The 72,089-nt window shown below is 33.8% G+C and overlaps 1 protein-coding gene and 1 pseudogene across 3 annotated transcripts; one reads left to right on the top strand and one right to left on the bottom strand.

Annotated features, from left to right (window-relative positions):
- Window positions 1–17,006: 17,006 nt before the first annotated feature.
- Window positions 17,007–48,951, bottom strand: LOC148600209 (chitin synthase chs-2-like). Of its 2 annotated transcripts, none has more exons than XM_088557384.1 (17): window positions 48,846–48,951; window positions 48,140–48,238; window positions 37,614–37,688; window positions 35,165–35,654; window positions 33,343–34,289; window positions 32,637–32,736; window positions 31,758–31,888; window positions 31,221–31,303; window positions 30,599–30,707; window positions 24,696–24,849; window positions 23,913–24,120; window positions 23,357–23,557; window positions 22,635–23,032; window positions 21,701–21,865; window positions 20,955–21,169; window positions 19,830–19,933; window positions 17,007–19,229 (listed from the first exon to the last, which is right to left on the bottom strand). In XM_088557384.1, exons 3-17 carry the CDS (start codon window positions 37,676–37,678, stop codon window positions 18,154–18,156), a joined length of 4,446 nt encoding a protein of 1,481 aa, XP_088413510.1. In that variant the 5' UTR covers window positions 37,679–37,688; window positions 48,140–48,238; window positions 48,846–48,951; the 3' UTR covers window positions 17,007–18,153. The 2 variants fall into 2 exon arrangements, with proteins under 2 accessions (XP_088413510.1, XP_088413509.1); XM_088557383.1 differs by having other exon boundaries at window positions 48,188–48,238; window positions 48,846–48,949.
- Window positions 48,952–54,110: 5,159 nt separating this feature from the next.
- LOC148600208 (chitin synthase chs-2-like) lies at window positions 54,111–71,631 on the top strand (annotated as a pseudogene). Its single transcript, XR_015917800.1, has 15 exons — window positions 54,111–54,271; window positions 55,687–56,131; window positions 56,625–57,536; window positions 57,845–57,944; window positions 58,120–58,247; window positions 58,887–58,978; window positions 59,980–60,088; window positions 63,691–63,840; window positions 64,369–64,601; window positions 65,888–65,984; window positions 66,050–66,565; window positions 68,119–68,283; window positions 68,838–69,046; window positions 69,378–69,478; window positions 69,972–71,631. The product of XR_015917800.1 is annotated as a chitin synthase chs-2-like (transcript).
- Window positions 71,632–72,089: the final 458 nt, after the last annotated feature.

The raw sequence follows: 72,089 nt of genomic DNA, 5'->3' as shown, positions 1-72,089 counted from the left end.
ATACTGCTTTAGGCCAAATGTCATTACGAAATTCAGCATATTTAAGGTTCTAAGTATAATATATCAAATCAAAGCTGACAAAAATTATCAAAGTTGTTTTTAATTAATGTTTCTTTGAGAGCTTTGAAAGGTTTCACCTTCATCATATTATATTATATCAAATATTCATTTCAAAGTATTTGTGATAAAAAAGTATAAAACTGAAAAAAAATCATTTTTGCTATTTTTTATGTCATTTCTTTCAAAAAATCGTCTCCTCTGACACTACTTGACCAATTGAACCAAACTTGGTATGAATGTTCCTTAAGGTATCCTGCATAGAACTAATATGGGGATTTTTTATTTGTCGAAAAAATGGCTGCTGTTACTAAAAATAGAACATAGGAGTCATACAGTAGCTTTTCACTTATATCTCAAAAACGGTTAGGTTTAGCTAAATTCTGACACCGACTACAAGTGTTCAGCATGATGAGATCTATCTGTGGTCAAATTTTCATTGTAATCCGTTACGCGATGTTGGAGTTATTGCCCTTTCTCAAAAGTTTTTGGTATTTTTTGTTATTTCTTCGAAAATCTTCTTCTCTGACACTACTTAACCAATTAGAAGCAAACTTGGTATGAATGTTACTTGGGATATCCTGCATAGAATTGATTTGGGGATTTTTGATCTGTCCAAAAAAAAATGCCTCTGTTACTAAAAATAAAACGTAGGGGTTAGACAGTAGTTTTTCGCATATAAGATCCAAAAAACCGTTAGGGTTAGCCAAATTCTTTCAATAGCAGAAATGATCCATATTATTAGGACTACAAAAGTCCTCAGGGAAAAAAGTTGTCAGACGATTCCTGTAAGAGTTGTTGCCCTTGAAAACGGAAAATTGACAGTTTTTTTTACAGTTTTCAGCTAATATCTTGAGAACTATGATAGATAAAAATTCTTCTTAAATTTATTGCCCTTGAAAGACAAACTTCTCTAGGGGAGCAATTCAGGTTCCTGGGAGCCTCTTGTTTCTCTTACATGTACATTTAACTTTATTTAGAGAACTGATATTTTTTCTTATTGAGATTGCTTAAAGTATTTCTAATTATATCTCTCAGAATTATGTAATGTATGTTTTAAGTGTCAATCTCTGTAAGAATCAGGCAGAAGTTGAAATATGGTATGAACAAAACACCGTTTTACAAGTGTAATTTGACTATTTGCAGTGTAAGAATCAAAGAAAAAAGTTCAGATGTTAAAATCACATTGAAATACACATGAAATGAACATTTCAAGGGGCACTAATTCTGTTAGAAATTTCATTTTTCTAATATTCTTAAAAAATTCTGAAAAAAGTCCAGTGATGCAGATTAAATTATGGTCTTTTTATATAGAGAAAGTATCCTTGCGTGAAATTATAGATTGTTGGGGTTTTGACATGCATTTTGCCTGATTCTTACAAATAACTTATACTTAATTATTAAGTTCAAAGAGAGATACAGTCCATTAATTTAAATTCTAAGTAATTTTTAAGTACATTGTATTTTATTGCAGTTCTAAGGGAGACAATCCATTTTGATTCCATGTCAATGTATTCACCATTCATCAATAGTAGGACTTTGTTTATGGGAACAAACAAAAATTTGAATCATCAATTTTTTTTTTTCATTTTGAGGGCTTACATTGTTTTTCTTTTTTGTCTTTTTGTTATTTTTTACTTTTTTGTAGACTTTATTACAGTACTATTTTTAACAACATTTACTTAATTTTTTATAAGTAATTTTAGTGCAAAACAAGTTCAAGTTCTAAAGTCACTGTGATAATAACTTAATAATATGTCGATTTTGATGATGTGTCAATTAAATTTTCTTTCTTTTCAAAAATACTGCAAAACATGATAAATCAAGTCATTGTACTCCTCAATAATTAGCCTGATTTAAAGAGAAGAGTTATTGCTCTTAAGTTTTCGAAGTATCCAAATATTAAGTAACTGTCTTTGTAAGAATCATGCAAAATCTGAAAAATGTGATACACCCTAAAAAGGCTACATATTTTTATTTTTGTAATTAAGTTCTTTTATGGGTCTATAGGATGAAATGTGTAATAATTCATTCAAATCTGCCTGCTCTTAGGAGATAATCAACATTGAAAATCCAATAGATTCTATTGTATTTGAGTGTCATTTACAGAGTTATCTCCCTTAATTTTGAATTCTACAGTGCATTCTTAACATTTTTTTATCCCCTATGAGCACGGGTTATACGAAAAACCAAATGTTAATTTCTGTTCACTGAAGCATTTTGAACAAAATATCAAAAATAAAAATGTGTAGGCTTTCCAACCATGTATCACATTTTGCATGATTCTTAGCTGGAATGCTACTTAACTTCTAATTCAAGAAAATCTATTAATTTTTTTGGTGTAATTGGTTCAAGATAAAGGAAAAAAATCGTGTTTACTGTACCTAAACATACCCTATATGTTTGTCACCAACTTTTTTTATTGGGAAGACTTCAATTTCTTGAAATTTTGTCCTTGATCCGCAAACGTATTCACAATAATAAAAATGACAGACCCTATTTTGTTGTCAGGGTTTGATAGTAAACACATTTTTTGGCCTTATCTCTCGGAAACCAGTGAATGATTTAATGATAGATGTTGGAGCAAAAACAAAGACATCCCACTTTTGCCTTTCTTTGGCCATTCTTTGTAGGTTTTTCCATCAGTGGTTAATTTTCCAACACAACGGTATAATGCCACGTTATCTCTGCTTGACTTTCACTGTAGTTGCTAGAAAAGGGCTGTTTTATTATGGTCTTGTTGATGTTTTCTTAAAATGTGTTCAATCCATCTCTACCATCTGGTTCATGTCTTCCTGTCTGTATCAATTAAAGAGGTCATTGTTAGTGTGCCTGCTTGTATCTACTAAAGGGGTCATTGTTAGTCTTCCTGCTTGTATCTACTAAAGAGGTTCTTATTAAAGCAGCTTGCTTTCACTTTAACTAGTATAACAACATTTTACACTAAAAAGTAGGAAATAAATAATTAACTGTTATCAATCAATCAATGAATTAATCAGTCGATCTCTCCCCATTGACACCATAAATAAAGGATCCACAAATACAGATTACAGAGAAGTGAACAAACAAAAGCGTACTAAGATTCTAACAGGTGTGGATTCAGTTAGATTAAACAAAACTTGCGGTCGGGTCGTATATTGGTATGCTACTGTCACTTTCATCATTGTCGTCGTCCTTAGAATTTAATATCTGAATAACTTTAGTAAAAATGTATAGAGCATCATGGAAATAAACCACAATTGAAAGCCTGGTGTCAAATGATATTTTGACCCCTGAGAAGTATTGAACTTGTAAGGGGGTGTAATTAATTGCAGCAGGGGGTTAATAAGTATAATAATAGTGGGTTAAAATTTCATAACGAGGGGTTAAGTTATCATTAAAGGGGATAAAATATCATAACAAGTGGTTAATTTATCGCAGCAGGAGGGTTAAAAAATTGTAATAAGAGATTAAATTTAAAGTAAATGGGGGGTTTAAGTACCCCAAGGAAGGGGGAAGGGTAATTTATCAATTTATCACAGAAGGGGGAATATCATAAAGGGGTCAAAATTTCACAACAGGGGTTAAAATAAAATCAACCCTCCTACTGCGTTAGATCACCCCCATTATGATATTTTAGCCCTCTGCTGCGATATTTAACCCCCTGGTGCGATATTGTTATGATATATTGTCCCAGGGGTTTAGATATCATATTGTAATAGACGGGCGAGTGGGTCTGGTCTTCTTCGACTGGCTTCAAGCAGACGGGAATGTAATGATGAAGAATATCGTTGTAAAAATAATTTGTATTCATAAAATCATCACATCCTCCAATTTAACAACTAATCAATGCATAACAATCAACCAAAAAATACGATGTCGGATGATGGCCTTCCTTGTTCCCTAAAATATATGTAACTTCTCTTTTATATTAGGCAGGTCGTCAGTGTGGTGGGATATCTCATCGTATCAAAACCTTACATTAAGTTGCCGGTCGGCCAAGATACCACTTTTAATAAAAATACAGACTTATATTTCAGATTTTCCGGCACAAAAACTTAAAACAAGGATGAGTCATTGATTATGCCTGAATCGTATAACGTCATTTAATTGGAATGTACATGAACGCCTACGCATAAAAAAAAGATCCGTAGAACGTAGTTAATAGAACGCTTCAATATGAATAAAATGAATACCTAAATAAATTCTGTAATGCCAAATGGTCTAAGGAAGACTCGATAATAATCTTTTGTATGCCAAAAATCTGCCAAAGCTAAGATATAATGTAAACTTCCGGCGTTTCCACGAATGCCAAGAATAAAAGTGACAAGTTCCAAATATCAGTCGCACATGTTTTCGCTGAAACTACAGTACGTGTGGCAGTTCCATAAGAGATACGGGTAGCCCGAAACTTATTTTAAGTAAGCATAACCCTTAAATGCATAAACATGCCGTACAAACTGAGAAATACCTAATTTTTAAATGTCCAAGTCTCAATTTTACAAAAAAGGGCTGACAAAGATAAATAAATGCCAAAAAATATAATAAAATCCTTTCCAAATTCCACAGGGAAAGAGTATGTTCCACAAAAATGGCAGAGAATCCTAACGCTTTGGTAACTTGGACTTAAAAAACGTACTGAAATTTAGAATAATTTCTGACTACCCTAACGGTATATTACACCCTCCCCACCTTAAGTACTGAATTCTCCCGAATTCAAAAATAGAAAAACGAAAAGGGGAATATTCAGCACATCGCCTGTATAGGTATCAAGTACATGCAAAAAGTTATAAACGACATGCAAAGTCATATCAAATGTCCGAGTAATTGGCACTTCTGCAATTATAAACGTTCTTGATTGTCTTTATAGGAGTTGAAATTAAGCTATATCTGTTCTTACAGTATCTGAAACGATCCAAGTAACAAAAAATTGCGATCGGTCATCGGTCACCGATCAGTTTCCTGTCAGTCATCGATCCGTCAAACCGATCCATTAAACCGGTGATCGCATCACGTGACTACAGAGCAGTCACTGTAATTTACACATATTTAATAATGAAATAGATTAAAACATCAATTTATACCTTTATTTTACATTTCTTTTATTTCAAACAGATCTTACACCATTTTACAGAAAACAAACTGCGATCTGATCGGTCATCGGTCACCGATCCGTCAGCGATCAATCAGTCAACGGTCATCGATCCTTCAAATCGTTGCGCGGATCGGTTCAAGGACTAGACGGAGAGGAATATGCTTGATCTTAGGAAGGACGTGTGAACCCAAAGTGTCAGCTCCCACCTTTGCTGCAACGAAAACGTCTATCCACTTTTCCGCTTCCATTCCCTTTATCTCTCCGTGGCAGATGTCTCTGAGTATATTGTAATTAAGGAGGCGAACGTTAGCGTTCTTGTTGCTCTCCTTTTTTGTAACAAGGGTTCCTGGCAGTGCTAGGAAGGCGTACCGACCCAGTTGTTCTCCGATGTCCTTAATTAACCCTACTCCATTCTCTATTTCCATTACCATGGCTGTGCAAGTCCACGCGGTCAACTTTACCTCCTCGGTCATCTCTGACCAGTTTTCCTGGTGGCCATACGATGGTTGTCTTGCTGGTCTTCACCGACTCGATGGGATCAATGCCAGCCCATACTCGTCTTGCTGGTGGTAGCAAGGGCATAACTTCTGAAGTTAGAAGGCGGTGACCCTTTTCTCTCACTGGAGTCTTGCCTTCATCGTCAACATGTGGTAGGCTTGTTATATTCTCTACCTCTTCATCTATTTGGTTAAGTTTGTCATCGTCAAGCGCATTTTTCGTCCTATGTACTCCGACTTGAGTCTCTTCCATGGCGTCTTAGCAGGTGTTACCAATTTCTCCACTACCTTGGCAAACAATGGCGTATCATCTTGGTCCTCCTTCTGGGTGTCAGAATCTTGTAATCTTTCATATGTTTCTTTCTCTACATCTTTCAGTTGTTCATTCCTAATAAATTGGAGACTTGATGGTATGGACTCTTTTTCTGGTAGTTCTGCTTCTAAAGCCTTCTGTTCTTATGGTTTATCTGATGGTGTTGAATTTGCTATGCTGGGGGCAGTCTTTTCTTTTTTTGTCTGCTTGTTCTTCTGGTCTGCTTTCCCAGGCTCGATAATCTCAATATCATCTTCAACTCTCAACTCTTCTGCCAAACACTGGAGTTTTCTTTTCCTAGACACCACAGAGAATGATGTTATCTGTCGGAATACCTTTATGACGTACTTCTCAGCAATACCCAGTTCTTTGGCTGCCGCCTTGGTAATCCCGTGGTGGTCTCCTGCCAATGTATTAAAGTTGCCTGGGATGGTTCTGGTGCAGTTTATGGTCTGAAGTCGTCTAAGTAACCTTTCAGAGACCCTTCTGTCCATCATTACTTCCTGGTTTATCTCGGTCTTGTACCAAACATCTCCGATGGTGCCTCCTTCATCAAGGAGGTAAGCAACATGTCCTTTAGACGACAGTTCTAGATCCACTAGCTGGAGCCTTGCCTCAGGAATGGATGGCTTTGAGGGACTGTATAGTCTTCTTACTTCTTTATGAGGTGTTGTCTCTCCGGTCTTCTTGGCTGCCCATTCTTTTTTCCACTGTTCTTTGTTCCTTGATGGTGTCTTCTTCATCTTCTCCGTCCATCTCTCTACTATGGACCTGGTCTTTATTGCAACAACACTGCTGTAATCTGTGGGATTCGTAACTCTCTTGTAGTCCTGTGGCTTCAGGGCCATCCAGTTGCCATTCCCTTCTGAAAAGAAGTCTCCTTTCTTCATCTCATCCAGGACGTACTTGTACCTCTTGTCCACGTGTTTCAGAAGCTCCGCCGTGGTTCTGTAGGTATGTTCTTCAAAACACCATGGACAGACAACTCTCATTGCAGAATGCTTTGAGGATGCTGCATGATTCTGCAATTCTTTGGCGCTACTACACGTCTCTGGGCACAGCCAACACTTCGTCTTCACAACTGCTGACATCCTGAGATAAGTGACATCTTTGAGTCATACTGTCATTATTACTGGTTATGATATCCCACCACAGTGCTAAGTCATTTCAGGTCGCCGTTCTTTTCCCGTCTTAGCCTAATATCTACTTAACTGGATTATGTGATTTGACCGTTGGGTGATCAAACCAGCCTCAAATTCCTAAATTGTGGACGTCCCTCTTTTTCTCCTGTAAGTACGGAAAGCTGATCTTCTCCTTTGCATTGATGTTCATATCTTCCAACATAACGTATTGTCCATGATGGTATATTCCTTCCGGAATACAAGGTTAACTTATCAATATGGTAAACCGAGGATGGCTAGCGAACAGACCTCTTCACTCGGTAAGTTATATCATCAATTTTCTTTTCAATTACATACAGCCCTTTCCATGCAGACGTCAGTTTCGAACATACTCCCACTTATCCAAACTGGCTGTCCCGCTTTTAATGAGCGTTTTTTCGCCTTAAGGTCGAAATGATGGTTCTGGTATATTGAAGATTGTTTCAAAGACTTTCCTGCTATTTCATGATTTTCTTGTAATTTCTTTTTCAGGTTGATGATATACATATCAGCATCAGAGGATGGACCTGCTGCAGATATTAATCCCATAAATTTTGTTGCTTTCCACAGTAAATTGTTAACATTGTCAGAAGGGTTCTGTTGTATCTTTCGACTGCACCATTTGATTGTGGTTTGTAACTCGTGGTTCGAGTCTTGTCTATGCCTAATAGATCACACATTTTCCTGAATATTACTGATTCGAAATTTGCCCCCTTATCTGTATGGAGCTGCAATGGGGTTCCAAACATGCCGACAAACTGGTCAATGAGTGCTTTGGCCACGACAGTGCTATCTTGGGAAGGGATTGGTACAGCTTCTGTCCATTTTGTGAACATGTCCATGATCACCAATATGTATCTATTATTTTGTTTTGTAATGGGTAGTGGACCCAAGATGTCTAATGCGACTCTTTCCATGGGCTCTCCGACTATGTACTGGGCAAGAGGGGCTACTATTCTTTCGTTCTTTGGTTTACCTGCAAAACAGCGATCACATCTTCTGCAGAATTCTTGAACAGATTCTTTCGTTCTTTTCTTTTCTTTTGACCAATAAAAGTTGTCTTTGATTCTTGCTAGCGTTTGTTCAACACCTATGTGACCAGACGTTGGTATGTCATGGCAAAGCTTCAGTACATCTTGTCTTTTGTTTGTTGGAACGATGAGCTGGAGCTTTGAGCTTTTCCCTCCATCAAGTTCCCATCTCCTATAGAGCATTCCATCTCGTATTTCCAATCTTTCTCACTGTGCCATAAGGTCTTCAATGCAGCGCCCTTCGGTGATATCATACTCCAGTCAGGTCTAGATTCCCCGTTTTCTTTTGCAACAAAAAGTGGTGATATGCTCACATCTGTTAGTTATTCTTGTCTTATCAGTGACGGTTCCCATCCTACTAAAAGTTGACTGTTCCTGACTTCTGGTTGCTGACTTCTCGTTATATCCCTCGTTGTACATTAAGTAAAGGTTTCCGATTGATGTTCCTCGGAAAGCTGCTTGGATACGACCCTCTCATCTTCAGTACTTTGATCTCCGTTATGACCTCCATCGTTCAAGGAACATGGATTTTCAGTTCCACCAAGGTGTTCGTCAAGGTTGACCATTTTCTCTCCATCTTTATTAGTGTCTTCATCATGTTTCTCATACCTCTTGCAAATCTTGCAGGGCGCTCGACTAAGGGCATCAGCATTGCTGTGCTTCTTTCCACTTCTGTGAGATACTGTCACGTTGTAGCTGCCCAAAACCTGCAGCCTCCTTGCTATTTGACCAGAAGGATTTTTAAGGTTCTTCAACCAGCTTACTGCAGCATTATCTGTTCTCAAGTGTATTTTCTGACCATAAAAATAATAGTGGAAGGTCTTCAGAGCCATCACAACTGCTAAAAGTTCTTTCCTCGTTGTGCAGTAGGATTCTTCGTGTTTGTTAAGGGTCTTGCTCATGTATGCTATGACCCGCTCTTTTCCGTCAATTTCGTGGGTTAGAACTACCGCGGCTGCTACATTACTGGCATCCGTATCGAGGATGAATTCTTGTCTATTCTGTGGGTACGTGAGCACTTGTGGACTTTTCATTGCTTGCTTAAGGAATTCAAAAGCTTGATTGCATTCACTGGTCCACACTAGCTTTTTTCCCTTGCAAGCCTTGCGATGTCGGCAAATCCCTTGACATGTCTTCTGTAGTACCCACATAGTCCTGGAAAGCTCTTTACCTCCTTGAAATTCTTGGGAGTTGACCATTTCATGTCCCAAAAACTTAACAGCTTCCCGAAAAAGGACACACTTAGATGGTTTCAGCTTAAGGTTGGCTTCTCGGAGTCTGGTAAAAACATGCTCGAGTCTGATAAGTTCCTGATCAACATTATGAGCCGAGGCAATGATGTCATCCATGTAAAGTAGGCATTCGGACCATTGTAAACCTCGCAAGACGTCTTCCATAGGACGTTCGTATGCCAAAGGACTCGTGGCTAGGCCAAACGTTGTTACCGTCAATTGATAGAGCCCTTGGCTGGTAGAGAAAGCTGTTTTTCTCTGTCTCTCGGATCAAGGCCAATCTGGAAAAATCCCTGGCAGCTGTACCATTCAGAACCATTCAAGGGGTCTAGGCATTCGTCTACTCTTGGTAGTGGATAGGCATCATGAGTTATGACATTGTTCAGTGCTCTGTAGTCTACACAGAAACGAGTGGATCCATCTTTCTTTGCAACCAGTACTACTGAGGACCATGGGCTGGTAGAAGGATCTATTACTCCCATGTTCAGAAGTTTGGCTATCTCTTCCCTTTCGATCTCTTGTTTTCCTAGTGGTAGTCTCCTAGGTGGCTGTCTTATAGGAGCTGCTGTACCTGTATTGATAGGATGTTGTACCCGGTCTGTTCTACCCAGATCGTCAGTTGACTTTGAGAAAACGGCTTGGAATTGTGTGAGAAGTGTTGCTACTTTCGGTTTCTCTGCATCATGGAGGTGTTCTCTGCTCCTATCATATGGATCTTGAAGGTACTCTATTACTGTTTCAGTGGGAAGATCATCGCTTTGTCGAATTCTATAGCAGTGGGCTATTGTTGATTGGTCTTGCTCGAATTATGTTTCGCAGATACCTAAGTTTCTCTTTGCATGGACTGTGACTGGTGTGTTTCCCAAGTTGACTAACTGTATTTTGACGTCTTTATCATGTGGATCAACAATTACTCTTGTCAGATAATAATCTGGTTTCGCGTTCTTACCTGCATCATTCAGTCCCCATGTACCAAGATATTCCTTGTTTTGAACAGTTACTGGTATAAACATTCTACTTTTCTCCGGAATGGTTATTGTTTCTTTCGAGACGACCCTACATCTCACATTGGCCTGTCCACCAAACCAGCATTGTATTTCATCTTCATCAGTGTTTGTTTCCTGTAGTCAATTTTGGTAACATTTTCAATGAGAAAGTCTTGGCCAAAAATGACATCAATGTCTATGCTACATACTAAAAACGTAACCTTGTATGAGGTGCTCCCTAAAAGGAGTTCGTATGGTAAAATTCCGTGCAATCTTAGCTTTTTTCCATTAACATCATAAACTTTGTACTCTGCATTTTCTAATTCAATCTATAAATTCGAAGTTTCTGTTCACTTCTTGTAAACTTTGTAATCCAATAAAGTGGAGGTGGAACCATTATCAAATAAAACATCTAGTGGTAAAGTTTTAATATATCCTCTGGTATAAAGTCCATTGTCGTAAATTCCCCAGAATATTTCCCAATTGTCCTATTCTCAAATATTCTGACCGTAATTTGCCCACTGTCTCCCGGCCTATCGAGTCATTGAGATCTGAAGTTTCCCTGGTTCTGCATTGAAGGTGTAATTCTGGAGTTGTTACTCTTCTGTTGTGTATCTTGCTTGTGCTGGCTCTGTTGTTGAGCTCTGAACTCTTCTTTGCACTAGGAGAACGCTGCAAAGTTTTTTTACAAGGTGGTCTGTCTGACATGCTAGCGGTTTTCTGAAATTTCTGCTATAAAAATTTGGTCTACCATACCCTCTATTTGTCTGACCGTTTCTTTCATCTATGCGGTCAACCGATCTTGTAAGCCTGTCCAATGCCTCTGCCATCTGATTATCTTCGCTATGATTCTTGTGGCTCTGTTCAGGGCAATTTGTTTCTGTCACCTTCCTAACACTAGACTTTTTCTTTTCTGTACTGTCGCCAACTATCGCCTCATACCGCTCTATAACTTCAACAGCGTCTGTGACTGTCTCACACCCCTGGTTGGTACATTGGTATTTAACCTGTGGTGATACGCTCTTATAGAGCTGGTTCAGGGCCAACACTTCTTGTGCTTTGCCGTCTAGGTCTGTATAGGCTCTCGGTGCTATCTGTCTTAAATCGTGTGCTAGTACGGCAACTGACTATCCTGGTACTCTTTTCCTACTCTCAAGTCTGGACAACCATCGGCTTCTCTGTCTTGTACTGCCGAATCTCTGGGCTAGTCTTTGGACAAGGCATCGTACGTCTGTCTGTCTGTACCTGATAGGCTTATGTAGAAAGTTCTTGCTGGTCCCTTTAATGCCATCCCCAACGCTAACGGTTTCTCGTGGTCAAAAATCTCTGGTTTAACCGACAGTTTGTAGGACATCACAGTAATTGCATCTCCCTGTACCTCTCTGTTCCGTCTTTGTGGACCATTTTCCCGGACGTCTCCGTCACCTCTGTCATGTAAGAATTGTCTTTCATCTTCTAAAGTTTCGTTTTCATAATCATTTTGCTATATCACTTCACGATCTTCTTGGTTTCGTCGGAAAACTATATCTCTGTCTGATGACTCTGCCATTTTACTTTTCGGACAACTGGTATAACTTCTTTACTCTGACCGTAACTACTTGTTAACTCCTAAAATAAATATAACTTACGTATATAAACAAAGTTTCCACCACACTAAAGGTCCGTTAATATAAAAGTTGCCTCTGTCCAGGCTGTGAGATCGCATCATTGGACTTTTAAAATATATGAAAATCCCACCAGTGTGTAATAGACGGGCGAGTGGGTCTGGTCTTCTTCGACTGGCTTCAAGCAGACGGGAATTCAATAATGAAGCATATCGTTGTAAAAATAATTTGTATTCATAAGTTCATCATAACCTACAGTTTAACAACTAATCAATGCATAACAATCAACCAAAAAAATACGATGTCGGATGTCGGATGATGTTCTCTAAATTATATGTAGCTTCTCTTTTATATAAGGCAGGTCGTCAGTGTGGTGGGACATCGCATCAATTCGTTATTCAATTACAAAAATAGTTTAGACTTCAGCTAATCGAAAGGTCTCATTCTTATTTTAAATAGAACTTTGTGTGGTCAAAACGGAAAGCAAATATCGGCCATTATTATCTCTGGTGAAGGGGTCATTCAAAAATAAGATTCTTCTCCGGTATTATTTTCGTGAAAAGAGTTTTACTTTATCTTTATTTCAAAAATGGTTCTGCACACTTGGAAACTTTATGTTATGTACCAATTGGAACTGGTAGTGAGCTCTTTTTTTTCCGTTTGTTTTTTTTTTTTTTTTTTTGGGGGGGGGGGTCTGTTCGAAATGTTCTCAGCTCGTGAGACTGATGCGATATGCCATCTTGCAGTGCTTCCCGCCTTATATAGGTTCAGGAATTGCCGGCAGAACCTTACTCGGCCGGCTGCCCCTAACTTTGGCTAATAACTTTATCAAAACCTTACATTAAGTTGCCAATCGGCCAAGATACCACTTTTAATAAAAATACAGACTTATATTTCAGATTTTCCGGCACAAAAACATAAAACAAGGATGAGTCATTGATTATGCCTGAATCGTATAACGTCATTTAATTGGAATGTACATGAACGCCTACGCATAAAAAAAAGATCCGTAGAACGTAGTTAATAGAATGCTTCAATATGAATAAAATGAATACCTAAATAAATTCTTTAATGCCAAATGGTCTAAGGGAGACTCGATAATAATCTTTTGTATGCCAAAAATCTGCCAAAGCTAAGATATGATGTAAACTTCCGGCGTTTCCATGAACGCCACGAATGAAAGTGACAACTTCCAAGTATCAGTCGAACATGTTTTCTCTAAAAGTACAGTACGTGTGGCAGTTCCATAAGAGCTACGGGTAGCCCGAAACTTATTTTAAGTAAGCATAATCCTTAAATGCATAAACATGCCGTACAAACTGAGAAATACCTTATTTTTAAATGTCCAAGTCCAAATGTTTACAAAAAAGGGCTGACAAAGATAAATAAAAGCTAAAAAATATAATAAAATCCTTTCCAAATTCCACAGGGAAAGAGTGTGTTCCACAAAAATGGCAGAGAATCCTAACGTTTTGGTAACTTGGACTTAAAAAATGTACTGAAATTTAGAATAATTTCTGACTACCATAAGGGTATGTTACAATATGATATCTTGACCCCGAGGTTAATATATCCTGGGTCAAAATATCATAGTTTTAGGGGTTCTTATAAATTGTACTATAAGGTGGCATACCCCCTCTCAAAAGAAAGGCTTGGATTGATTAATTGCGGGAGGGTTGTGCTTATTGCGAAATAAAGGGCCAAAAAGGAACATGGATGATTTTGGTCAAGTTCCTTTCCTGTCTCGATCATCTAATTGAATTCAAAATTGAAATCTATATCAAACTTGAATGTTGTGTGAAACTTCACCTCACTCTTCATGGTTTAACCCCTGCAGTCTCTGAAATAACCTTTATTTTTACATTACAAACCAAGCCCCCTTTCAGTACTAAAATGGTCTGTGTCTAAAGCTTGGTACAAGGAACATAATACATGGATACATATACGACTAAGAAGACACAATTCAAAAACAATTACTCCACATGGACCAACCACTGCAACCTGGAGAATATTTTTTTAATGTTAAAGTAAGAAAAAGGCCATGATACAGACACAGAAACAAATAAAACAACATAAATAAAAATAGAAAAAAAACATAAACCAACTAAAAATTCAACTAGAAATACTGTGAGGAAGTTCATAAAAATAATACATCGCCACTTTAAAAGCAGTTGAATGTGTAATCTTTAAGTTCAGTTTTCTCCCTTTGCAGTCCCCAGATGATAACTTTTTTCCTTCAGGCACATCTATATATGATGCCCAGCTTATATATAATGTTCAAAAATATATAAAAGGTTTTGTATAGCATGTATAGGAACGGTGCGGAAATATGTGCATCAAAAACTACATGGACACAAATGAATTCAAAAATAACTTGAAAATCATTTTTTTTCATACACTCATTCCAATGGAGAGACACAAAGGGAGCCTACATATCACTATCAATCATTAGAATCTTTAATGGTTAAAATAAGACAGGATTACTATTAATAATAACACGGACTTAGCTGCACCGGCAGGGTATGCGGTCCTGCTTTTCAAGAAACACCCGCTGAGGTATGAAAAGGAAACAAAAACTATGTCATGGTGTAGAATTCGGGTGTTATGGTGCAGATGAATACACCTTAACAATATGAGAGTTCATGACGACGATTATAACACCTGTGTAGTGATTACTTTATCAATATATCAACATTACAAACAATGTACCCTTTTTTAAGAAGCTTAATTGTCGGAAGTCTAGTATGGTACAAGCTCTTGCATAAAATATGACTAGCATGTACTACGCAGGTATTGAAAGGGTGTTACTACAGATGAAAGGAAACTTGGCAATATGGAATAAGAAGTCATTGCATTTGTCGTATATTTGATCATGAGTGTGTTTTTTTTTCTTTTGAATTGATCTCTAAGAGTAAGGTAAGGTATGCTGACCCTTTAGCTGGATCCTTTAATCTCAGTTTCCACTATATAGATGACGTATTATATTTAAACAATCCTAATTTTAGGGATTTGAAACATCGCATCTACCCCAAAGAACTTGAGATAAAGGATACTACAGACACTGTGAAGTCAGTTTCATACCTTGACCTACACTTAGAAATCGACGGTACAGGAAAACTATTGACCAAACTTTATGACAAACGTGATGACTTTTCATTCAGAATTGTCCACTTTCCTTTAATATGTTGCAATATCATTCATTTAACTCATACGTTATGCCAGAGCTTGCCGAAAATACGCAGACTTTTTTTATTGCGCTAGAATTCTAACAAATAGGCTTCTGGAGCAGAGTTATGTTGCTACAAGACTGAAGTCATCACTAAAGAAGTCTTTATGGTCGTCATCATGAACTTGTGGACCGTTACAGTGTTTCCATCGGCGCCATGAAAACTGATTTGTTCAACGTGTCATAGTGTTCCTTTCCTCTTTCGACTACCCCGGGCTTGACCTTTTATGAGCAACTCGTCGGGTGTTTCTAGAAATGCAGAGGACGCTTACCCGACCGGTGCACCTGGTCAATACTCCCAGTTTTTAGTGGAGTTTGATTTGCTCATATGCTCATATTATTTACTTTATGTTCTTTGTTGTGTATGTCTGTATTTCTATGTGCAGATGCATCAGTTGGGAATGTAATCGTATTGGTGTATTCAAGACGGAACTGGTGCATTTTCTTCCGGATATTTGCAATTGTAAATGAAAAAAACTGAAAGACAAAAACAAGACATCACACAAAAATGATCATGAAGGAGCATAACGAATTCCAAAAACCCACCTCATTAGCGTTCTTTAAGTGGATATATCATTTTTCAATATGGTTTTTGTTGAAGTATTCCACAGAGGATAATTAGGATTGTTTAAAAATAATACATCATCTATATAGTGGAAACTGAGATTAAAGGATCCAGCTAAAGGGTCAGCATACCTTACCTTTTTGTGAATTCAAGCATTTTAAAAGGAAAACTCAAAAGACTATTGCCTAAACTTTCACAATTGTTGTAATAAGAAATTGATCATAAAACAGAAGAATATATAATTATTAACGAAAATAATGTGTTGTGGCATTACTTCATTGTAATGACGTCATAGAAGTGTCTCCAAATTCAAAATTAAATCCTTCATTTTTATGGTTAATTTTCAGTTGGATTTTAAGTCAATGAGACCCTTTAACGCTCCTTCACCTTTCGATTTGGCACTTCATTCCCTCTTCATCAAAATTGTACATGTAACATTTTGAAATTCAATCGGTATATGAATAACATCAGAACATCGAACAAATAAAATCTCTGATAATTATAAATATAAAGATAACTAAAGAGGGATAGGAAGAAGACTCATAAAAAAGAATAAAAAGAAATTTAGATTAAGTGCTAAATGCATAAAAGTATGCTAGGACAGCGTTCATTGAATACGAAGGTATCAAGGAAGGTTCGAAAATGAAGACAAAAAAAAGCAGAACATCGTAATAATGTCGATGCACAAGAAATTACAAAGGTCGAAGTGCAGCCGTCACCTATTTCAGTTGACCCAAACCTTGAGACGAACATTAAATCTAGCAGAAATAAAAATAACGTAATCAAGGGACAAACCCCAGACAATGAAAATCAGACTAGTTATTTTTATTTTCACTCTCATTAATTGTTCATATCTGCTGTACTGATTTTATCAATTATGGACTGGTAGCAAGTTTATTGTGCATATATGTGTGCTGAAATATACCAAAAATTACGAAGCGTAGTGGAAACAGGAGGTTTGCACGCAATAATACCCACCGTATATTTTGAAATGCGTGTACGAAGTCAGGACCATTGCGGTGGTTTCTAGCTTTCCTATTTTTACCCTGATATTGCCATTCGTTGTACAAACTTTTCTATTGACTATTCCTTTTGACTTCGGCATACATTTTATCAGGTGAGTAGTTTTGTAATTAACCTTAATTCTATCGAAAATGAAAGTGCGTTGCTGTTGTAGTTCACTTCGCTAAGATGTCAATTGGAGCGTTCAGAAACTATCGAAAGAGCCCTTAAACTAAAGCACTCACCGTGAACGCTCTGATTTAATGTGTTTTCAGTTGTTTTATTTTCTACAATATCACATACATATAAAGGATTATAGTGATATGTGTGTGCATGTGTGTGTTCAGCATGTATGACGGCAAGTTCCATTTAACTGTGACCTTTCAAATTGTGATCGTTGATCTCTCAAACTACCATAATATCAAAATGAATAAAACAAAATCTGTATTACCGTTTTGTACACTAGATACTTATATGATTCCTAAAAACATTAAATAATGAAGAACTACGAAAGCTTCTATGTTACAAACCAATCTATAATAGAAAAATCAATCCTTGCGCACTTTAAAAGAACAATGAATGTTTCTTGAATAAACATCTATAACAATCGTATTGAATATAAATCAAAATTACAAAAACACTTAACTTTAATATGTTTATACATTCAGATATCATTAATGAGATACAATATATTCCTTTCACGGCAATTGAAAGAGTGAATGAATGAATGAAACACATGTCAAGATAGTGATTGCACAAGATGCCAGAGATTTCTTGGAGGTGGAAAAAGGGGGTGGGGGAAGGGGTGGAGGTTAATGGAATTTGTAATATGAATTTCAAAAGAATAATAAAACTGATTTGAATAGGGAAAATCTAGAAACAGATTTACTGGTTATTTGTTTCCCCCTACAGTTGAAAATCAAATATATTTCTCATAATTTAGAAAATGAATATTGTAAGGTTTGTGAGACAATATAGGGATAACGAGATCTGCGACTATTGTGTTGCTGATTGGAAAGGGTTTGCCTATGATGTAATTAAAGAGCAATATTTTTTATTGAGACTGTAATCATTCATTTTGCAGAATATTTTGACCATTGCCTTCTTTAAATCTAAATATTTATATACGCAATTATCTCTACCGAGATCGTATTGTAAGAAGAACAAATTCATATATTTACTACTTTAATGTGTATATATTATTGCTATGGGGATAAAAGTGCTGTTAAATAGTATCACAGTGGACAAATATGGGGTATTTCAGTGTTATTTCTGAGCTACTACTACTTATTTTGTCTTATAAGGCACTAACGTTTGGCAGATAACGAAATACCTGTCGGAATTTGAACTAGAATAGCAAACAATCATTGATATGCAAAACGACCAGAAATCCTAAATAAACAAAACTAAACATTGCTATCTTCAGGAGATGATTTGTCGTCAGACGATGAATTCTCGTGAATATGTTCAACTCTGGTGTCGCTATTTCTTGTACCGGGTGTTGTTGATCTAATTCCAGCTCTTTTAACATCTTCGTCGGATAAATCAAGGCTTTTCTTTCTTTCATGTTGATTTTGATGTTTGGCAAAATCAACTACGTCACCAAAATGTGCCAGCTTGCCACCGGGTGCAACTTTGCGTAATTTAGCGAGTGCTTGCCATTTCAAAAGAATTTTATTAGCAATATCGTTGTGCTTTTTGTAAAGTGTCCCTTGTAGCATTGTCATCCTTACTGTGTTTGCTCGTACAACATCATTTAAATGAACAAAACTTTTTTGTTTGTCCGCCATTATCGTTCTGTTCTTATCCAACTGTTTCCGGTTTTTGTCGGATACCAGATTTGATTGAGGTGGTACAGGCTTTGGCTCTTCTGGTGATATCAATAACTCGACAAACTGATCATCAAGTTTTGATTCACGACTTTCAGCGGTTTCGAAGATATTGGTGCTGGCTAATATATGAATAAGTGTTGAGAACCTATGATACAACATTCCTATAAACTGGATCAATAGTAGGAGTCCAAACACAGCAGAGAAAAGCATTGCTATCGGAACAACCTGAACATCTTTACCGTCAAAGCATTTAAACTGAAATGATAGAGTATCTGCAAACGCATTTACTTGAGTAAGACCGAACATTATTGTTACCAAAATAGCATTTAGTAGATATACAAACAAAGAAACCCTATTCCGAAGGTCAATAAGATCTTCTTCAACTTTCTTTTTCTTGTCGGCGTCCTCTTCTAACGGTTTCAGATATTTTCGAATGATTTTTTTCCAAAACCTTGTCTCTTCATCTGATATAGACTGCAAGTTTTTATCCACATAAAGATGATATTCCTCATACGGGTCACGTTTCGTTTTCTTCATTTTTTGTTTCTTCTTTTGTTTCTTATATTTGGGCTGTTTGTCTTCCTCGTTTTCTTCGCCTATCTTATCTTGATCATCGATTTTACCCTTATTGTCTTCTATAGGCTGATTACCTGGGAAACAAATCCAAATAGCGAACATGTGAAGAAGGTCATGTTTTGAATTTATAGATAATCTTAATTGTAATGGCTAAAAAATACAATTCTAAATAATTAGACAAGCATTACAATGAAGCTAACAGTTTCTTGATCAGGACGAAATACCTCAGTTTTGGGACTATTAAATCTGTTTTGGATACGATTGTAAACAAGTACCCGGTCGGAACACGCCAAGCTGTGAGTATTGTATGTAGTAACATCTAATGCAGTTTAGTGTACTCTCCGCCGAATATATCCGCTTAATTGTTTTGTTTTTTTTTTTTTTTGCAGAATAAATATTTTTACAACTACATCATTATTTTTACTCGTTACTGGTCAACAAAAGGACATTTTCAAATGAATTTGTAAGACTTCTAAATCGATATCCTTTGAATAGCCATAATGTGCATCCAAGCATGTTTTGAATACAATTTTTTGGAGAAAGAAATAAATTGACGATATAGTGAGACATAAGTTAGACGGATATTATGAATGTGTTCCTATGCAGTCAGGTTGTTCGAATAATAACCGTCAATTTATTTGTCAAATTTGCCTGATTTATCGAATTTCATTTACCATTGTCATCTGCTCCTTTCTTCCCCATATATTGTACTTGATTCATCATATTTTTATAGAGAAAATCGTCTTTGCTGTACGTATTAGTAGGACAGAATATGCATCTGTCAAAGAAAAGCATACAAACCCTTTAAAGGTGAAGAACATGGTGTCATAGTATTCAATAACAAGGTGTGCAGTTCTTCGCTTTTTTCAATACACGCAGGAGCAATTGTGCGAAGAGTTTCAATTATCTAACGCTTAATGCTATGCTTGATATATGCGGTTAACTTTCCCCATATAAATTGCATGAAGAATGCGGCGGAGCCATAATGGATTATTAGATAGAAATTGTAAATTATGAGGCTGACAAATCGGTATAAAAATATGAAATTTATGTTAATAATGTGATAATATGTTGATTTATGAGGTTGTCTTCTGCGAATAGAGAATTGGAAATATTTATATTATCCTAAAAAGCTGTAAAAGATTAATACCAAGAGATGTTTCAATTCATTGAATGGATGTATCACCAAACTCTTAATTCCTATATACTCAGAACAGTCGGGTGCATATGTAAAACGTCGATTAATTGAGTAGGCATTGCCTAAATCAGCGAACATCATGAGCTTTACCATAAATGTACCGTCTGTGCGTGACTAGTAAAAATAATAAAGGAATTTGGATATTACAAATGGGGTTACATTTTTGTCCATTGCGTGTAAGGTTCTTGACAACAGCAAGAATGGAAAAGTGGAGATACAAGTACGTACATCCACGTCTTTCCCGAACTTTGTAAAAATACAATATCCACTCCTTCTAATAAGAAAAAAAAACAAAATGAAGAAAAAAATCGAAACTATCAGAAAGGATGAATTTATTTTTACTGAAACGTAATCTTAACCTATATATGTTTATTTGTTTGATTTAAGGAAGCGATGAATCTTTTCCGTAAGGACCGTGACTGTTTTATTACTTCAAAGACTTTTTTTCGTTAGTACATCGGATAACCTTAAGAAACCTTCAGAAAAATTAAGTAGTATATGTAATTACCGTAGAGCTCAAACTGCTTCGCGGGGCTCGCTATAAATTGTAATTGATTAATCATAACCATAATTTGTTCAAACACCTTGAAAGACAACCTACCCAAGAAAGCTTCCAAACGTGCAAAAATATCCTTTTTCTTCTTTCTCAGGAACATGTTTCTTCTCTTTAGATTTTGGTTCAGATGATGCCTGTTTTGTCTCCCTTGTTCCCCATGACACGTTATGCAGATTCCCAATGGAATATAAGAACATTAACATAGACATTGAAGGAATGGCGAGGAAGTACAATAGGCCAGGCATTATGCATAATATTTCCTGAAAAAAATAAGATATTTCAAGGATAAAGTCCTTAAAACATAGATGATTTCTAGGTATACGTGAAACATTTTGGTGAACTTACATACATAAAACAACTTACGTGTCAAGTATAATAATGTTTTAGGTATTTATCAGAGTCTGTATATAAACAACCCTTGAGTATTTTTTTATAAACATAAATTGGTTAAATGACACAAACAAAGAACATAATTCATCCCCTGGTAAACCCAGCTATTTTGATACTTTTGTTCAGCCAGTCAATGCTCTGATCTGATTTAAACATCAAATTTCACGGAAAACGGGGGCCCATTTCGCCAAAGTGTACCTTAACCAATTTTTTCTATAAATGAAACGGACAAACGAATGACAACATAATGGGTAAAACAAAATAATTCATGACGTTTATGCACAATGCTCGGATTAAATGGATTGGAAAAAACACAAAGACATTCCAGCACGCTAGTGAGTGGTCACAACTGAAATACTTTCTTATTTTTAGCATGTTTTACACATTTGTATTATGCATACTTTGGGATGTACTAAGGCCGCTATAACAAAGACACCAGCGACAAATATCAGAAAGATAGATGTCATAGAACATAAACCTTCCGACACGGCATCCTTGACTACACCAATCAACACAACAACCATAACTATGACGTAAATCGACGACAGAATGGCGGCATATTGAAGCTGAAAATATAATAAAGCTGTAAAAACATTTTAGTAACATATATTTCTTAACTTATCTATATTGTTTTATCTAGTCAAACAGTGAGTGAAACTATAAAAAGTCAAATTAAACTTTATGTTCACTGATTTGTGATGTCATTCATATTTATAGATTTAACACAAAATAACATGTTGTAATAAGGTACATGAACTCCTAGCACATTCGTCCTCTTACAAATAAACGATTGAGAAGATGTGATCATAAATGATATCCTGGTGCATGCTTACTATCTGGTAGAAACTTGTGTTATTTTGTTGTATAACTTTCCAATTTATGTAACTGTTTGAAATAATTATTTAACTTTGGTTGTCCAAATTTGCCTTTTAGAGTGAACAAATCAATTTAAACATGTTATTCTTCTACTGTATTTCTACTGTATTTTCCTTTCCTCGTTTGTCTACCCCGGACTTGACTTTTTATGAGCAGCTCGGCGGGTGTTTCTAGAAAAGCAGAGGACGCTTACCCTACCGGTGTACCTGGTCCGAGTTGCTCATTTACTTTTGTTACTTTGTATGTATCATTTTAGTTACTTTATGTTCTTTGTTGTGAATGTCTGTTTTCCATGTCTGGTCTTTGTCCCTGGATTACATTCTTTTGATTACCGCTATAACTTTGGTTCCCTTAATTACTCTTTCAAAAACAGATTTGATGTAATCGATGCAATTTTGCGTTTCTAATCTTTTTTAAACAATATGTTTTAATTTGACCTATATACCCAATTTTGTGTACCTGACGCTGGGTAGATGCATATAATGTCATCAGGAGAAACACTCCAACGGGGATGAGGTTAAGGATCAATGCCACCCAAGGAGGAATAACCTCAAATCCTATTATTATAGCACCAAGTATTAACATAAAAATCGTCCCTGGAGTGATCAAGGTTGATACGAATAAAAACACTTGATATACAATGTAGGGGAAAGAAATATTTTCGTTGTTTTTTGTCACATTTTTCCAATCAACGATAAGGTCGAGGATATTTGCCATGGTTGAAGGAGTCCATCTACGTCTCTGATTGAAGAACTCGTAAAATCCTTCCGGAGCAAAAGTGTACGCGTCTGATTCTGCACAGTACTCAACCTTCCATCCTTGCTTTAGAAGTAACGTGCATAACCATCTATCTTCACCTGTGTTAAAAAGACACTGATATACATATTTTTTTAATGAATACACAATACACTACTTCTAAAACGTCTAACTTTTCCAATTGTGCGTTCGTGCATCGATTATTGTCCGTTTGCTGACCGTTTTGCGTGTGTTTAAATACCATACGTGCGGGAAACCAAATAGAAGTCTCAAGACAAAGGGTTTGTTGAATTTTAGAGTCTTCAAAAGAGCTATTTATTACGTATACAAAGTACAAAGTACCAATTTCGAAACTTAGAAATAATTTAGAAATAGTAATGCAACTTTAACATGCACTTTCCCATACACATCAATTAACATTTCACCTTGGTCGTACTGAACAAAATGTTGAGCTTCCGTGGCTACAGTTGTATACGTTTGTAACACTTTATGGTTTAGTATGGCTGATCCACGGAACAAACTGAAACATCCAGGACTACACAATACGCAGCCAATCACATGTTCCGTAGCTTTCTGTAACCAATGACTGACGGCATATTCAAATTGTTGATACCAAACCATTGGTCCTGTATAATTTATAACATTTCATATTTTGTTTTTATTGTTTAAAGTAGCACTAGTTATGTTACAATCATTTAATTTTAACATGGAATCAATGTTTTGCAATTTTCTAGTGATGTTCTATCATATGCAATGCAAAGAATGAAGCCTCAGTGGTTTAGGTATTTTTAAATTTAGAATACTGCAAGATTTCATAAAAAATATAGATAGAATACGAAATAATTCGGCCTCAGACAAGTCTGACTACTGGGTTGGTGACTTCAGGTCCACCAGCAGCGGTATCGACCCAGTGCTTCTTAAATACAAAAAATGCTAATTTTATGTATTGTAAATTTTAAACAGTGTTATCACTGGATTTACCGGAACCAATTGGATGAATTCTTCCACATGCAGCTCCAACGATTCGGGATTTATTCATTCGTCTCATTAAGCTGAGAACGGCCTCTGGTTCAAAGTCAACATCTCCATCCAACGCCAAAAGATACGTGTTTTCAGCTGCTTCCTGAATGCCAGATTCGCCATATTGTTTCCATAACTTCCACTTCAAGATGTAAAACATATACATAACCTAAAATATAAATTACATAATTCCTATTGTAGTTATGGTCATCCAAAATAAATTCCCAGAGTGGACTATATTCCGTACACGGGATTCATTTACATGCTAAAGTGTTATTGCTGTATTGCAACAATCTAGGACACCCGTATGATTGGTTTGATGACAGGTGTTTGTTTATACAAAAAGTATAGTACTTTAGACAAAAATGTTCATACATTATCTATAATGATCCTTTTTATTGCTTTCTGTTTAAAATTAACATAACCTTATATAGCATACAATAGAAATGCGTGAGATGTACAACCATTGCTCTATTCCCAAAAAGAGTATTATATCTAGTCTTGAAATCTCCTTCAATTTTCATTGAAGTTAAGTAATAAATTCAAAAATCAGGGGTATTTATCGCAATTCGAAATTAATTCTGTGTTTGCCCTAATAATGTGACCATAACGATTTTTCGAGATTTCCATTAGTTAAGTACAAACAGAAATCTATGAAGTAAGTCTAATGCACTAAACATAGTATAAGTACTAAAAAATAAAACTTTAATGTATTTGTTTATTTTGATGTTCATGCTAAATTACCTGACTCCAACGTTTCTTATGACGTATTTTGTTTTTATTTTTAAGATGAACACACAGAAGATTGCCTCCCGGGAGCTTCCACGTGATGCGAGCCCCGTATGGAGTTCTGTACATGTCTCCGTCACTCAATATAATTTGTCGCTGATGAACAAAGCTAAAAAAAAGAGTTTTGAAACTAGTTTGTGTTGTATTTACAAAGTTAATCTATAACTAAAGATACATAATACAGACTTAGACATAAATGTGTATTAAGCGAAACGAAGTCATTAAATCGTCGAGGTTTCTTCTTATCTCTTCGTGTTCGATCATTAACGGAATAGCCGTCCCGATTTTGTCTATTTGTAAATTGTCCGTAATGCGGTCTGAGATGCAAGACGTTTCTATAGAAAGTTTGACCGTTATCTGACCTCACATGGACACTTGTTCCACTTTGCTTTACAACTATGTATACTTTATGTTCATACATTGCCGAAAGTTTATCTCCACCTCTCTTTGTAAGAATTACATTTTGTTCTTCAAGAAATATCTGGTAGTTCTTTGCTTTTGTCTTATCGGCACAGTGTTTCCCGGGAGCTTTCTTTTTAGCATCTCGTTCATTAAGAAACGCTTTAAATTCGTCCGACACGAATTGACTGCCATTATCAGAAACATAATCCATGGACTGAAAACATTCGGCGCAATTTGTTAATGATTGTAGCACTCGAAGTCGACTTGATAATGTCAACCTCGGGAAATCTCGAATAGTAATCGATTACTACTTACAGATATTCGTTGTTTGAATACGGACCGCTTAAATCGATAACTAATTTTTCCCAAAGACCGTCAGGTAACTCTGTCATTGTAACAGTTGGCGGTCGAGGCGTATTTGATACTAATTGGCAAGCATGGCAATTTTGCATGATTCTACATCGGAGTCAATATATGGCCACCAAACTTTTTCACGTAGTAACTGCTTTGTTTTAACTACTCCCTGATGCGATTCGTGAGCAAGACTAAGAACGTGTTTTCGCTGATTACTTGGGATCACTATTTTTACCACTTTGAGGATTATAGAGTTCTTTCAAGATAAAATGGCTTCATCTGTCCTTGTTTAGACACAATTTCGAATTTGATTCATTGTTTTGTCTCGTGCGGATGCATTTTCAATTTCTTTCAAAGTCATCGTTTTCGGACATACACTGACTGCAATATAATTAAGATAATTTTCTGTTTCATCACTATCATCTCCTACACTGCTTTCCATTGGCTAACGTGACAATATATCAGCCGCATTTAAATATCCAGGTCGGTATTTCACTGTGAACCTGTGATTTTTTAGGTTTAGAACCCATTTTTAATGCGTGGCGGCGCTTTATGTGCTGCGGTAAAAATTCGTTTTAAATGTTTGTGGTCAGTAAATACGGTAAAATCCATTCCATACAAATACATATTGAAACGACAGATTCCCCAGTAAACTCCTAGAGCCTCACGCTCTGTTTGTGAATACCTTCTTTCGACCGGGCTTAATGTTCGACTTGGGTAGGCCACTGGCCTATAGTCACTATTGGTTTGTTTTTGTGTTAAGAATGATCCTATACCAAAACGAGACGCATCCACGATGATACTTGTTTCGGCATTTTGGTTGTAGTATGCCATTACTTCGGCACTTGTAAGTAATTGTTTTAGTGTTTCAAATGCTGTTTGTTGTTCGGCAGTCCAGTGCCATTCAACTTCTTTTCTTGTCAACTTGCGAAGCGGTTCTGCAATAGTTGCGAAATTTGGAATATGTTTAGCACAAAAATTAACTAATCCCAAGAAAAATTTGACACTTGCTGGTGTCGTTGGCATCTCGAAATTACGCACTGCTTCGATCTTGTTTGTATCAGGTTGGACACCATCCTTTGATAATAAATGTCTCATGAAGTTCAATTGTGTTTTGTTGAACTCGCATTTGCCTCGGTTCAAGGTTAGATTCTTTTCACGGAGTCGGGTAAGCAATGCACGAAGTGTTTTATCATGTTCCTCTTGGTTTTGCGCATAGATAATTATATCGTCGGCAATATTTTTACAACCTGGTATGTCTTGTATTGTCTGCTCAATAACACGTTGGTGTAACGCGGGTGTGGACTTAATTCCAAACATTAGTCTCTTGTATCTGTACAGGCCTTTGGGACATACGAATGTGTTGATATAACGCTATTCTTCTGATTCTATCTGATGAAAAGATTGGTTTAGATCTAGTCGAGAAAATATCGCAGATCCATTCATTTGTTGCAGAACATCCTCTAAATTTGGAATCGGAAAACGTTCTCTCTGAACAGCTACGTTTGCTTGTCGCATGTCTACGCACAGACGGACTTCATTGTTTTTCTTAGGCACTACTACCAAGCCTGAAACCCATGGAGTCGGACGACTGACTTTCTCTATAACGTCGGAATTCTCCAGTTCTTTTATTTTTATTTCTACTTGTTTTCTCATTTTAAACGGAATTTTTCGTACTGACTGAGCAACAGGTTTTATTGATTTGTCTATGTGCAATTTCAATTTGAAGTCTTTAAGTTTACCAAGACCTACGAATCTGTCTTCAAATGAACTGATTATCGTGTCTGTGTTGGAGTTAGAAAGGTTGTTGACACTATTTAACATTTCGATGTGGAGCAATCCTAAACCAGTAACAGTTTTATAGCCAATTAACAGCCTTCCATCTCCGTTAATTATGTGAAATTCTACATCAGGCCTGTTATCTTTGAATGTCATGCTCAATTTAATCTTGCCAAACATTTCTAAAGGTGTTTTGCTACCGTACGGAAATACATTGACTGCACACTTCTGAGATTTTGGTACCTTTAACTTTTCAAATGTTTTTTGTCTGTCTATTACGTTGATAGAAGCCCCGGAATCAATGAGAAAATCGACAACTTTACCTTAAATAGAAACCGGAACGACAGCATTGTTTTTTCCATTCAATGTAAATATTTCAAATTCTTCGTCCTTGATCGCATGAACATTTTTTGTTGATTTTGTCTTGCACAGTTTTGCAAAATGTCAGATTTTTTCCACATTTACGACATGTAATATTTCGAGATATTCTGCAATCTCTTGAATTGTTTGAATTGCTTCGGTTTTTGTCTGATGTTGTTTATTTCTGGATCTTCTATACACGGCTCGGCTTTGTTGCTATTTTCCATCTTCTCGGAGTGTGTTACAGCTAATTCAAATGTTCTGTAAAGTCTCTGAACTTTTTCTAACGTTAGATCTTGCGCTGCTAGAAGCTTCTTTCTTAATTCGGTTGATTTACACCCATCAACAATTGGGTCTCGAATCATATCTTCACGTTGGTCTGGCCTAAAGTCACCAACGATACAGAGTTTTGAAATTCTCACAATAAAATCATCTATTGTTTCTATGTCGTGTTGCTTAGCTTTCCTGAACATATGTCTCTCAAACTGTATATGTTTCTTTGGTTCATGATAATTGTTCAGTGCCGTAACAGCTTGATCATATTTAGTTCCCGGATCGGTAAATGTTTCGAAAATGTCTTGTACTTCATGTCCAGCTATATGTAGTAACAGCTCTTTTCTGTTCATCTTTAGACACTCCGGTTGCTTTTGCGTAATACTCGAACCGTTTTAAATACTGTTCCCAGGATTTCGCAAGAGATTTGTTTCACCAATAACTTTGAACGGTTCTAGTGCATGCAAATCCAAATGTCAAGCCATTGTTTAAATGTGAAATAGGAATTTATTCTTATCACGTATATACCAGAATTTAATCTTCAATAAAAGTTCTATCGGAATTTAATCCTCATCCTCTATTTGTTTTTTATAGAGAAAATCACCATCCTTTTCGCTTTTCCGAGAAGTGTACTACTTACGTTATACCCGACGAAAAAATATTTTGCATGAGAAGCTATTGAAAAAGAATATTCCGTCACGCACATTAGCTCATATCATCTTAACTATCTTTCAAAATTTCACCAGTATCCTTTCAGAAGTTGAAGATTATACATGTTAAACCCCTGTCATTTAACATCTCCATTTGAGTGATCTGCTAATATTATTCTTCATGCAGATCTACAGATGATGCATTGTTCTCCTGTTTATATTTCATTACAATATATTTTACTGTTCATTAAGTCTTGTTGTTGTAAATATTGTACATGTAAAATTCATAAGTTCGTGTTACTTTGAATTCGAAAAAATGTCCTCATTGAATTGTACATATAAGGCATATCCCTCCTATGCGTCAGAATTCATATAAATACACTGAGCGATTTAGTAGGATTCGCGCAAAGAATTGCAAAGTATTAATTTCTTGAATATAAACATTGCGTTGTATCATCTCGCTCTATGCATATCTTTATATAATACCTTTGCAGTTGTATCAAAATCCCATGAGGGGTTAAAATAAATGTGATGAAATAATCGGGTAGTCAAATATACAGGGACACAATTGAATTCGCTATGCTATATTGAATATGATAATGGAAAGAAGTGCTCTGTGAATACTTCAAACGTCTAAGACACGTCTTAACGAAGGAATCTTATCTTATGCAACGTGAATAACCTAAGGTAGTAGACCTTGGGTACCCCCAAAATTAATTTTTCCATAATTCAATTTTCTTTGAATTTGTTCATGATATCACACTAACTGTGGGCATCAATTAGCAAATTTTAAAGGAAATTAACCGTGGGAAATTTGAATAATGAAGACTAAACTACTGCTATTTTCAAAATTCTGAATCATTGGCCAAACTGAACTACATCTTGTATTTTAGGGACTTTTTGACAATATATTTAAAAGAACAACTGCATATTAAATATGAAATAAAATTCACTTTAAATGGATTGATATTTCAGATTTAACATGAAATTTTATTTTTTCCATTTTGTAAAAAAAATACAAGACTTTTTATTTACCAAAGTTACAAAAAGGGGGTAATTTTTAGCTATTTGTTCATATAAAAACCTCAACTCTGTGAGAAAGTCCATAACTCAATTTTCGTACAAAATGTATATTATAGGGACTATTCATGTGCAAATCAATAAACACATTTTCAGAAAAGTTCACGGTGTAGTGTTTTTAATGTTTTAATGATTGTAGGGTAAGGTATTGAAATATTGTTTTAATAATTAATCATTATGACTAAAATCATGTTAATATTCAATAAGGTTACCGAATATTAAACTATGATGACATATTGATGAAAGAGAATTGCCAGGCAGAGATTAAGTCAACTATTGTGGCAAATTAATGTCACGCAAATATTAATACTTCTGCATGAAGGGACAAACTTATATGCTAAACTTAGTTCAATGCTGGATAGAGTCATATGCGGAACAAAGCAACAGAATTAAACAGAATGCTTAAAATATGATAAGGTATTATATAGAAATATATTTTATTTACTCGTAAATGTTAGGGAGTTATAAAACTGGCAAGGTTAATGGGTAGCCGTCTAGTCTTTTGGCAGAGATTATTTTCATATTTAAATTTGGATATTTCATCTATAAGAATCTTGGCTTGCAGTAGAATGCATCTTTTCAAACGTTATCCCAGCTTATAAAAATATATTTCTCAATGCACCCACTAGAAACATTAAATATATACTTCAAAAAAGCAGAGTTGCTGGGGCTGGCATCTTTGTTCTAGAAGTTGAACCCTTTCTTGGAGTTATTTCGTATTAACATCAACATTACTTTGAAGCTTGCATATTAGGAGTCTTTCAAACGTTATAGGGACTAAAATTCTTTCAATTTGTATTACCTCCCTTACCCTGGGTCTATTACATTAATTTAGTAGACAGAGCTGATTTAAAAAATTAAATTCTCAACAAGCTAGAGTCAAATAATATTCTTTTTATCTTTTAGATTCTTAACAGCAGACTGAGAAACTATCGTTGTCCAGTGAAAATATAGAATTACCTTCCAGCAATATTCATAACCTCGATAAAAGTTTTGACATATGAATTTACATCTGGATATTTTTCGCCATCTGGAATCGGATCAAATGCGTCGTCAAAGAAAACGTGAGCTTAAATGATAAAATGTATGATTGATTATATTTTTTTCAAAGTTTGGTGCATTCAAAATCAATACACGATCATAATTAAAAACGTGTACAGCATATCGAAGTTTACAATATATAAAAGTAGTATTTTTTGTACTTGAGTACCTAAGGCAGTTTCAACAATTGGAATGGCAAGCAGTAGTAATTAAGCAAATCATGACCGCTCAAGATATTTTTTATAAAACTTGTTAGAAAGTATCAATACGTCCAAATTTATTTTTATTATCGGAAATACCTTTACCAGGACCATTGCAGTGGCTTCCAACTTCCCCATCTTGACCCTGATATTGTCTCTTTTTATACAGACTTTCTTTTTGTTTATTCCGTTTTACAAAAGCCTTATGTCATTAAGATCTCCTTTAAAGGAGAAAAATATCGTCAAAACTCTCAAAATGTTTTCATAAAAACTGAACTAGGATAAAATAGTTTTTATAATAAGTTATAATTTGAACATTTATATTAAAAAAAAAGAATTACCCTCCAAATCAAAAGTCTCTACGTCACTGCTTTTGCCAGTGGCCTCTGCTTTAAGATTGTTGGTGTATTGTTTCATATCCAGCCTAAATTATACACCAGTAAATGAAAATAGAAGACATCAGTAAAGATGATTGAAGTATAAATTATGAAATCAGCCTTGAATATCAGAAAATGCTTTATATACAAGCACCTCTGCATTAGAAAAAAATTACAAAAAATATATATATTGAAGTATTCGATTGCAAAAGGTTAAAAGTTGTTATAAGTTGCAGACAAACAATGTTGTATATACAAGGATTATCATATATATCTTGCTGAATGAAAACCAGGTCAAGGCTACAGCGACACATGTGCATTTGTATTGTAGCACTTGTGTTGAAATATTTGACATTTATCAATTAAAAAATGGCATCATTTTTAGAGGATTCTTGATTCATCATCAGCTTCTTTAACACAATTACATGCGATTCCTTTTCATGTGATTTTAAACTGACTTGGTTAAGACTTGCTTTAAACATTATTTCAAAAGTGTGTTACCTGAATATTGACTTGAGAAGTTGTGTCATTTCATTTGCTGTTTCATGCCACATCGTGGCACAACATGCATACAATGTCTTTCGTTTTTTTCCACTGCAGTTTCTCTCGCAAGATCCTCCATCCCCTTTTGCCTATATCAAGTTATGGTAACTGTGTTTAAATCGATCGTCACAATTGGTTGAAACATGAATAAGTGGACGTGTATTTAACTCAGAAACAATAACGTTTATTTCAGCGATAATTAGTTATAAGAAACAAATCGCGTCATTCAAACTTACTCAACTTGATACGTAACATAGTACTTAATGAATTATGTGAAAAAAAGCTTCAAAGCAAACTCTAGTACATTTTTATGGTACATGAAGATTGTGAATGGGGAGACGGGAGAATGGGGTGGGTAAGTTGAATTAGTGTATGGAGGATGGTGAAAGTATATTTTAAAGTATCTATTCTTATGAAAAATTTTTAAATAAGTTAGAACAGTTGAAATGTTGACGAATTTAGAGATATAAAATTCAACTAGAAAACTTAAATAGTTGATAAAACAAATACAATGATGATTCTATGGGGAAAAGGGAATTTTCTACGGGTAATGGACAATTCACAATGGAGACTAGGGCAGGTATATAGGTTAAATAGGTAGTCTATACCGTTCAAGAGCTGTAATAACGCGGAATATTTAATCAGTTTCAAATTAAAGAAATGCAAAGAATTGCTTCCCATGTTCTTTCATGTAATTTGTGGTGTGTCTATTTTCTCGGTGTAGTTTAAATTGCTGCAAGTTCTGTAAATATTTGTACTCGGCAGAAATCTCGATTAGTAGTGTATAAGCAGTTAAAAGTGAAATCATCGGATGTTATACATGTTTTATATTTTTACCTTAATATTTATGGTGTCGTATTCCAGATCCACTCGTCGTCGGTTTTGTAAAAGGGATAGGTCCAAAAATACTCCGCAGAAAAATGAAGAAACGAAAATCCTGAAAAAAAAAAAGATTTATGTAAATGCTCGTTACAACATAAGTGTTAATTAATAGGATGATATTAAAAATAGTTATGTTTCGTTAAAGAAACATATATAACAGATCGGTAAAATATCCGAAGGGATAACAAATCTCATACGTATAAATATGCATATAGTTCATTTCCTTTGAACACTGAATGTTACATTAACATATTATTTAACATTTTACAATCCTGCAAAAAACATATTTCTTGCGACATATATATGTATATATATATCTATATACAACGTCTCAGAATGTGATGACTCCATTTGCTACACTGCTCCATCGGATCAAATTGATACAGGAAAGATAACGTAAACTTATAGAAGGATCTGCAAAATTACCAACGATGTTAGAACTGTCAAATTTGCGATCCAAATTTTTGGTTGTTCCCTCTGCGGGACTCGAACTCGTGCCGTTGTGACATCGCAAACAATGTTAAGTTTTACCTGTTAACTTGATTTCTTCAGTTATATCTTAAAAAAATAAGATACGTGTGTAAAACTTGATTCATGTGTACATGTATGCCTATTACATTGTGTTGCAACTAGTAATTATATGTAATTTTGTTATTCTCACCTGGTTGTTTCTCCGTGTCTGTAACCATTTACTGCCCATACATGTCTTGTAATCAAAATGATGGAAATATAGAGTAAGAAGAACGCTATAAATATATAAGTGTTCTGTGTAACTAAATCATTACCATCACGTATGCACCAATCAGAAAAGAAGAAGTCACACGATTCTAACCGGAGTATCGATGGCTTGTGCATTATACCAACCAGAGTTCCTGTAGTAGCCAGTGGAAGAAGCAACATTGGTAAACTAAATCCAAATCTTTGACAGAAAATAACACACACGCTTTTTGATGCTTTATAGCATACATAGCTACATGTTATATTTACAACAGCCAATAAAAAAGGTGCACTACCGTTGCAAAGGTCATTGCATCCTAGATTTGTGTCTCCAAAAAGAGACTTAATTTTCGACATTCCATTATTAAATAAAGACTTGAATCCGTCTGAAGAATTTATTGACCTACTCGTGAATATAGTAATCACTGCTAGAAAAGTAATGATAATCTTCCAAAGACTTGTCAAACATGACACTTTGGTTCGACCTAACTGGAGTTCTCTTTTAAGTCTTCTAACTAATTTACTCTCTTCACTGCCAAAGGAGACATAATTTTCCCAATACTTAATTGATGTTAATGTGGCTCCAACTATGAACAACGCTATTAACCATGGGGTTTCGAGATGTAATGCTATAACGGCAGTTCCAGCAAGCTGTAATAGGAAACCCAGAAATGGATATGCTAACGATGGTGTTGAATCCTCGTTACAGAGTAAGAATTTGGGCAAATGTCTACTTTTTGCACTTACTGTTTTGTCAATAATGTCACAAATCGGTGGGAATATGATAACAGCCATATAAACAACAGAAGCAGAGACAGCATCCATCGTCGGTAAAATAACAAACGTAAGTATTGAAAGACCAATCGAATGAAACGTCTCGATAATTAAAACCTGGAAATCAATGGGTAAAATGAACGGTCTACAAATATATACGTTCAGTCAAATAATACATAAATTTACATTGTTCACTGTGAGCATGTACAACCCCTTGACTATTCAAACAGTTAATGAACAGTTAATGAACATCGAAAGCTCTTGCAGTTATTTGTTCATTATGTAACTTTCTTTGTTTTTTTTTCATTATAGATGTTGTGATTGCATTTTGAATTCTACTTTAAACACACATTGAGGGAGTTGTTATAAAAAATATGTATTGTGTTATCTAAAAGAACTGTTCTGTTCGTGTTCAATAATACATAGCTCCAGTAGATAAATTTTGTTCACGTGGACATTCAGTCTTGGATTACGTGTAACTTCATTACATTTGTTGTCACGAAAATCTGCGAACATAGCACATATGGACAAAGCTATTGTTAGCATTCTAAACGCTGTTAAGACGTGTAAAATTGAACTTCACATCCAGTTTTAATTGCTTGAACCAAAAACTAGCACAAATAGTAGCCTGAGAAAATATTCACATTTAAAGCAGACAGTATTAAATATGTCCTTATTTAGTTTGAATAGCAGGACACATAAATATCACACATTAAATTATGTTCATGAATAAAACTGAGGGCTATAATTTGACTTGAAAATATTGAAGGGGCAAAACCAACCGGTGCATCTGCAATGAATTAATATGTATTTGTTAATTGCCAAGGCAAACGTGTGTGTGATTTGTGTATTGAATTCCCCATAATCAAAATTATTTGAGCAATATTTGTTTTTTTTTAATTTACATTAGCTAAATATGAACATGCTTATAAAAGGAGAAAAAACAAAATTTCAAAAGTATTTTTCTTGTCTTTCAATAGTCTTCTACTTACCGGTACAAACACTGCCAATTTCAATTGACGGTTCGATTTGAAGATTACTCTAAATAAAGTTGAGAAGAATGTGAGGATATAAGGTGCGATGACAACAAGAAAGGTTGCCCAGATCCAAGTCTCATCTATGTACGATCTTGAGTCAAAACATTTTAACATGGGAGTATTGATTTGACATTGTAAATCAGTAAAAGTAGTGTTTAAACATGCCCAGTCATTTGCAACGAACATATTTAAGTTACTTTGACCAGCAGTGATATGTGAATTACAGTCTTCAACTAGTAACCCACCAAGTTTATTCAAGGTATTTGTCGAATTATTTGGTGGCTGAATATGCCAAACCAATATATGCAAAGAAATTCGGGATACCCATCCACTTCCTAATACGGTGACAAATAAGAATATGGCAAAGATGACTTTTAGAATCTTCTCAGCAGGTGGTAACTTTGATTCTTTAAACCCTTCGTATTCAATCTGACTATCATCTATCCTAAAGACAGACAAAACTTATATAAATTAAGCTAAAAGCTGCTATAGCTATCATTTTCGTATTTTTTTTTTTTTTTTTTGTTTCTGTTAAAATATGCCTTAACTTTGAATTATGTATACTAAATTATATAGTTTCCCTGCATAATTTTATTTGATATTCACAAATAAAATGCATGAAATAGGTGTCGATACATTTGTTGTTTTGCAAGAAAAAATCGACCTAGATAAATCAATATGCATGTAACTTCTGAGACCGTAATTCGCGCAGATGCTACAGGGGTCGATTTTTTTTTTTTTAAATCTGATTGCAAGTGAAAGTGGTTAATCAACGGCAAGGAAGACCGACGAACCCAAGCCGTAAAAGAAAAAGGGTTCGAATATAAAGCAAGGATCTTTTTGTAGTTTAAGTATTGTGATATAATGTGACACAAACATGGTCAGTAATTGTCATTATTTATTTGAAAACTAATCAATTAATAGATGAAATGAAATGTAAACAAGACATGTGCTTACCTGTGTATCCGTTATTGTTTTTTTTTTTTTTTTTTGTTATTTTACCAGGTGATTGTCCTGTCGGCAATCTTACGAAGTAATGGCGAAAAATAATTAGTTCAGAGCTATCGATTTTCTTTGATTAAAAAAACGTTGTTTTTGTAGGTATTATCGGCATTTATTGCTTCAATTGCATTACTACAAACTTATTACATTGAATCAGCAAAATTCAGTAGAATCAGAACTGAACAAATTTGGCAACTAATGCAACTTTAACAAATTTAAAATTAATACAAATATTGTTGAGGAAATAATCATATAGACAAATGTATTAATTGGGCCTACAAGTGTTTTTATTCATACATTTGGTATGAATTTAACATTTTATATTTTAGAAGTGTTTATAGCATCGTCATTTTAGGTTTTACTTTTCTTAAGATTACAAATAGATAAAACTATTTATTAATGAAAAGGTGACCATTACTGTTTCATCAAATAAGATTGGTAAACACATAGTAAAATAAATGGATTGGAACCCCGAATTTAAATATAACTTTACCGTTAAATTTAAATAAATACCCCTTAAATATGTATCGTAAGCTTCGGTGAAAAATTGTCATTTTCATTCATTATTATTTTCTTTTCGAACAAAAGTATAAGGTTGGCTACATTGATTGAATAAAATCAAGCGATTGATCATAACCTTCCAGTTTGTTACCAGTATGTTCCGGGTCAACTCATAATCAACTACACATTATTGACTAAATAGAGATGTATGTTATCGGTAATCTTTACTTTAGTTTCTTTGTGACATTGACATAATGTAATATTATTTTCATTTTTTCCAATTTCCTGTATCCTTTTACGATATTCCATCGACAGTTTTGACGATTGTATGATATACGCTCGAGTATTTACCGCATGAATTTAGGTTTTAATATAACAATTGCTATGCCTACGTACGCTTTCAAGCTTGTTTCCATTTGGTTATATGTGTACGTGTGTTTGGTGCACATATTTAATTTTACTCGGGTACTACAGAAAAGGGCATGCAAATCGTGAATTGTGTCAATTACTTCTTATTATTTATGATTTTCTAAATACTAAAAAAAAACATAGCAGTTATGAATATATTGCATATTCTACATATTCTGGAATGTTGTACAGAGGAATTATAACCAGATGATTAGGTAGATATTAATTAAAAAATAAGTTGAATCAATGACGTTTCGTTTCTTACCACACATTTAAGTAGTAAGATAACTGACATCAGCTCATTTCGATTTGGATTGTTTATTGTAATGAACTACATGTATCAATGCATTATTCTTTAGACAACCTTCCAAATAAAGATAGAAAGGTTTTGCAAACGTTTGTGAACACTTGATGTTGTTTCAAATATCCTGAATATGTATCAGTGATTACTATTGAAGTGATACAGAAACATACAAATAAAATAACTACTTACTCTGGGATATCATTGTTCTTTTTCTTTTTTAAATCCAAATTGTTTGGGTTAAAAACTCTAGCCATGTCGAATGATCTACAATTAAAACAAAGCAATACTAATATTATGAGAGTGTTTAGATTTGGATTGAATTGAACACTATAGAGACACATCGTGGAGTTAACTCCTTTGACGTTGTTGGATGAATTTAATTCAAGGTGTGTATGATAGTTAAGCGCTTCAATTAGTTACTCACACTGCACTGCCGTTTTGACTACATTGAACACTATAATGACACTTAGTGGAGGCAACTTCTTTTACACCAATGGATTTATTTTATTCCAATTGTGTAGGATTGTAAGACACGACACGTAGCTTATCATACTGCACTGTCATTTTGATACAGCAACCTTTATAGAATAATCAACCATATAGCATAGTATCATATGTAAGGAGGTATCAATAGTATGTGCAAAATATTAACAATGAACTTTGTCTAAGTGAATGAAGTTTGAAAAGGGAAATTGAAACAGACATTTGTACTCATGGATATATATTTAATAGACCACTGCAGGCTCAGTAAATACCACTGTATGAAAACGCCAAGTAAACAACATGTCCACCTTACGACATTTACTGGAAACTGTTATACAGACATCGTGCAATTAATTACCTAATATACTAATAAGGTTGATTTTAATAGTACAGTCACAGAATTCATGAAAATAAACTTTCAAGCAACTTATATTCTAGCATTTTTTTTTGCTTGAGAACATGAACTCAAAGAAGTAAAACTGAGATTCAAATGAAATTGAAAGATGACAGAATTTCGTGTATTATTGTTCAAAAGACGTATGTTCGGTCAATGATATTTTTAACCGGACCTAACCAAAACATAATTTAATTTACTTTTAATTTTCTGAAAGAAACGATTATTATTTCATGTACAGTATTTCTACAAAACAGTAGTTCAGCAAATATTCAGAATAAAGAGACAAAACCGTTATAGTGTTAAAGCTCACAATATAAACAACTTTTGTCATGTCCTAAATTTTTTTCCTTATGATTTGTAAACGTCGGTAGTATAATGTAGAAGCATTTAATTTTTGTTGAACTTTAAAAAAACGGTAAAAGTATTGTAAACTAATCTGGAATTTAGATGTTGGCTTTGTATCAGAATCTGAATTTTTTTTTTTAAGCAAAGTGACGAGTAGACTGTATGACAGCGGTGCACTGACAAAATTCCAACATGTGTTTTCATATGTTTTAGGACTTGCATGAACAAAAACATTTATCTCTGATTTGATATATTGATACACGAAAAAAACATAAATAAAATCATATAGTAATTATATGTTTTATCTATAGGATTGCAAAAAATTATCAAGAGAACCAAGATTCTAGAGGAAATCAAAAGAATGTAATCCAGGAACAAATACCAGACATGGAAAACAGACAAACACGACAAAAGATAATAAAACAACTAAAATAATACATACAAAATCACACATAAAAAGAATACCATTTACGAAACATGTGATTTTATGTACTTTGAACGCACAAAAATCTATTTTAAACATATACATGTATGCTTGTCAAAAATAAATGCTTCAATATGAAAGAAAAATATGGAAAGATATGTTGAAATTTAACATGGGTAGAACAAATTCAACGGGTTAAATGATGATACTCATTATTTTGTCAATCACATACATTTACAGGAAACGAAGAGAATACAAATGAAATATATCTCATCATCTTAAAGTAACATGAGGAAATTAACATAACCATCTGTGAAGTTCCCATAAAATAAAACACCGACTAAGTTTTTCAGACTATAGAAAGGTCTGAAAAATTCCCAACGATGTTAGAACTGTCAAATTTGCGATGCAAATTTTTTGTCGTTCCCTCCCCGGGACTCGAACTCGTACTGCTGTGACATCATCTGGACTTTGTACAGGCGGTGTTGCCATAGATGTCACAGCAGTACGAGTTCGAGTCCTGCGGAGGGAACGACAAAATATTTGCATCGCAAATTTGAACATCGTTGGGAATTTTTCAGACCTTTCTATACGTTTATATATCTTCCCTGTATCAATTTGATCCGATGGAGCAGTGTAGCAAATAGAGTCGATACATACTGAGATGTTGTATAATAATGATTTGTTGTGACGTGCATCATTATTTGATCCTCTATCCTACATATAAACATCTAAATGAACTGTCCCGTACCACCATACATCGTGTACTAAGTTACAACCCTAGATTAATTCTACGAGGAGGAATGACCCGGCCAGCGAAAGCTATATTTTAATATAGCCTAGCTGGCCGAGTGTTCTAGGGCGCAGGACTTTGTGCAGGCGGTGTTGCCATAGATGTCACAGCAGTACGAGTTCGAGTCCTGCGGAGGGAACGACAAAAAATGTGCATGGCAAATTTGACAGTCCTAACATCGTTGGGAATTTTTCAGACCTTTCTATACGTTTATATATCTTTCCTGTACCAATTTGATCCGATGGAGCAGTGTAGCGAATAGAGTCGTCACATTCTGAGACGTGTACCAATTTGATCCGATGGAGCAGTGTAGCGAAAGAGTCGTCACATTCGGAGAGGTTGTACGTCTCAGAATGTGACGACTCTTTTCGCTACACTGCTCCATCGGATCAAATTGATACAGGGAAGATAACGTAAACTTAAGGGTCTGAAAAATACAAGCATATTTTTGGTCGTTCCTTCCGCGGGACTCGAACTCGTACCGCTGTGACAGCTATGGCAACACTGCCTGCACTAAGTCCAGCGCCCAATGATGTCACAGCGGTAAGAGTTCGAGTCCCGCGGAGGGAACGACCAGAAATTTGCTTCGCAAATTTGACAGTTCTAACATCGTTGAAAATTTTTCAGACCTCTCTATACGTTTATATATCTTCCCTGTATCAATTTGATCAGATGGAGCAGTGTAGCAAATAGAGTCGTCACATTCTGAGATGTTGTATAATATTGATTTGTTGTGACATGCATCATTAATTTGATCCTCTATCCTACATAATAACATCTAAATGAACTGTCCCGTACTGCCATACACCGTGTACTAAGTTACAGCCCTAGATTAATCCTACGAGGAGGAATGACCCGGCCAGCGAGTGGTCTATGGCGCTGGACTTTGTGCAAGCGGTGTTGCCATAGATGTCACAGCGGTACAAGTTCGAGTCCTGCGGAGGGAACGACAAAAAATTTGCATCGCAAATTTGACAGTTCTAACATCGTTGGGAATTTTTCAGACCTTTCTATACGTTTATATATCTTCCCTGTATCAATTTGATCCGATGGAGCAGTGTAGCAAATAGAGTCGTCACATTCTGAGATGTTGTGTAATATTGATTTGTTGTGACGTGCATCATTAATTTGATCCTCTATCCTACGTATTAACATCTATATGAACTGTTCTGTACCACCATACATCGTGTACTAAGTTACAGCCCTAGATTAATCCTACGAGGAGGAATGACCCGGCCAGCGAAAGCTATATTTTAAAATAGCCTAGCTTGCCGAGTAGTCTAGGGCGCTGGACATTGTGCAGGCGGTGTTGCCATAGATTTCACAGCAGTACGAGTTCGAGTCCCGCGGAGGGAACGACAAAATATTTGCATCGCAAATTTGACAGTTCTAACATCGTTGGGAATTTTTCAGACCTTTCTATACGTTTATATATCTTCCCTGTATCAATTTGATCCGATGGAGCAGTGTAGCAAATAGAGTCGTCACATTCTGAGATGTTGTGTAATATTGCTTTGTTGTGACGTGCATCATTAATTTGATCCTCTATCCTACATATTAACATCTATATGAACTGTTCTGTACCACCATACATCGTGTACTAAGTTACAGCCCTAGATTAATCCTACGAGGAGGAATGACCCGGCCAGCGAAAGCTATATTTTAATATAGCCTAGCTTGCCTAGTAGTCTAGGGCGCTGGACTTTGTGCGACGGTGTTACCATAGATTTCACAGCAGTACGAGTTCGAGTCCTGCGGAGGGAACGACAAAATATTTGCATCGCAAATTTGACAGTTCTAACATCGTTGGGAATTTTTCAGACCTTTCTATACGTTTATATATCTTCCCTGTATCAATTTGATCCGATGGAGCAGTGTAGCAAATAGAGTCGATACATACTGAGATGTTGTATAATATTGATTTGTTGTGACGTGCATCATTAATTTGATCCTCTATCCTACATATTAACATCTATATGAACTGTTCTGTACCACCATACATCGTGTACTAAGTTACAGCCCTAGATTAATTCTACGAGGAGGAATGACCCGGCCAGCGAAAGCTATATTTTAATATAGCCTAGCTGGCCGAGTGGTCTAGGGCGCTGGACTTTGTGTTAGAACTGTCAAATTTGCGAAGCAAATTTTTGGTCGTTCCCTCCGCGGGACTCGAACTCGTACCGCTGTGACATCTATGGCAACGCTGCCTGCACTAAGTCCAGCGCCCAATGATGTCACAGCAGTACCAGTTCGAGTCCCGCGGAGGGAACGACCAAAACCTTGCTTCGCAAATTTGACAGTTCTAACATCGTTGAAAATTTTTCAGACCTTTCTATACGTTTATATATCTTCCCTGTATCAATTTGATCCGATGGAGCAGTGTAGCAAATAGAGTCGTCACATTCTGAGATGTTGTATAATATTGATTTGTTGTGACATGCATCATTAATTTGATCCTCTATCCTACATAATAACATCTAAATGAACTGTCCCGTACTGCCATACATCGTGTACTAAGTTACAGCCCTAGATTAATCCAACGAGGAGGAATGACCCGGCCAGCGAGTGGTCTATGGCGCTGGACTTTGTGCAAGCGGTGTTGCCATAGATGTCACAGCGGTACAAGTTCGAGTCCCGCGGAGGGAACGACCAAAAATTTCCATCGCAAATTTGACAGTTCTAACATCGTTGGGAATTTTTCAGACCTTTCTATATATATATTTGAACTGAAAGGCAGGAAAAGTATTTCATATTGTCTTTCACCAACTTTCACAACTTTTAGTTTCATTTTTTTTTTTCTCTTTAAAGTTGCATATCATTGAACCTCATTATTTTCCAAATATATAAATAAACCCATTTGCAAGACTAGTGTCTGAATTCATTATTATATTGAAGAATGGTATCAAACGCATACACATATTTCGTATACATATTCGTTATGCACACGGTATGCTTTATTCTATTCACATTTTCATAAAACCGTTTATTATTATTATTATTATTATTTGTTTTTGTTTTGTTTTGTTTTGTTTGTTCGTTTGGTTTTTTTTTTTTGCGAAACACGAAAAAACGTACCTGTATTGATAAGATTGGAATTAATCAAATGAGAATGAAAAAAAAACTCTTAAAAAATAGTGTAATTCAATATTTTTGTGGATTAAATTTTTCTTTAACTTTACAAACGTCAACATCTACGATGATACGTTAGTACCAGAAAAGTTTTAAATTATGATTGATAATGATTGTTTTTTTTTTCAAGAACAAATTGTAAAATAAAAATGGAATTACTACCAGAGTTTTTTTTCAAAGCAGCTTTCATCAAAGTGGTTTTCGAAGACTAAGTTAATTCTGCTGTATAAGTATGATGAAGCTATGATAGTGTTAATGGTTACCAACCATTGCTTACGCAGCGAAAACTTATTCCTTGGGTCAAAGATGGTAAAAATATTTTTACCAGAGCCACCGAACGTGAAATAACCGTCTCCTTTGCGCTGCATATTGTAATTAACTTAATCGGTGTATTTTGGGTCACTTCGATTTTTGTCCTAGTGGTTATCAGACATATCGATGGAAACGCCAACAATCGAATCAGGTCAAGGCCACCCTTGGGGCTTCAATGTACGAAGAGGAAACCCTCATGGGCAGGCTGCAGCTGGTCCCAAAACAGCATGATACAGAAGTAAATTAGACAATAAATCAGTAAAAGCTGTGTTAATTTGTATTTCCTTCCAAACTTTGTGAACATTTACATTTTATTGAAAAAACGCTATATTATTCCGAATGAACTTTGACTAACAGAAAAATACAAGTACATTTAGAAGTTACATTGTTATGTTAGAATTTTAATAGTATCACTTGAACAAAGAAGACATTATTTGTTTAAATCTCCCATTTGTGCATGTTATTTGTAAACTTTGACGGGTCAGTAAAGATATTTGTTTATCCTGTCATCTCATATTGCCATATAAATGAAACTATGTGACACTACATGACAAAATTTAAATATAAATCAATACGAGATTATAATTCAATTTGAACTGCACGTTTCAAAATAAAATAAAAAAAAAAACTATTCATTTCAAACACTTTCAATCTCCTTATTTTGTCAAATCTCAGAACGTGTCAGTATTGAGTACTGTTTCCTTAGTTAGCTTAAATCATCTTGAAAAATCATCAACACTGTATTATACATTACAGCTCTATTAAACTATGGTTGGTTCAATTCGCTAAAGAAAACGATAATACATGTTCCAAATAAAAAAAAAATATGTTGTTTAAGAAAGAGACTTAAAAAATTCAATAGTCCCCTGATGTATATTAATTAATTTGAGAAAACTATTTACCCCCGATTCTGTATTGAAAGGAATCCGCAATCAATTTGCTTTGCACTCGCTGTACCAAAATCTCCATTTTTTAATTATTGTATTTGTTCGCGGTTACAAATAGAATTGATATAAACTGCTATAGTACTTTTTTAGGATATATAATTACACGTTCATGCTAAGGACTAACATAAAATATAGAGGAAATCTTTAACCAATAAAAAAACTACAACAGTCACGAAGCAAATGTTAAACATTGCGTAAATACATTAAATAATTTAAGGAGTAGCTTTCGAACTAATACGCCCTTTATTCGTTACACCTAAGTCATGTGCAAATGTACACAACGTCTGTTTGACAAGCTCATCAATACATATTACTGAATTGATTGTACAATTATTTACTACCAAGTAAAGTTTGATGAAAACCAACTAATCGTGAAGGTGTTATTATCAGGTTAAATGTCAAGTCTTTCATAGATATCTGCTGTGTATAACGTACACGCTTGTTTGCTTGTGAGGAATATGATAATGATTTGAAAAGACGAGTCAATAATTTACACTCAAGTATACTTTAACTAAAAAGTTTCTGATGAACAAAGCATTATTATAAAAATAGAAGTGAGGTATAATTGCCATGAGAAAATCGTCTGCAAAGGGCCAAAGAACGAACAATTAAACTCCTACAGGCCACCTTATTGTCTTCAATGATTGGTAAAACCCATACCCTAAAGTAAGCTGCAAAAGTCCCCATAAAAGCAATTATACTCTAATGATTATTAAACTAAAGTTCTAAATGATGATTAGATTACAATATTTTGTTTATGCTACTTAAGCATTTTATAATCCTCGTAAAAAAAATCTTACGAATCAGACAAAAGTAGTTTTAGTTTGACTTCGGAGCAACGATTTGTTATATTATAATCATTATCATGATTTTTTTTTATTGTTTTCCCCAAAGAAATGTACACCAATTATCAATACAGTTAAGTTGTAGTGCCACTGACGGTGCATTACATGTTTACCCGTCTGGTGCTCATGATGTCACTCTCGGATTTTTTTAGTATTTTAGTTTTGTATGTGTGTTACGTCTTGTTTCCTTGATCTGTAGGTTTTTATGTGTAATCTAATTGATTCGGTTCGATAGATTGTATTTAATATGTTAATGACATTTTTGTTTCAGTTAATGACATATTTGAATCATCTCACAACTGACGCGTCGGTGTGTTATAGCCTATTTCAATATTGCCGTAATGAAGAGCTCCATTTTACGCCCCACCTACAGATGAATAGTAGTACAAAAGTGTGGTGTAGGTTTTTTACCATTCCAAGCCCATTTGTTTTTCCATTTTCTGTAATACACTTTATCACCAATTAACAGCATAAAAAATGAACAATTTAACTAGAAACTCAAAGTTTGAGTGCCCTGTCTCTTCTATAAATACATTTACATCTATCTATTTCAAACGTACATTTGATTTAAGTTTGAGTCAAATTGTTTTCTGCAAAATCTTCATTGGGAAAGATTTCTACGTGAATAGACTATTTGACAGAAAAAGCAGCTGGCTGTATATTTGAGTTCTATTTAAATCTAAAGCTTCAGAGTATTAAAAATTTACTCATAATTATCAGATCAAAAGGTGTCATTTCTAGCATTCTGCATGCTACAAATGAGACATTAATACAAGCAATACTTGTTATCATGTTTCCTAAAAAGCCAATAAAAGGTCTACAAAACATGACTCTCAACATATTAAACCTAAAATCAATGCGGAGGGTACACTTTAATTTTATTATTTTTTCAAGAATAAAATCAAAACAAAGAATATACAAAATAATTAATAAAATGTAAATTAATTTATCAATAAAAAGTAGCTGTATGAAGTACAAAGATTTAATGAGAACATGGTTTACGATCAAAGATCAAAGTTATAATTTCACTATTTCAGTCTCTAAACAGACACGTGACACGTGTTAGTCATATATAATGTTTTTATCTCTTCATGTTACTATTATTGACATTGTGGGAATGTAACCGATCCTTCAGGGAATGAGCGTTTGGTAACATTGTTTGATATTCCTGATGTAGAAAATATATATGAACATTATATGTATAGTAAATTCTATTTTAACACTTATTGGTATTCAAAAAATAGCTGTCTGAAAAGACCATAGTTTAAATGTGGCTTTTTCACTTCTTTAATATAACATTAAAACCACCTATTTTTTGTAGCCATAATGTTGTCTTCCCTTTGAAGATTATCTAAGCAAGATATCACAGTTATTACAACTGCTTTTATGCTGAATAATGACAAAGTGGTAAATTAATCACATACAATTTTAAACAATTGCAGTAGATTTTCTATAGGGTGTAAGAAATTCCGAATAGTGTATAGAAGGCTTCTTTTCCAAAATAAAATCCCGTGGAATTCAGTCAACGTATTGTACTCAAGGTTAATCTAATCAGTAAAAGTTATTAAATGTCTAATGTCCTGCTTCTTGTCAGAATCGACGCACTGAAATGTACGAAATAATTTGTATAGATTTAGTACACACGCATAGTTAAACTTTTCACTTCCGAAAATTTAAATGCTGACGAAAAATTTCCCTATAACAACAGTCTACACGATACTACTGTTGTGTACTTAAATCAACTTATTCAGATATTTCTATTAATTATGCTATGTTTACTAAACCCTCTCATGTATAGCTTGCTCAATATTTAACTCTGAAGACAACCAATATTTTCTACATAAAATTTTATAAATTATAAAATGTACGATATTGATATTTCATGTACGATGAATAGTTGACTTTTAATAACTTTAATAATGTTTGCCCATATGAATATGAAATAATTAAAATATTTGGAAAAAAAAACTGTCAGTGAAGGAACAATGATAAAACACATGCTACATAAAGAAGTAGATCTTATTAAAATTTAATTTGGTTCAAAGAGCCTCCATGCATAAATACAAATCATTTCACAGTCTTAAAATTGGCCATTGTAATTCAAGACAAAAACCTGGCAAACAAAATACTATAATGACTAACTTGAAAACTGCGATAAAAGAAACAAGACAAAAGTAATGGTAATGTCTGTGGTTGTAGATTTAATTTGGATATATTTAGCACAGGTACTGAACATGAATTTGTAATTTGATTTCTTTATCATTGAAAAAAATATTTTTTTCAGAACTTCGCAAGGACACTGCCATTGAGTGAAAAACGATTTGAATAAATAAGGTGCGTCTCAAATTTCTATACAAACCGAAAGTGAGAGAGGGAAAATATACTGCATAAAACCAATACATACATTTTGATAAAGATTATTTAAAGCATATAAAATAATTTCAATATTGTAAAGTTTAACTTTATGTTTTAACTTATTTCAAAATCTGTAGATAACCTTCTTTTTGTCAGTTATTACTACATTCATATGCGCAGGATATTGAAATAATCCTTGAAATGGAAATTTTAGATCGTGTATTTTAATGCTTGATACGAAAATGAAAGGTCTAAAACAAGAACTTTTTTTTTCGATTTAAATTGTAACTAATAAAAATAATAAAAAGGGCTTACTGGAGAAATGTTACTCAATCAATTTTAGTAAAATACACTCTAAAATAAAATATCAAGTTGGTGATGCGATCTGCACCATTGCGGTGGGAAACATGAATGAAAAGCTTGGTGTTTATTTATTTACGGTCATTAACAATTGTTATGTCTTTTCTATGATAAACCATAAGCAAAATAAATATTTGAATACTGCTATTTATTGTTGATTTTGTTAGTATCGGTATATGTTACTTGTCTGGTAAATTAAGAGTAAAAGGTAATTTTAAACAAACAATAGATATGTAGCTTTAGTATAGTACAGGGTAGTAATGCAACCTGTAAAGCTGTGCAAAGTATGAGAGAATATACTTGTGTAGTATGAAATGATAAATACCGATTTATTCCTTCACCACTGACAAGTTCAACTCTATCAAATTAGCACCTCTTCCAGATGTCCATTGATTAAACCTCCATGACTGTTTTTGTAGAATATCTAAAAACGATAAATTAGTTATTATTGCAGCCAAACCACAACAAAAAAAATTGAAAGATAAAAGAGCCAGATACAAAAAAAGCTTGTAACGTGCGGTGTTATTGTCTTACATTGACCTTAGTTTCATGGATATTCTGACTTTCCCTTTCAGACTGTAAATCAAACCGTGAACTTAACAGATATACCCAAAATACACACACCACACAAAAGTAAACAAAATATGTCACATATAACATCTAATATGAGCCTCAATACACAAACTTATATTTTGACAAATTTGTGTTTGTTATGTTTAGAACTAGCCAGATTATTAATCAGAATAATGTGTCTTTTATTGTTGCCCTGAATAAAAGAAAGTGGAAAAAATTGGAATACCGTCATGTTGATATTCCAATAAATATAATTTTCATAAGCACAATTCAAGAAATGTACGCGAAGACTGTAATATAAAATTTTGAAAAGGAAATTGTTTGCAGGAAAATCGAAGACAATCATTGCAATACATGAATTTGAAAAATGAAAGTTAGTTGTATTTCAAATGCTTTATTAAATGCAATGTGTATACAAACATAATAAATACACACAAATGTCAATAAGAAATACTCACAGGAAACAATCCGTTGCTATATGTCATAACATGACAATGACTGAGTTACAAGGCAGTTGGTCCTGTAGACTTTTTCAAATACTACTCCAAATGAGAATTTGGCACGCTGTAATTTTGTTAGTTTAAATCAGGATGGCCTGTTATGGGATCTTTTTTCCGTATAGTTTTACACCTTTAACAAACACTTAGAGAATGTAATGTTGAAGATTTGAAATTTTACTGACTGACATGTTAAACGGCAATGTAGTAGGTAAGAATACATTTCCTAGATTTTAACAGCTAATTTGATTTTGGAAAAAAAGACAGACACAATCCATTCAGCGAGAATCTGTCATGTACACATGATTGCTTTAAATTACATGTAATGGTTTACACAAATTTTACTTTTGAGAATGTTCTGCGCCCCGTTGAAAACATGAGAAATGCATTTAAACTTTACCTCTGCCTTTTTCTTATTTTAATTGGTTTCCAAAATATAACAGCATGTTCATTGAAGTTTAACAATGTGTGTAAACCTGTATTGTGATTTCATTGTTTTAATGTTATGCTGTCTTAATACCTTTCTAAATTAATTCAGTCTCAAAGATTTTTTTCGGTTTAACAAGGTTCAATTTATATTAAGGGTCTTTAAAAGTATCAGATAAGATAATTTTCGGATTATTCAAGGTTCGGTTAATTCTTTTATCATGCTAAATTCGACATGGTACTTAATTGGAAGCTCAATAACATTGGCGTATAACAATGCATTTTTACAATTTCACAAGACATCCTGTATTATTTAGAATACATTTTTACAATATCAATTTAAAAAAAAAATTCATGCTATATTGTCTTTTTAAATTTCATAAAGTTTTAGCGACCGTATCATTGCTAAAATACAATGACACATCAACTATCTTCTGATCAACTTGGTAACGAAAGAAAAAAAATGTAAAACTTAAAACTATGTTTAAATGTATTTAATGCAGATCTGAAAGATACTTGAGCATGTTATTTAAATACATGGCGGTTTAATTTCTATTAATATATGCAAGTCAGATCACTACAAAAATATTAAATAGCCTGGATGTTCAGAGTAAACACTGTCGAAGAATTTTATTGAAAGGTCTTGTTTTCATCTCAATACAAATGACATGCTATTAACAGAACTGTATGATATTTAAAACTAGCGATTTCGACGAACTATTACATATGACTCACCAATAAATACATTTGTATCACAAACAATTACGTATTCGTAAAAACGTATTAATTACAGGGGAATATCATCTTGTTCGAATCAACAATTGCTTGACACCCAATCATGACATATCAGTTATCTGTGATGTGGAAATACAAAACCTTCAACCATGAATAACTTACACGGATATGATTGTTATTCATTAATAGCAATGGCTAGTTTAATGACATAGAAAGACTATTTATGAAAAGACTTTTGTAAGGTCTTGTCAAAAGATATTGTATTGTGATAGCCTTAAATTAAAAAAAAATATAACGGTAAGCTTTGTCTTTAAGTATTGTAATATTATCCTTTATCTTCAATACATGTCATCAATAAGTCGAAACATAATAGTTTTATCGGTTGTCATTATATTTGTTGTAGCACCTTTACATCCACCGGTCGTACCAACTGTTGACGCATTGTACAGATAGAACTGATTAATACCTGTCTCAAGTATAAGAACGACAACTCTAGTTAAACACTAGTAAAATATCATTTTATTTTGTATAGCTATCACAATTTTAGTGAGTCACTCGAAGAATGCGATACTGATATATATTTTTTCTCTTATGTTTCTTTCCATTTGTTTTCCAAGTTCTTAATGCGTTTCATATATTGCTATCTTAAAATGTGCTTGAATCTCAAACATTTTACGGGTGATCATGTGGATTTTGTGACTCTTCATTTTTTATTCCTCTTTGATTTATTTCAAAATGTTTAAACATTTGTTTTTTTTTTAACAAAAAATCGTTACTCTTCGGATTACAATGATAAACAAAAGACAATAAATATTCTATACATTCTGATGAAATGAAAAGGGAATTCTCAAACTAGGAGCAGACAACTCTTTTGATCTATGTCCGTTGTTTTACTGCATACGACCAATAGATTGGTCAATTAGAAATGAGAAAGATAGAGTAATTCAATTGGTGGTTATATCTGTAAACTTGTCATGCATTTTTTTTTTAAAGATGACGTATTATCTTTGACAATCCCAATTTCGGGGATTTGATGCCTCGCATCTACCCCAAATAACTGGAGATAAAAAATACTATAGACACTGTGAAGTCAGCCTCAAATATTGACCTACACAAATAAATCGATGGTAAGGAAAAACTATTGACCAAACTTTACGACAAACGTAATGATCTTTCATTCAAAATTGTCAACTTTACTTTCATCTGTCGCAATATTACTTCAACACCTGGGTAAAGAGTTTTCATATCACAACTCCGAGTTGCTCATTTACTTTTGTTACTTTGTATGTATTATTTTAATTACTTTATTTTGTGTTTGTCTGTTTACCATGTCTGGTCTTTGTCCCTGGATTACATTCTTTTGATTCCTCTATAATATTGGTTCCCTTGATTATTGTTTGATCATTCTAAAGCACTTGTATTCTTATATTAATTAAATATTGTGTGTGATAACATGAAAGGGTATGCAAACTTCTGAATGACGCCAAATTCCATCGCAAATATTTGGTAGATCCGTCGGCTTGACGCGAACTCTTGCTATTGTAAAATTAAAAAGCGAAATATCTTGCACAAAGTTTAGCGCCTTAGACTTCTCGGGTAAGTAGGATATACGAGTGTTTCGTTCTATATCCTGTTGATTTATGATTGTAGCTTGTATGATAGAACAGCAAATTTTTGAAACATTCCATATTCGTATCAGGTTGTGTCATCTTTATTCACTAGACTGCAATACACGTGAACATGTTTAGTGGTTGGGATAGCTATATACAAAGTCTACCATATATGAAATAATTTGTTTTGTAGCTAAAGTTCGATTTAAATTGTCAAGTTTTGTAACTATTAACAACAATGTCACTCGGTTCTATGTAACCAGAAATATTATTCTCAAAGAATTCCTTATATATGAGGAGTCGTGCTCAAATGTAGTTCCTAGATAAATTTGGTGTGTTAGTGGAAACCCTGTTTTTGGATTTGCATTTATCTATTTAAGTACAATTTACAATTTATTAAGTGCAGGCAATATTTTGGTTCAATTCTTTCTAAGGTTACATACAGGAATCCTGATAATTTATAAGTACGATACATGTATATGGTAAACTTACCATTATATGTATATAGAGATTACGATTAGAAATAAGAATGTGGAATAGGTGTTTCGGAGTGATATATTAAATATTAGGAATAGGAAAATAAGTTAAATATACATTTTTAAAATTAGATACATATACGTTTTATATCTATAAAATAATACTATTTGATTTGATAAAACAATAGTTTAAATATCACTGAATTTCAACATATAACAAATAGACCTTGTGCTGTTAACGAAATCACATAATAAAGGAATGCAATGTCATTCGGATTACGTGCGAGTTTAGGAATTATCTATTTTAATGGCGAAGAGGGGTTCTGTGGGGGATTGGAAGTAATATATAGGAATAGGGATATGAAATGCTGTCGGAGGATTAGGAATAATATCTTGGAATGAGGAAATTGGATTTGGAGGGGGATTGAGAATAATATGTGAGAATGGAGATTCTTTAGGGAAATTGGAAATAACCTATTGAAATGGGGAAAGGGGATTGTATTGGGTTCTTTAGGGATTTATAAATAACCTATTGAAATTGGGGAAGGTGATTCTTTGGGGGCTTGAAGATAATCTATGGGAATAGGGATAAGGGATTCTGTGAGGTATTGGGAATAATCTATTGGAAGGGGGATTGGAATTAATCTATTGGAATTGGTATAGGGGATTATACGGGGGATGGGGAATGATCTATAGGAATAGAGATAGGGTATTTTGCGGGGGATTTGGAAAATCTAAATGAATAGGTATAGGAGATTCTTTGGGGGATAGGAAATAATCTATAAGAATTGGGATATGGAATTCTATGAGGGATTGGGAATAATTTATAAGAACTGGGAAAGGGGATTCTGTGGGGGATTTGCAGAAATCTATAGGAATGGGGAGAGAATATTTTTTGTGGGAATTGGGAACGATCTATGGGAATGGGGATAATTATTTTGTGGAGGATTGCGCATAATCTATAGGAATGATTATAATGATAATAGGGGAGAATAGAAATAAGTGTATAGGAGATTATGTAGGGGGATAGATGATTCTCTATTGCAATTGAGACGATTGCCCATTCTGTGTGGGAATAGAGATAGGGAATTCCCTTTCAAAAAGTCAATATTTGATAGGATAGGTATGAGGTCAAAAGAGAATAGACAATGGGGCGGTATATGCTGTAAGTTTCTTTACATAATCTTTTCTTCTAAACTACCGGACCAATTAAATCCAAACTTAGTTTGAATATTTCTTAGAGTTTTCTGCATAGAACTGATGACAACTATTATTAAAAATTAAACACAGCGCTCCGACAGGTTTAGGCAAATCCTTTTTAATTGCTGAAATGATCCTTATGATAAGGCATATAAACTGCGGGGATCAAATACTCCTTGTTAGAGTAATTGACTTTGAGAGGGGAAATTGTTTTTAGCAGTTCAGCCAATATCTTGAAAACTATAATAGATAGAAAGAAACTTTCAATTGATAAAAAGATTCTTTTGATAAGTTTTACCGAAATATTTTTGACTTAGAATTGTCAGGTTACTCCTTGTTAGGGTTATTGCCCTTGAAAAGCAACATTTGAATAAGCTGAGCGACTCAGGCTCCTGCGAGCCTCTGATTTGCTTATTCTGCATTACACAGTTTCATCTCGTTTTTGTCATTTACGTTGTGTCTGTGACATCCTGTCTTATAGTATAATCATATATGTATCTTTCGTGTCACTACCTCGTCTGCATACGGTCCTTACGTGCATTAAATTTTCCCTCATAAGAAAAAAAATAAGTAATGAATTGTTTGATATGGTTTTATTTGTACTGTACTTTATTATTACTGTATGATTAAATATCCACTGAATACACAATGCATGCATGCATGTTCCTTAGTGCTATCGTTATTTAAAAATATTCTGAATACATTTTGTGCAGTAAAAGCGGTGTTTATCATTAAATCAATGCAAATCAATACAAAAAGATAGATACATTGCATATCTTAGCTATTCAATTCAACGGAAATTATATAACGTCACATAAATTTATTATCTTGCGATTGCTAAAACAAATATTAGCGATGTCGTTATAGAAGTAACTCATTAAAGTGTTCAATACAGTGCTTTTAAAGTACTGAACGATTAAAGCATCATGTCGGATACAGGGTAAGTCTAATCTGAGACAATTATTTTAATTTCTTCCAATCATACTTACTTTAGTACTTGTGATGATATTGCAAAAATCAATATTCTAAGTCAAAGTAGGCCATGATTTTGATTTGTAGACATATACAATTGAGACAATTAGAAACTGCATAATGGTGCATTTAATTTTTGAAGATGAGTGAAGTTTGTTTTTATTGGTATTCAAATTGTTATTAACAAATAAGACTTATGATGTTTATAATTTGGGTAATTGAATGACTTATCACAAATGTAATACCGTCCATTCTACATGTGTTCTACGAAGATTCTGTTTCATCTTTAAACTTAATAAGAAATAGGTTGAATTTTTTGGAGTTTTATTTCTAATATATTGCTTCTACCCCAAAAATCTTGAGATAAACTACACTACAGATACTATGAAGTCAGTCTCATATCTTGACCTACACTTAGAGATCGGAGAAAAATGAAAATTCATAACAAAACTGGACATCAACTGTGATGACTTGTCATTCCGTATTGTCAAATTCTCTTTAACCTATTGCAAAATATCTTAGATATCTCGATCGACGGGCGTTTATGAAGAAAAGAAGCCATGGATGCTATTTTCTTTTGCTTCTTTGTGTGTTTGATTTCGGTTATTTTTCGTTCTGTGCTGAGTGTGTCTGCTCTATCTTGGCTTCCTTGATTTCTTTTTAATGACATTTCCCTGGCGCAAAGCTATTATCAAAACGCAATTAAAAAAACTAGCTATCAATGAAATATTTTTGTTCCGAATATAAAAACATAATGAAGTAAAACAAGACGAACACACTTTATATCAAATGTAACAAGCAAACATTAAACCACTCTTGAAATCATTTTTGAAAAGTGATATTACCTGTGTTCGGAAACAAATAGTTATTTAAAAGATATGTATATCAGATTGATAGTGAAGGTCATTATATTTCGATCAAGACACAAATGGAAGGTAACATTGGTTATGAAATGTAAAAATGTCATACTGTGGATTGTTGCAAGTTTTTATCTCTAATGATAATTTTATTATTTGTTCTAAAGACAACATGTTAGCATCAATTAGATCAAATGTCTTGAACATCAGTACGATAGGCCTTGTAAATTGCATTTATGATATTTATGAAATCCGACAAAACATGTCATAAAACAAAGTAACCAATCAATGGGTAAGCAATCAATCAAGTGGTGAAATCTACGTGAATCGAGCCTTTATGTTATTTCTATGTGAAATCGTCATATGAATTTTATATAATGTGTATTCCAATTGTAAATTGTTGTAAAGTTTGCTTTAATTTTCGATGAAGTTCGATTCACGTGGACTACGTGAACACTTATTGCCTGGGTTTATTAATTAAATTTGGCAATACTACATTAAGCAAAACACTGTTTTCTTAATGAAGAACTGGTAATGATGTTGATACAGAGATGGAAAAAGAGGTACTGAAAGAATCTATTTTGCCACCAGCTGAAAAGGTTTTAAAAATATTCTTTGCGCTATTCTTGTTTATCATTGTGCTTGGAAGTGGTTGGTTGGCCAGAGTGTCATTCCATATATTGATTTGGCATATCCAACCACCAAAAGAATCTGATAATTCCAACAACCACCTTGGTGGGTTACTGGTTAATAACTGCTCAACATGTGTACCAGTCAACGTTATGCTGTCAGACAACTCTACAGGATGGACAACATGTCCTAGTGACATTGAAACTTCGTCAATAGATATAACGTGGGTATGGGCAACCTTTTTCGTGATAATTGCGCCTTACGTTCTCACGTTTTTATCAACTTTGTTCCGAGTGATATTCAAATCGAACACTAAATTGAAGTGGAAAGTCCTTCTATCGGTAAGTTATTTGTACAAGGAAAACAAGGAGGTATGAATGAGTAATCAAGGGAACCAAGAGTCTAGCGGAAATCAAAAGAATGCAATCCAGGTACAAAGACTAAACATGGAAAACAGCCACATACAAATAAAGAACCACAAAACAACAAATGTAAATGAGCAATACGTCGTGTTGAATATCGGGGAAGCAAACTGATAAAACTTATTATAAGTTATTGTTAACAAAAGAGGTGTTCCATTTTCCAGAAAGTAAATCAACTTTTTATTTTTAAGTTCTGATTTTGTTTTTATTGCAAAACAATGAATTATCTCTCTTAACATTTAAAGGCATCATTCAGCCATAAGAAATCTATCCATGCGTTTTTTTTTTTCAAACTTCCACCACTAAACACCACTAAATGAGTAAAACATTTTTTAACATTTCTTTGCATTGGAAGATATTTATCAATCGTATAATCTCCGTGTTTCTTTTTCATTAATTTGTTTTCTTGTAGGTGATTGTTATTGAAACCCTTCATACAGTTGGACGTTTATTGCTGACCTTTGTTGTCTTACCGACAATGGACCCTGTATCTGCTTCTGTAGCTTATATGGCAGTTCTCGGTTCACCGCCTATTTTTGACTTGATAGATAAGGCTCTGAATAACGATGAGACCATTTCATTGTCTTGTAACGGAGCTTCATTGTTTTCAATAATTTGTCCGGCCGTTGGATTTTTACTTCAATTTCTTGGTATGGTTCTAGTTGCAATAACACTGAATGGTTTGAATGCTTTAGTGTTTCTTATTGGTGCCGTTTTGATATCAATTAAATACTGGGAAAATTATGTTTCAATCAAAAGCGGTGGAATTTTATTTTCAAAAAGGTCGAACTAAAGTCACATGTCTGGCGAGTTTATGGAAGATATTGATTACTTTCATAGGGGTGATTTTTACATTTTCGATCAGATCCTCCGATAATGTTGAGGGTCTGTTTGCTCTTTTCAACGACGGTACGTCTTTAATTTCTTCTTTTAATGAAAACATATTTCTTGGAAGGAATGAACTTTGCAATCATTTAACACCTTTTCTACTGGCCGTTTGTAACATTTTATGCAGTTACCTATGCTACAAGGCTTCTAAAAGTGTTTGTGTTATTTTTTGTCAACGTTTTGGATTTGGTTTACCAATGTTAGTCCTCCCTTTTTCTATAACAGGAACACTACTTGGTCTCGTGTACTATCCGTCTCTCTTAAAGTTTAAGTCATGCGACCTCATGTTTCATGATTGGTGTATAAAAGATGGTAGCTATATTGTTGAAAAAAACAGGAATTTTTTCGCTTCATTCTTTGCTTTCTTTGTATCAGTCTTCTTAATAACGAGACATGTTTGGAGATCCAATGGGTATAGACACGGCGAAACAGCGAGGTGAGCATTTTTATAGAATTACGGCAAAAGACTTAATCATACATAAGCAAAAAAAAAAAAATCACTGCAACTATAGAAATGAGATCGAAAGCCTTGCCTTGATGATAAACTGATTTAAAAATAAATAGGAATCTAAATATATATCAAATGTCTAGAACTTAACTGTTAACTTAAACGTAAATGGAAAGAAGGGTTTCAATTTAAAGTAGGATGTAACTCTTCGAATAAGTGGAGAATAATGATCAAGGAAAATTCATAAGCAAAAATAATCGTTAAGAAATGTATTAAGACACTTTCTATGGTTTCAGGATTTTTGTTAGCCCATTTTACTGTGGAGTCTTCTTGGATCTGTCCCTTCTACAAAATAGAAGACGTTTTGATAGATCTTATGACATGTCAAATACTGAGGTAAATAATATAACTTCTTAAAGCGTTTTCTTGCATTTTTCATGAAATGGAAATTGAATTCATATGTTTTAGTATCCGTTTTATTTCAAAGAAATCCCATGCAATCATGTGACAGATAACGTGTTTAATTCAATATATCCTTAAGTAATAACTACAAGTCTACATTGCGTTATAGACATCCGAAGCGAACAATCATGACAGAAATCAGACGAGTGAAAGGAAACAGTTGACTATATACGCGTGTGCTACTATGTGGCATGAAACTGCTAATGAGATGACACAACTTCTAAAATCTTTATTCAGGTAAGAAGAAAGAATGATTGTAATTGATCACTAAGGTTCCGTCAAAGTCAAAATCAAGGATATTAGTTGTCAATGATATTTTATTCATGATATTAAGATTGCAATTATTATGTCCTGAAATACTTTTGCATGTGTCCTTCCTTAATTAGCATGTTACTACAACATTTGCAAACAACACAAGTTTAAGCATCAAAGTTTTGAATAATATTTTTGTATAAACAGATTTTTATTGGAACATATTCTCAACCCAAAATATCAAGTCCAGTGCACCAGTGCAAGCTATCATACAAAGATACTGGGTACAAAGTTTCAGGGCTTTTTTTAATGCATTATTAAAATTAAGAATAAAAGCATTTCAATAAGGAACGTCTTAGATATTGACTTTTGCTGACGTTATCTGAATCATCTTTGATTTATCAAAGAATAGCACTGTATATTGCAGGATTTTCATGAATTCTAAAAAAGATGAACTTGAAATATGTAAACTTCAGTCCGATATTTATCCCATTTATGTTTTGATTCAAAACCAAAAACATATGATGAAGATCGAGATCAAAATATATCATTTCATTTAAGATGACGAAACAACGATTGTGTATATTTCATTGGTTGGTTAAATTACATCTCTGTAAATTTAAGATTAGATATGCAGCAGTACAAAAACACACTGAAAGCTGAATATGCCAAATCTGAGGATGAAAAACAAGATATTGAAACATTTAATTTTGAAGGTAATTTTAAAAAAAATGCTTTTATTAAAATTATGCGCATGGTAATATACATCTGGTTTATAAATGCGTGTTGTATAACTTTGTAATTAAACACAAAAAATCAAGCAGATTTATTAAATGAACTACAGCGCTTAGTGTCTCTATTAAAGTAAAACTGATATAAATTTTGAACTACATTCTGCGTCATATATCCCATTAATTATTTTAGCTCCTTTCCTTACAAACTGTGATAAAGCGCTACCTAAATAAGGATAATTATTTATATAGCCGTTTTGGATCTCGACCCATTTACTACTGTTGTTACGGCAAAAGTCGAAACTGTAAGTGTGACCTTCACAAAAACTAAAGTAACAGATATCTACAAACAAGCATTTCGGAATCACAGAAATAATAAAAATAAAGATTTGACTTTTGTAAATCAGTTTGTTATCAAAGTGAAGACAATTTCAGTAACACAAACTTTGTAACATTTAACTTTTTTTTTTAAATAATTATGCTGTAGAATGGCCAAATCTGTTTTTCTAAACGTGATAGAGGTGATAATAAAAAAAGAACATAAGAGACTGTAAATATTTAAAAAAAAATATACATGGAAATATATGTTTAAACGGCTTTTATATTTTCATGACCTCAATGCTTTAGCTAAATTGAAATATGTTGAACCTATAATACTTGAAAATATAACAATTGCCAGTTGAAAAGAAATATTGTTTCAATTATTTCATTGTACGTGAACTACATAATTTCTATTTAACATTTCCTGCCATAGAATTGATTGGGGAAAATTGTTTTTATAGTCTCTGTAAAAAGTGATGCAAACGTTATGAAATTGACAGAAATTCAGAAATTATATTTAAATTTAAATTTAGAATTTCTCGAAAATGTATTTCGTCTAAAACATTATCAAAAGATTTAAAAGAATGGCCACGATGATATATTAATATTTAGATTTAGATTTGTACAAGTCAGCATGTATTGTTTACTTGTAATGTATTTTTTAGCACATGTTTTCTTCGACGACGCGTTTGAACCAATAAGACCCGGTGAAAAATATCCAGCAGTGAATGCCTACGTCAATACCTTCATTCATGCTGTCAAAAAGGCCGGCAGGTACTAATTCATTAAAAGCATGTATATGCAATGTTCGTATCATCAAGACAGTGTAAGTAATATGTAGATATTTACCCATCATAGCAGTAATAAAATATATACTACTACCACACTTTGCAAAAAAGAGATGGTGGAAAACCAAAAATCCGTTCAAGCCCTTTTATTACAAACGATGAGTGTGATCTACCGTCTATGTACTGGATTCCTAAAATCCATTACAAACCCTATATTCAAGATTATTATTTGAATACAATAGCATTAAAACATATAATTTTTCAACTCTTTATACTTCTATTTCTCGTACTCAGTGATGGTGGAAAACCAAAACTCCGTTTAAGCCCTTTTATTACAAACGATGATTGTGATCTTCCGTCTATGTACTGGATTCCTAAAATCCATTAGAAACCCTATTTTCAAGATTATTATTTGAATACAATATCATTAAAACATATAATTTTTTCAACTCTTTATACGTCTATTTCTCGTACTCAGTTAAAGTCGTGAATCATAATACATTGTTCTTGCACCTCCTAAAACGTGTAACATTTCCATTTTAGCGTGCTTCGTGTGCTTCGTTTGCATAACTTGTGGGATCATGTAAAGTGCAGCGTGTAATTCGTGTGCGTGTGTCTTTCCTGTGCGCGTTTCGTGCTTTGTTCTTCGTATAACGTGCAACGTTCTTCGTGCAACGGTTCTGTATTCTGATTGGATGATAAATAAAGCTCTTGTGGTAGATCAATTTTACGGAAATCAGTGTTCCCTTTACATTGACAATAAAATCGGGAATCAATACATGTAGGAAATATTTGGTTTCAAACAATTGTACATTATATGTACATATAATGAAATAATGCCAACATAAGGGCCTTTCTAACTGTAATTTTTTGTTTGTTTGTCGTTTGAGAATAAACATTGAGTATATTTTACCTTAATTTTATGAAATTTCAATATGTTTGCATTCCAAGTTCAGTGAAAATGTTTTTACAGTATATTATGTATAATACAAATGGACCTTTTTCATATCAACAATGCAATGTTTAAATATTATACAAATAGGATGGTATTGCATTAGTTAAAAAAATTATTCAAAATAAAGTACATTTACCAATACTTTATGAATTTTGGTATTTGTACTCTCCCTGACCAAAGAAAATTTGTTCCCAATGATCCATATACAGCAAATATGGACATTATTTACATGAAAATTAATTTCTTTTCATATTCAGAGCAATTAGATGGTATCGCATAAGTCAACAAATACTTGTTTTATCTACAAATTGAATATAATTTACCGCAATTTTATAAACTTTCAATATTTTTGTACTCCCAGACCAGTGAAACTGTTTGCATAATGTGCCATGTATAATGAAAATGAACCTGTTTCATATCTTTTTGTTAGACAAATAAGATGGTATCACATTGGTTTAAATGGTTGATTTATTTCAAAATAGAATTCTTTTCACCAATATATGACATTTTGGTATTTTTATTCTCCTTGAACAAGGAAAATGTGTTCCAAATGATCCATTCACAACAAAAACGGATTTTTGTCATGTAAAAATTATTTTCTTTCCATATTCAAAGTAATTACACGGTATGGCATAAATCATCAAAAACTTGAGTATCTTTTACACCAATTTTATAAAGTGTTAATATTTTCTTACTCCCAGACCAGTGAGAATGTTTTCGCAATGCGCCATATATTATAAAATGAACATTTTTCATATTAACAATATTATCTCTTTTAGACAAATAAGATGGTTTCGCATTAGCTAAAATAGCTTAATTACGTCTTAATAGAGTATTTGTTCAATACTTTCTGAAATTGAGATATTTCAATTCTCCTGGAACTAGGAAAATATGTTCACAATGATCCAAATTCTACAAATATGGACACTTTTTACGTAAAAATAGTTTTATTTATTTCATGTTCAAAGCAATATGAGTGTATGGTAAAAAACTTTATCAACTAATTTGTTTTAGAATTTTATTTCAATTGTATGAAATTTCAACATTTCAATACCGCCAGACCAATGACAATGTTTTCAAAATGTACGATGTATTACGAAAATGAACGTGATTTTATCTCAAACTTATACAGACATTTAAAAATTGTATATATCGAAGGTGTTTATTAAGCATAATACATATTAATGTAAAATCACGTGTAAGATGTTAGCAATCAACAAAATACGGCGAATAGACGTACCCTGTATACCATAATCTGTTATTAGTCTCTTTTTGCAAGTTTACCAATAACTTAGATAAATACTTCCGGCAGACACGATTATTCGTGTATCATGCTTCGTGCAACGTGTTTCGTGTGGCTTTCATGTATCGTGCGCTTTGTGTGCGTGGGATTGGGAACGTTACACGTTTCGGGAGGTGTACGTAGCACTTGGTATAGATTCCTCATAAATTATAGAAAAAATCGATTCATATTCATCTTCCAAATACACCGAGGAAGATGTTCTCAAATTACTGGAATTTTTTATCTACAACATATTTGTTGAGTGCGGTGAGCGCATTTTCAACAAACGGTTCGCGTTCCAATAGGAGCATATTGTGCTCCGCTTCTTGCTGAAGTTTCCCTTCATTCTTATAAGGCTGACTGCATTGTTTAGCCAGATCCTTTGATCTCGGTTTCCGATATATAGATAACATATTATCGTTAGACAATCCTAGTTTTGAGGATTTTATACATCGCATCTACCACAAAGAACTTGAGATAAAGAATATTGCGTTCACTGTGAAGTCAGCCTCATATCTTGACTAAGACATCGAGGGAAAAGAAAACAAATGATCAAACTATACAACAAAGGCGATGCTTGACATTCCGTATTGTCAACTCTCCCTTAATCTGTGAAAATGTCCCTTCAGGACCTGCGCATGGCGATTTCATAACGCAATTCATTCGTTTTTCTGAGCTTGCTGTAACTATGCAGACTTTTTGTACCGCACCATAATTTAACAATAAAGCGTATAGAACAGGATAATTTTGCTACAAGACTGGTCATCACTACCTATGTTGTATGATCGTCATCATGAAATGTTACAGTGTATCAATCTGCACCATGAAAACCTATTTGTTCAACATGTCATAGTTTTCCTTTACTCTTTCTTCTACCTCGTGGTTCTAGAAAAAAAACATAGTACGCTTACCCTACCGGTGCACCTGGTTCATGCTCCAAGATAAAAATAGAGTCCGAGTTGCTCAATAATGTTTCTTTCTGCGTTTTTTTTTTTCTTTTTTTTTGGGGGGGGGGTGTTTTTTTATGTTCTTTGTTGTGTAAGTCTCTTTTTCCTGTCTGTTTTTTGCCTGTTGTGTTCTATTGATTTTCGCTAAAATATTGGTTTCCTCGATTACCCTGTCTTATGTGCATTTATGTTTAACACCTCTCAAACATTTTTGAATGCATCGCAAGTGTGAAAACACTTTGATTTAATGCTACAATTACACAGCCTGTTGTACGTCATTATAAAATGTTTACTTCAACATTTTAAATCGCCTTCTCATATTTTAATTAAAAAAATTAAAACATAGGACACCAAAAATGACTGATACCAATTAATTATCAGATGGTTATTGTATTTTAATCTAGTCTTGTTCACAACAAACAAATGATTGTAAACGAAAAAGAGAAAGTGAGAACCCCATATGGAGCACGGATTACTTGGGAGTTTCCAGGAGGAAATATCCTTACTCTTCACATGAAGGACAAAGATAAAATACGTCATAAAAAGCGATTCAGGTAAACGTTTGTCCCTTGTGAAATGATGTATCCATACTTTTTGTATGCCTGTTTAATCAGTAAACTAGTCACTTCATATAGGAAAGTTACATATGCATGTCGGATCAAAACATAATTGTGATATCTTTATTACAATGCAGGGTAAATACAGAATTACTTAACTGAATAAATCTAGACAACAGTCAAAAGGAATAGTCACAAGAAAAGTCCGTAGAACAAATGGCCGTATCAATGTAAAAATCACCGTAACGATCTTGACTATAAATAGGCGGTCTAAACCAGGTTTGACAACTCTCTAAACCCCCTTCTTAAGGAGATTGACATGATTATATCGCTAACATCAAATCAAGTCATAGTTTTGAATGCATTATTTAGTAATTTTATGTTATAATTCATGAAAAAGATCATTAATTCGTTTTTTTTTTCAATGCAAAATTTATGTTTTGAATCCCATTATTGATTTTTATGGGGAATCACTGGAAAGAAAAGAAAAGAAATATGCATTCCACGCAATTTCTTAAAATTTAGTAAGAAATTATTATTACAATTCAAGGTGATGTACATGTATTACATTCTAAAATGGAAGCTGATTAAACAAATTGGGCAAGCAAGTGTTCAAGATGCAGCGGAAAACACATACCTACTGGCATTAGGTGGAGACGTTGACTTTCAACCTGAAGCTGTGCTCAGTCTAATGAGACGAATGAAGAAGTCAAACATTGTTGGAGCGGCATGTGGCAGAATTCATCCGATCGGCTCTGGTAAGCTTAAATCTTTGTCGTATATAAGTATTTAGTTTAAACAGGTTTTATCAATTTGACTACCCCCCCCCCCTGAAAAAAAATGCTTACTCCCATTTTAATTATGATTAAATAAATCAAAACATGAAGATAGCAATATAAAAAAAAACACAAAAATCAAACACATGCAGTAATTACACAAACAAAAAAGGGGAACGGCGTGTGCTTCGGAGCAATAGAGAATGCTCATCTCTGATAGCTTTACTCGTCACATTGCAGGACAGTAAAATCCCTTTAGCTTAATGTTCGGGGATTGTAATTCCAGTAAAATTTGAAATGCAACTGACATGATTAAAGAAATATTGTTTCATCCTTAAGACAGACACCTCATATCGGTTAAATAAACTATTAAAATGATCGTAAAATTAATTGATAATTACAAGTATTTAAAAGCCCGTCATAGAAACTAATTGTACAATATTCTAGGTCTATTGTAACGTCAAAAAATAAAACACATCCTAAACACTAACGGATCAACTGTGAAATGCATGCTTTGAAGGCTGGTGTTCTTGATTTATTGCCACAAAAAGATAAGTTTACATACATCTGATATTCAAAATCACATATATTTGGCATTCTATTTCAATTTCCTGCCCCCATGTATCATCTTTGTATAGGGTAAAGCGGCCTTTTGCAAAGCAGAAGAATAACTATCAGTTGTATCGTTTACTGTACGTTAAATTTGGTGGTTCGAGTTCAAGAATACATCATATACATTTAAAGAATGACTGTTTTATTGTTTCGGTCTAATTAATTGAGTATTCACACGATATAATCTGCACAGCAAATTCTTTTCAAGTGTGCACCACGGGCATTTAGGTTATTTCAAATAGACCGAAGATATATAAAAATTATTCCGTGTAATTTTATTTTAGTATAAAACTTAATAAAAGAATCATTAAAAACGGTTGATGAACGAGCTTCTTTAGCTTTTCTTGTACGACAATATATAAGTTTAACTGACAGAAATGATTGGTACAAATATCTGTACACAAATTTTTGTTTTTAATTTCTGTTTGTTCTTTGCATATCGAACCAAAGGTTTGCTTGTATTGTCATTGCAGTTTTATTGTAATTTTAACGAGAAAGTGTATCTTTAAAAAGCCAGGGCTGTCTAAAAAAGTTTGCATTTTCCCATATATGATTATCCCATTCTAAGATAAAATGTGAGCGTGATTAATTAATATAATAATGTTGAGGTTATATTCATAAAAAAACATTTATGGTATATAAATTCAAACGTATAGGTCCAATGGTGTGGTATCAAAATTTTGAGTACGCCGTTAGTCATTGGCTACAAAAAGCAACCGAACATGTGATTGGCTGCGTATTGTGTAGTGCTAGGTTTTGGTAGACTAAAAAACAATGGAAAATATGAAATATTTGCATCATTGTGTGCTTCTATAGAGTTGTTCACTGTTACCTTTCTATTTTTCACCTTTTGCTGCTGTTTCAATAAACTGAGTATCAAAATGAGTATAATGTGAACATATTTAGGGTTGAATAATGTTGTTTTTGTTTTTCTTAGGCGAAGATAGATGGCTATGTACGCTTTTACTGAAGCAGGGATGGAAAGTGGAATACTGTGCAGAATCAGATGCCTATACTTCGCTCCAGAAGGGTTTTATGAATTCTTCAATCAGAGGCGAAGATGGACACCGTCAACAATGGCAAATATATTCGATCTCATCATTGATTGGAGAAGGGTTACAAAAATCAACGAGAATATTTCTTTTCCTTATATAGCATATCAGGTTCTACTGTTTGTGTCCACTCTTGTTACCCCTGGAACAATATTCATGCTGTTGCTCGGTGCCATCATAGTTGGGTTTGCAAACATCCCTGCATGGTTGGCATTTTTTCTTAACATAGTTCCAGTGGATATATTTCTTCTAATGAGTTTGTATACTTCGACCAAAAGACAGGTTAGTGCATCTGTAACTCATTGAATATGTAATAATATGCAAGCATTATTACAATCAGTGTTTATTATTGGAGGTAGGTGTAGAAATTACTAGCACTAAAAAGACCTATTTTGTCACTTTACCCTCCAAAGAAGACACAGTTGAAAACCGTGTATCCGTTTTATCCTACTTCAATCTTTCGACAAAAGACGATGATCTTTCGTCCATGTATTAGATTTCAAACTTTAACAATAATCCATACAAACGAAGCTTCATATATCTGCAAAATGTATTCCCAAGCCTTTTCCGATACTCTCAATGTATCTTTTTCCTACTCCTGAAATTGCATTAATGAAAATTCCTGAAAAAAAAAGAAGAAAATTCGATAGCTCATTCGGAACCCCCTCGTGCTTGATCATCAATTGAATAGCATAAAGAACAATGATTTTTTATATTTTTTTATTATTACGTAGAAAAATTAAATATTTGCGAAGGCAAAATCATGCAGACGTTTGCTAGTTTATTTTCTATTTTGTTCTTGAAAGATGTAATTTTTGTAATTGTATATATTTACAAGTTATATTGATAAATTAACGTTACAAAGGAAATGTTACTAACGCAAATGCCTCTGTTATCGAAAATACAATTCCAAATCTCAGTTAAAATTCCGTTCAAAAGCACTTTATATTGTTCTTGCGCTGAAATAATTTCCAGCAATAAATATGCAGTACGTGGTAAGTATTTTCCATACTTTAAACAAAAAGATTCCAACGCATACTCTAAATATAACCGAAAATGTTGCAAAATATATTTTCCAGAGTGGGGATGGTGATTTTCAACAGGCTATCGGCATTAAAATAGGAACAATCAGTGCTCCGCTACTAGCGAGTCAATTTATTTACTTAAATGAATTCGAAACTGTTATCAAAGGTTATAATAAACAAAAGAAGTGAGAACACCGACGAATATCATTTGATCTCAGTTTCCGGAATATAGGTTACGTGTTGTTTTTAAACAATACAAGGATCCGGGATCGGTGGAAATCAAAACTCTTTGCTGAAACTATACGACAAAAATGATGATTTGATATTCAAAATCATCAGTTTTTCCTATATCTGTGGCAGCATTCTTTTAGCACCTGTGTATGGAGTGTTCGTATCATAATTCATACTGCCTGAACTATGCATACGTTTTATTCGTTGTAAGAATAGTTGCATTGGGCTACTGGAAAAAAAAGTTATATTGCTACAAAATTCAAGTCATCACAATTGATGTTTTATGGGCGTCTTCATCAACTTGAGTATCGTTACATGTATGATGTCTACATCCTTACCATGAGAATCGGTTTGCTCCCCATGTCGTAGTTATCCTTTTGTACATTTGTACTTTTTATTCATTATGTCATAGTTCTTTAAAAAAAAACAATTACTGTTTTGTATCAATAATTTGCGTAATTTTCAGTGTTAAGGAATCTAGAATTTATTTTCGTATTCACAAATTCCCATATAAGCTATGCCTTATTGATACAATTAACAACTTTCGTTACGCATTAGTAAGCGCTCTATATAATTTAGCTTCAGTATGCTGCCGTGTTGTCTTCGGTTTACGTCATCGTGATGATGGTTGTAATAATTGGAATAATCCGGAATGCCGTGGTAGAAGGCCTTTGTTCCATGACAACAATGCTCCTCATCTTCGTTTCTGGTGTTTTTGTAATTACAGCTTTACTACATCCTAAGGTAGGAACAGTACAAAATTAACAGATAACCGGCTTATGAATTAATGGCAGTTCAAAAATCCATAAAAAAACGCTTTTTTTCCTCAAAATAATGTATTTTTGTTATTGTTTATTTGTTTTTAATTTTGATATACCCAAATTAAGAAAAGACATTGAAAGAAAACTTCTTCTATTTTTGTTATCGTAAAAACACGCCTGCATTATGAAACCTGCAGTAAATACTGTTTTTTTTCATCAAATAGTTGGAAAAATACAATTGGTATTACCTTACATTACGAGAATGGATATGGTTTAAAGAGACAACAACCCTACCGCGATGACATGCTAGCTCAAGACCACCTATGGGTCTTCAATGAACGACGAGGAAACTCTCACCCCACAGGGCATGCTGCATTTGGCTCCAATATATCATTATACACAAGAACCTTGAAATAGTTGACTCTTTATACACCAGCAACATCAAAGTAAACAAAAAATTGAAAACTAAACACACACAGTGGCCAGGAATTCCTATATATCAATATTGTTTTCATATTATTTTACATTCAATTAAAGGAAATCCTATGCATGACGCCTGGACTTTTGTACTTCCTTGCTATCCCAGCCATGTCTATGTTAATGTTTCTATACTCCATTGGTAATCTTCATGTTGTTTCCTGGGGAACAAGGGAGACAAAACAACAACCATTAGATTCAGACATTAAGCGGTTTAAACCTAAAAAGGAAGAAACTGGATATTTCTGCACGATAGGGAACTTTCTAGGGTATGTTTAAATTAGTGTGTAAATCAATGCATTTCAGTTGACAGTTGATGTAACCCTCTTTACAGTGCGATATCACTACACAATTTTAAACAAACAGGTTCAAATGAAAAAGAAGTTTGAGGTGAATCGGCATGCCCAAATGTTCAAGTCAACATCAAATACATAATTAAAATACACAAATAATAATATTCCTTTATTACCTATGATCTTAAAAAAAGTTTTACCGTGGAAAACACACTAACACCTTCAGCACAGTCAAACTAGGCTACAAAAGGTTTTTAATTCTCTTGTCTCTAAGAACATCTTTTTCATTTAATTTCCATACATGCAGTTGCATATTTTGTCCCACAAATACGTACAGTAAGGAAGATTTTCTCTACAACAATATGATGAACCAAGTACAGCGTGTTGGACAAACGGCATATCATACAGGTAAGAATGCATTTTTTTATATTAGTGTTTTTTTTTAATGTTGTTTGCTCTTTGTACCTGGATTACATTGTTTTGATTACTGCTATAACCTTGGTTCTCTTGGTTACTCTTTAGTATATGTTTTTTACATATACCATCCCCTGCTATATGTATTTTGATCGTAAACATTTTTTCGAAAGATATTCAATACTTGTACCTTTTTTGTAATATCAGACTATTTACAAATAAATTGCTTCAAAACTATTGTAAGAAAGTGTTTTTCACATCCAAATCTGCATCCAATGGTTACTCATATGACATGGTAGGTCGACGAAAGCGGCACTATATTTGCAATTCTGGCTTTTGCGAATTTCAAGTGTGTTGTGTTGTGTATTTTAACAGCGAAAGTCACCATTTCATCACCTTTGTTATTTAAATTTCGTTATAGAAAATAAAATTCAAACCAAAGACTGTATGTAATGCTTTTTCTAATACGTTATTTTTATTTGGTCAGATAATTGCACAGATGAAGTCAATAATTATCACGATGAAAGGAATCAGATAGAAACAATGGAACGTGGAAACCAGTTGACTATTGATCACACTTGGAAATCTAGGAAATCTATACACAGAGAAGAGAAAAAAATTTGGAAAGAACTAATTAAAAATCATCTTAAACCACTACAAAAAGATAAAAATAAGGAAGAAAAAATACAAGAAGATCTAATTTGTTTTCGCAACCGAGTTTCCATGTTTGTTTACCTTCTAAATGCTGCTTTAGTTACGGCTATGTTTAGCCTTACTCAAATAGATGAATTTGCTGAAGCACTTAAATTTCAATTAACGTGTCTTGATAGACGGGTCTTTATAACACCAATCGCAGTTTTGTTCTCCGTGGTTTTTGGTCTTCTTCTTTTTATACAGTTTATTGGCATGTTGTACCATAGGTTCTCCACGCTCATTCATATATCAGCAAGTACGACTATCTTTGAGAGCGAAAAAATCCGCGATTCGAAAAGAAAATCCAAAAAATTAGATATTTTGACGTCACCTGAAAGTTCAGATGAACTTGCACAAAGATTCAATATCGAGTCGGACAAAACTCGAGCAGACCTCGACAGAAATAGAACAGTCATGGAAAAATACAAAGACCAATATTGCAGCATTCAACAAGTGGTTGATACAAATAAGACCAAACTAAAATTTTTGAGAAATACCCTAACAAAATGGCGAAACAGAGCTTTACATCACAATGCCAATGATTGGGGCAACATCATTGAAGGATCACGGCGCCTCAATAACAGAGTAGAACCATTTCCAACGACATCCACAGGTGTGATGTAAACCCCCCTTTCTGTTTCGATATTCTTTTCTTAGTTTAGCTTGGTTTTGTGTGATACAAATAAATAAACGTATCCCTATTCAATAAAAATCACTATTTCATAAAGATGCAGTGTGATTAATAATGATTACATGGCACATGATTAATAATGATAAGATGGCACATGATTAATAATGATTTTTGTGGTAGTTGACTCTTGTATTCAAAGCATTCGTTGATTAATTTGTTTTGACTTTTATTTTTACCATTGTGTTATAAAAGGTGTTTTCATTGAAAAATAAGTTTTGCTATATTTGAACTCTATCGTATTGTAATATATTATTAGAATTGTTTTGTATTGAACTTAATTAATTATTGTTCGTTTAGATTGTTGAAATATTTTCAAAACATAAATATAAGCTATGCTAAGCTACGACTTAGTTCAAGAATCAATATGTATATAAATATGTAAACAAATTTGGTCAAAGCTTTAGCTCATGTGTAATTTTTATTTTTTATATTTTATATTTAAATAATTGAAATAAGATGTTAACGGCCTTTGACAAATTTTAATTTGGAAATTAAAAAGCAATCATCGAATAAAAATCATAGAAATAGGATTGGTATGTTTTGTGGAAATTAAACGTGAAAAAATCTGAACGAGTTCATAATAAGCAGCTGAATATTATTATGTTTAGAATCTTTTGAAAATTGTAATGTTTTGGTTTTAGAATATCTAACAACCGCCTATCCAGTGGTCACTTATTGAATTACTCATTATTCTGTAAACAGTGATGAATAATGCACAAACGGATATTCTGTTATCCTTCAAATAAACATATATTGTAAATTTTTTGAATTTCTGTCATTGAGGCTAGTGTACAGTTATTCAGGAATGACAATCAACAATTGACAGTAATAAGTAAAACAGAACCACTTTTTTTAAGCAGACGACGCCAATAATACTTCGACAAGCCTTTAGCCAATATTAAAACCCATACAAAAATGACTTTGGCATAATGTTGTATTGAATCTTATGTGTGTTTGTGCCCAAGAGTACGCTATAGCAATATATATTCTTGCTGAAAAAGTTTAAAACGCCTCGTTACCTTTATTTTTCAACATCATTGAATTCTTTATATACTAGCTTTAACCATGCCTCCTTGTACAACGTCCCCTTTTTAAAAGTAAACAAAACAACTTTTGTAGCAATGGTGGTAGAAACCTTAAAATTTAAGAAACCAATTACAAAATTGTATTAACTTGCAAACAATAATGTGTTTTGTTTATGTTATTTTGAAGTGGATAATA

Source organism: Perna viridis, chromosome 13 (genome assembly GCF_037379345.1).
Source record: "Perna viridis isolate PV_CMFRI_1.1 ecotype Kerala chromosome 13, ASM3737934v1, whole genome shotgun sequence".
In the NCBI taxonomy this organism is placed as follows: Eukaryota; Metazoa; Mollusca; class Bivalvia; order Mytilida; family Mytilidae; genus Perna; species Perna viridis.
Note: the sequence above shows the minus strand (reverse complement) of the source record. Positions and strands in the feature narration are given on the sequence as shown.

Bases quoted from the DNA above. Each gene is read 5' to 3' on its own strand.
- LOC148600209 (XM_088557383.1), bottom strand. The intron at 31,304-31,757 runs GTAACACACTTT...TGTATAATTTAG, and splicing joins CTTCTCAAGTCAATATTCAG to GCTGGATATGAAACAATACA. The intron at 23,558-23,912 runs GTAAATCCAGTG...TAAATTATACAG, and splicing joins AATTCATCCAATTGGTTCCG to GACCAATGGTTTGGTATCAA.